This window comes from Pan paniscus, chromosome 1 (genome assembly GCF_029289425.2).
Source record: "Pan paniscus chromosome 1, NHGRI_mPanPan1-v2.0_pri, whole genome shotgun sequence".
In the NCBI taxonomy this organism is placed as follows: Eukaryota; Metazoa; Chordata; class Mammalia; order Primates; family Hominidae; genus Pan; species Pan paniscus.
In genome coordinates this window covers 118,863,940-118,926,671 of record NC_073249.2, presented here as the reverse complement: position 1 = coordinate 118,926,671, position 62,732 = coordinate 118,863,940, and the positions used below count along the sequence as shown (strand labels likewise).

The 62,732-nt window shown below is 40.1% G+C and overlaps 1 protein-coding gene across 1 annotated transcript; it reads right to left on the bottom strand.

The window, feature by feature from the left end:
• Positions 1–3,790: 3,790 nt before the first annotated feature.
• On the bottom strand, positions 3,791–24,971 carry LOC103784395 (neuroblastoma breakpoint family member 4). The gene is given in 16 exon segments (XM_034932411.2): positions 3,791–5,071; positions 8,004–8,218; positions 10,243–10,479; positions 13,461–13,633; positions 14,365–14,416; positions 15,447–15,616; positions 16,441–16,492; positions 17,475–17,614; positions 18,216–18,302; positions 18,492–18,543; positions 19,965–20,176; positions 21,046–21,124; positions 22,168–22,272; positions 22,275–22,372; positions 23,284–23,383; positions 24,794–24,971. Coding segments are annotated over 16 exon segments (1,992 nt in total). The 3' UTR covers positions 3,791–5,029.
• Positions 24,972–62,732: the final 37,761 nt, after the last annotated feature.

The following is a 62,732-nucleotide window of genomic DNA, read 5'->3' as shown; positions in this document are numbered from 1 at the left end:
TCCTTCATACCAATTTCTTTTGCTGTTTTTAAATGATCTTTGTAATTTCATTTCTGATTATGAAACTGGCACGTATTTACCATATAGAAAATGTAGGAGATCACAGAAGAAAAAATACTCATGATTTCACTGTCCAGAGACTTAAGTATATAAGTTGAGTATCCCTAATCTGAAAATCTGAAATACAATTTATTGTTAAGTACTGACCTCATGTCCTGTAACCCTGATGAATTTATTAATTCTAGTAGTATTTTAGTACGTTCCTTGAGGTTTTCTACATATAAGAACATAACATCTGCAAATAAAGGTAGTTTAACTTCTTCTGTTCCAATCTGGATACCTTTTATTTCATTCTCTTACCTAATTGTCCTGGCTACTATCTCCAGTACAACATTGAATACAAGTGGTGAGAGTGGACATCTTTGTATTATTCCTAATCTAAAGGTGAAAGCATTCAGTCTGTCACCACTAAACATGATGTTAGCTGAAGTTTTCTCACAGATGTCCTCTATCAGGTTGAGGAAGTTCCCTTCTATTCCTTGTTTGTTGAAAGAATACTGAATTTTGCCATATGCCTTTCCCATGTCTATTGAGATTATCACATTAGTTTTGGTTTATTTTTTACTGATGCTACCTTAATTGGTTTTCAGATGTTAAACTAACCTTCTATCCCTGGGATAAATCCCACTTGGTCATGATGTATAATTTTTGCAGATGTTACCGGATTCAGTTTGCTAATATTTTGATGAGGATTTTGTGTCCGTATTTAAAGATGATACTCATTTGTAGTTTTCTTGTGATGTCTTTGGTTTCAGTGTTGGAGTAATACTGGCCTCATAGAATAAGCTGGGAAGTGTTCTCTCCTGTATTTTTGGAAGAGTTTGTGAAAAGTTGTTATCAACTCTTCTTTAGATATTTGGTAGGATTTAGCAGTGAATCCGTCTGGGCCCAGGCTTTTGTTGACATGTAGTTTTTTTGATTGCTAATTCAATCTCTTTAGTTTTAGAAGTCTATTCAGATGTCAGTTTTGATTGCTTGTGCCTTTTTTCAGTGTTAAAAACTATTGCAAACTTCTAGTTTGTAATGGTTCTGATAAGAAATTGAATGTCATCCTTACATTTACTCCTCTGTGTGTAATGTGTTTTTTCTCCTTTTATTCCTCTTAGGATTTTCTGTTCATCACTGGTTTTGATCAATTTGAGTATGGTGTTCCTTGGTGTAGTTTTCTTCATGTTTCTTGTCCTTAGGATACACTATTTTTCTGGGATATTTGGGGTTTATGGTTTTCATTGCCCATCAATGATAGACTGGATAAAGAAAATGTGGTACATATACACCATGGAATACTATGCAGCCATAAAAAGGAATGAGATCATGTCTTTTGCAGGGACACAGTTGAAGTTAGAAGCCATTATCCTCAGCAAACTAATGCAGGAACAGAAAACCAAACACCACATGTTCTCACTTATAAGTGGTAGCTGAATGATGATATCACATGGACACATGGGAGGAACAACACACACTGGGGCCTGTCAGAAGTGAGGGATGGGGGAGGGGGGAGGGAGAGCATTGGGAATAGTAGCTAATAGATGTTGGGCTTAACACCTAAGTGATGAGACGATCTGTGCAGCAAACCACATGGCACATGTTCATCTATGTAACACACCTGCACATCCTCCACATGTACCCCTGAACTTAAAAGTTGAAGGAAAAAACTGAACAACGATTTTAAAAATCCACTTAAACCTCCATACATGCACAACAATTAAATCAAAATTAATTACAGAACTAAATGTAAACTGCAAAACTAGAGAACTTACAGTAGAAAACATAAGAGAAAATCTTCATGATGTGGAGTTAGGCTAAGTATTCTTAGTTATCACATCAACAAAACTATTAAAGAAAACATTGGTAAATTCAACTTTATACAAATTAAAAATTCTTGGTCAGCACAGGACACTATTTATAGAATAAAAAGACATCCTACAGATTGAGAGAAGAATGTGAAAATCAGTAATATGACAAAGAACTTGTGTGATGGTTGTGTGTCACTGTGACCGAGCCCCAGGGTGCCAAGTTATTCGTTCCTATGTTATTCTGTGTTTGTACTGGAGGTGGGTTCTGGATGACATTAACACAGGAATAGGCAGTCTACGTGAAGCAGATTGCCCTCCCTAAGGTGAGTGGGCCCCAACCAATCAACCAAAGGCCAGAGCAGAAGTAAAAGGCCTAATAAGAAGGAAATACTTTCCTGGGTATCCCCCTTTCCATCTTGGGAATTTCAGCCTCCAGAATCTCATGTCTAAACTGTGTGTATACACACACACACACACACACACATATATATGCCATATACATATATATTAATATATACGTATAGACACACACACACACTTCATAGGTAGGTAGGAAGGATTGGATTTTGTAAAGCTCAGCCATTCGATGATAATTGTTGAAGCTGGCCAGTGATTATGGGGATGTTCTAATATAGGATTCTGTCTCCTTTTTTATACTGCTGAGGTTCTGCATTTGAAGAAGTAGGATAGAATAATAGCTGAATTTCTCCACATACACTTCAAAGCCCTAGGGATTAACACAGAATCAAAAATACCACCCATAATCCTGCCCCCAACCAGGGCTAGGGAACACTGGGGACCCCAAGTGATTTTATTTAGCCAGGTCTGGGAGCCACATAACAGCACAGGGAGCAGGAAACACCATGCAAATAGAGGCCAGCACAGCAGCGAGGGCCTGTTAATGACAAAACACAGGTAAAACCTTTCTCAGAAAGCGAGTGTGGAGAAACACAGATCAGGCCTGAGACCTGGTGGGTCAGAACCCTGCTACTGGGGAATTGAAAGGCAGGGGCTTCACAGTGCAGAGGACCAGAGGGGCCAATCTTCAAAGGGCAGAATCGCTGGGAGACGGGGAGGCCTGGACAAAGGGAGCATCCTCTGGAGACTTGTGGTGAAGAGAATGAATGAAGTAACTGGCAGAAATTAAAGGTCCTGGTTGAACAAAATAGAATCCCAGACTGAGAGCACACAGGCCTGTCCCCCAAAGCCAGACAATATTTCCTAAAATCCCAAGCAAAAGTCATTTTTGGCAAGTACCTTATATCCAGTGATGCAATCCATGTATCAAGACATTGGGAAAAGTTTATGATTAAGTATGTAAAACTCAGCGAGACCTGATTCCCTCATGAGGACTCTGTTAAGGATAAATTCCACTCAACAAGTGATGCTTAGGACACACTTTTGAACAGCTCATGTGCATCAACATATTTAAATGTAGATCTCAACCAAAAACCAAGGTGTCACATAGGCTGTCACTTTATGTTTGGGTTAAAATAAAAAATAAGAAATGGTAGGTAATGAGGTTAGAGAAGAGGAAAATGATGTCTTTGATTGTCATAGTGATAAAAATTTGACATTCAAAGAAATAATTTAAAATGTATAAACCAAACAGTGGAAATGTGTCAAGTTAAAAGGGGATTAGTGACGTTAAAACCTTTTCAGTGCAATGTTAAATGGGAGCTATACAACTCTTCCTAAACAACAAACAAAAAGCACACACACACAAACACAAAAAGAAAACAAATAACATCAACAAAGAAATACAGGAAATACAATCTACCACATACGGTAAACATAGACTAGAACATGGAAGAGTTTTGAATATAAACAAGGAAATAAGAATGTTTTTATTAATCTAAATTCTTATCCGCCAAAATCAATCATAATAATAAAAGCTTAAAACATTATATGTAAAAAATCCAATAGTCCAGAGTGAGAGGCAAGAAATGTTTTAATTAAACAGATTTAAAACTTAAAATTTTAACTGATGGACTAAAATTAATTTTGGATGAAAGTTATAATTGGGGCAGAGAATATTCTTTTTCACAACAGAATGCCAGCAAAAAGAAATTAAAATTAATTTTGGATGAAAGTTAAAATTTGGGCAGGGAATAATCTTTTTTACGAAGAATGCCAGCAAAAGCAAGTATAAGGTAAGATTTTGAGATAGACAATTTTCAATGTACAAACATAAATATAATAACTGACACAGGCGGGGTGATTAATTGGTGATAAAATGTTCTGAAGAAGATCATTAGAATACAGGATATTTATACTATTTCAAACCACTTTCCAAACTACTTACAAATAAGATGTCTTTACAAGGGACAGAGCTCCTAAACCCCTCCTTAACCAAGTGACCATCCTAGTATCACCGCACTGGGGATGGACACACTGGGCCTTCTCTGCCTGCAGATGGGCTGAGGTAGGAAGCTCACAGCATGGACTCTGCAGAGTTCCTGGCAAAATGTTTAGGCTGAATTTAATCATGACGACATTTTCAGATAACTTCAGAATGTAGATCATTGAGCCAGACAGCTGACCTGTCCTCTACAAACAAGTCCATGTCACCACCATCAATGACAACAACAAAAAGATGAGGAGATGTTTTGGGTTCAAAATGACTAAAAAAGCATAAGCTGCATAGGCTTTTTACTCTTTTTGAACTCAAAATGTCTCTTTTCCTTTTTGTTGTGTTCTTGGTGGTGACATGGACTGTTTGAAGGAGACAGGTCAGTTGTCCTGTTCAATGTTCTACATTCTGCAGTTATCTGAGGGTTACTGCCTATGAAACTCAGGCTAAGCATTTTCAGCAAGAACATGGCATTGCTCATACTCTGCCCTGGCAGAGTCCCGGCTGACATGCTGTCTCCTGCCAGCAGCTGCGGACTCCTTTCTGTACACGATGGGAATTGAGAAACAGGGCTAACGCCGGTCAATGCTATTTGTCCATCTGGGCATTGGTCTCCTTAGGTATTGATCACAATTGGAGGGGGATGGAATGTGGCTTCTCAAATCAAAGGAGCATAGTGGCTTGAAGTCATCAAGAGTATTCTGTGTCTGAAATTCAATCCTCAGTGAAGGACCCCTGCAATATTGTGTTTGGACTTAAACTTGCTTTGCTGTTTTCGTTGTTTTTATCAAGTGGAAAAGCTGCTTTTTGTGACATTCTTTCATCCTACCATCCTTTGCGTCCTTCCAGCAGTATTTGGTATCTGTAGGGGAGAGAGAGAAAAAAAATCAAATGAGCATTTTTGTCAGATCCACCTGATGGCTGAGTCTGGAGGGATTGCTAAGCAGTGATATCTCACTGGGATCTCCTGCTGGGAGGATGAGCTGAAGGGTGAGTCCTGGGCTGTCGAAAGGGGGAAGCACCATCCACAAGTGAGAAGAAAACACTCCTGAACTTCCAGTCAGCCTGGGGTGCAGGATATAAGGACCCCACCTATGCCCAACCAGCAGTGGGCAACATCATCCCCTTTCCTCCTGATCCCCTCTGTCTGGAGCAGAGTGATGGCTTTTCCTCCCAGTGAGCATGTACTCAGCATCAATCATGCATGCCAAGAAACAGAGGGGAGCAGAAGGACAGGAGCCTCTGCAGAGAAACCCACCCCCTTACAACTCCATGTCCTAGTCTTCTAGGGAGGAGCGGGAGGGCCATGGGAAGAACCCTGGATATGAGAAGCAGCAGAAACCTCAGACAACATCCACGTCCAGGTCCACATTTTACAACAGAGGAGTAGTGATGCCACAGGGGTAAGATGGAACTAAGGCCACCTGACTTGCTATTGACAACCCAGGAATTAGAATCCACCCACTAAGGCCTTTCAATAAAGATTGGAGAAAGCGAGAGGAAAGGCTCCAATCTGGAGGTCTCAACAGTCATGAGTGGTGGTTGGGTCACCTTGGCTAGGACAGGAATAAGGTTTTACAGATAAATATGATGGTGCTGCTGTCTCTTTGGTTGGTTAAAAAAAATAAAAAATATATATAATTATAAGTTTTTGTCCAAAGGTCATCAGGAAAGAAAGGGAGTTTAAAAAAAGAGACTCAAAATGGAGTTAGCAAAGTGAGAACAGGGACTGTAACCACGGCCCAACTTATTTTCCCTAATGCCCTGAAGTTGATTCCAAATCTGGTTCCACCTTAAGGCATTTCTAGAAATATTCTCAATATCTAGACCAAGAAAACTCTGAAGTACGAAGTGAAAAGGATTAGTTTGTGTTTTACTACAGTCTCCCGTCCTGCTTATTGTTTTCCCCAAGTACATTATGAGAAAGGTTTCTTTTTAATATTTTATGCCAGTGTGAAGAGAGGCATGAAGAAGTATTCATATACAATCTCTTGCAGCATTTCAGTCTTAATTTGTTATTGTATGCTCTTCAGGACAGGGGGACCAATGAGTTCTCTTTGGGGATTTTGCAGAAGGACAATAATTGACCAAAAGTAAAATTTTCACATTGCAGTGGTGAGACCATTGGTGGGCTATAAAATGGGTGTGGGGAAATGTAAACTGGAAGTTTTATTTTAAAATGCAAAAGAAAATACTAAATTCCACTATATGTAATATGGCAGGTATTATTTCCGTACATTAGGTGTTAATATCATGACTATTTCTTACTTATCTTGTATTCAAAATTCAGCAAGTGTGCTTCAAGCAGAGGCTAAAAGTCCAATCTATTAATATTCTTGTTTTTCTTCTTGATTTTTTTCTATGCTATATGAAGAGTACTATTGAGAGGGGAATACAGATCCCATCAAAGTCTGATAGAGGCTCAGCCTTTTCTGTGGAGTAGCCACACATATGTGGCACTTCCATGTTGGTAACCTGAGGTCATAGTAGACCAGGGGTCCTTCTCATCTTTAGCCACATATTAGAATCACATGGGAGCATTTTGAAACTACAGATGCTCAGACCACACCCCAGGCCATGTAAGTGAGAATCTCTAAGTGTAAGTTGAAGGCATTCATCTTAATTGAAATCTCACCAGGTGCTTATGACATGGCAGCAGGATTTAGAGATACTAAATGGACCAGCCCAATTTCCCATCATTTTCTTTCCTTTCCCCATTTATCTCATGACTGGCTTTGTTCCCAGTGGTTCCATGGATTTTAGCCTTCTCTCTGACAATTTCAGTTAAATCTCTGTCTTATCAATTGGGCTGCACCGAAGCAAAGACTGTCCTGTAGACAGATTCTTGTCATCTAGTGTATGCATAAAGCTGGTCCTGGAGTCACTTTTCTCAAAGTTAATTCATAAAATGCTCTCTCATATACAATGGCCTCAAGATTCATCTGACTTGCATTTTAGACCCTTAACTGGACTTGAAAAGTGGAAATGAGAATAAAAAGGAGAGAGGTTAGAATGACGTACCTCATGATGTATGCAGTTTTCAAGTCCTGCCCTCTGCATGTACTTTTGGAGTGATGTCCCTTTAGAATGTCATAAATGTTCCCCAGTTAACATCAGCTCAAGTGAGTCCATGAGGTGAGAACACTGAGACCCTGGCAACTCCATCCACGTTGGCACTAAGCTGCACATCTGGGGCTAAAGACAAACCTGACTCCAGGCCAGTAGGGAACTCCCACCTGTGACCCTGGTTCTAGTTTAGTTTCCTACGGGGGCTCTTAGTGCTTAGTTTTAACACTTCTCATTCAGAGGAACAAGTGATGATTAAGAGTTGAATTAGTTGTGTTGCTCAAAAGAAGACTCAAGAAGAAAATCTTCGTGTAAATGACGTATTAAAGCAATGATTTCTACAGAAAGAGGCAATGGAGTTGGGGATGCAGCAAGGAAAGGTAAATTTCCCAAAGGAGTGTGTGATTCCGGGCAAACAACCCTGTGTTCAGCAGCTTAAACTATGTACTTGGATGGGGACAAGGAGGCCTGGCTCTCCTGTGGCCATGAGAGGGACTCTCAAGACAGTAGAAAAAGGAATAGAGCAGAGTTCAGAGAGTAAAGAGGAGATGGGTAGAGAAAGGGCCAGTCAGGGTGGGAGCCCATGGGACACAGAGCTAAGACCAGACAGAGGTTAGAGCAGCTGTTGGAGAGAACAAATGGGAGAGAAAAAGCAGTGAGAGAATGAGCTGTCACCATAGACAGAGAAATAAGAAGTGAGTGCAGCTATCAGCCATAGATGTGATTACCTCTGCGCTCTCAGCATGCAGGCCAGCGAATCTGAATGCCAGTCTCCACTTGCTGAAGGGGAGTCTTCTTCTGATGGTCTTCAGTATCAGGACAAGGGAGGCACGAATCCGGCCAGTGACTTGACGCCCTTGTGTGTTGCTTGCTGAGCCTTCAAGTGCATCATCTTCCAGCTGGGGAGGGTTCTTCATCCCCAGAGAGGGCTCTAAAACCAGCTCTGAAAAGAAAACCACAGCCAATGGGATCCGCTGCCATCCATGATCTTACCATAACTTTCTCTTCCACCCAGAGGACATCAAATCAGGAAAGAGGCCTTGGACAAGAAAGTCCAAAGGGCGAGGGGAAACCGATAGAGTCACTTTAATACTTTCTTTTTTGTTGATCTTTCCTACATTACTCAGTAACGACAAGATTGCCAGGAGCCAAAGGCACTGCCAAGTCACAAAAATATTCAAGAAACATAGGATTCAGAAACACAAATTGCTTCCAGGTAGATAAGGCAAAGGCAAGGAAATAACACTGTATGTAGGCTATGCTTTGGGGAGAGAAGAGATTACAAAAATCAAAGTTAAATCAGAACTGGGTTCAAACAGGAGATGGGAATGGAAGGGCCTGGCAGGGTGGCAGCCGATGTGGCACAGAGGTGAGACCAGACATAGGTGACAGCAACTGATGAGAGAAAAGAACCAGGAAGACTACACCTAGAGAATTTACAAAAGTTGCATCATTATATGATCTACTGCATATATATATACACCCTATATAGCATACACACCAGATATACATAGTCACACATAATAGGACAAATGATACAAATGCATGTATCTGTACACATTAATTTAAAGAAAAAAATATAGGGATTTGGGAGGGATTGAATGTAAGAGTAGAGTCACTATTCTGGTCCATCGAAATTGGAAAAATAATTGGAGACATGAGAAGAATGAGAAAGAATAGGTATGGGAGAAACAAATGACCTGGTAGACAGCAGGGAGAAATCACCAGGTGAAGGAAAGTGTTAATGAAACGAAAGGCGTTCACTCTGTCCTCTTACCTGGAGCCTGGTTCAGGCTCTGGACTCCAGGGAAAGTGAGCAAGAGGGAGTGTGTCTGAGCCAGTGGGGTGAGTCTTGGCTGGGGGTGTGAGAATCCACAGAGAAGCAAAAGAGAGTTCAGTGCTAAGAAATCAGTCTAAATAAGTTATCATGGCACGTGTCAGGGACTGCGCATCCCCTGACACTCCCGGAGCACCTTCCATGTGTCCTCTCCACTGGCCCACATGGTGCTCATTATCTCACGCAACCCTCCCTCCCCCTGAGGACAGGCGTTCCCTCATTCCTCAGCTGAGGGCATCGCCTGACAGATGAGCACCAGGCAGCCCCAGGGGCTCCAGGAGGAGATATTGAGTGGGATGGAGAGTGAGAATGAACACGACCCAGGATTTTAAGATAATCTGAGCAGAAATGGATCCCTGTGAGAGGGAAACTGAGGACATGGCCACGGACATGAGTGGAGAATGTGAACTAAATGGAATTTCATAAAAGAGACTGATGTGAAGACTTTCCATGTGAAAGTTGCCCTTTTATTTCAAAAAAAGCAGAAAAAAACAGCAGAAGAAGCTGGACATGTCAGGAGACTGAGTGTGGGCCCAGGATTTACACTGTTACTCAATGTGCCTCATAGGTTGTTATTGAAAGTGCCTGACGGGAAAATTGGCTTCATGAGGGATGGGGAAGGAGAGGAAGAAAACTGGCAGAGGAGTCTGCGTGAGAAAGGAAAGGAAGAGGGGCCCTAGAAAGCAGAGATCTTCATAACTGCTCTACCTCAGAGGAGACATCGTCCGTGAAGTCACTTGCTAAGTGTAAATTTAGCAGAAAGATAAAAAGATTAGATAACACCTACTCATAGGTTTATTGGGCAATTCTTATGGAATCAGGCCCTTTGGAAATTATGATTGCAGGTAGATATTATTCTTCAGGTATCTTAGATGAGGGAACAGAGATGTAAATAGCAAAAAGACAAAATCCTTGGCAAAAGTCAACAAGCAGAAAGTGGCAAACCCAGGTCCTGAGAGCAGATTTGGTCCTAAGCTCCAGTCCTTTGCTCACCTCACTGGGTTGGAGCATCATGGATTTCAACTTGACCCTGAGGAAGCATGGGAGGCCCCATTCTCTCCTCCACCCACAGCACCGTCGTGACCACCAACACCTGGATTAGAGCTTCATGATGCCGTTTCCTTCCCTACCTTGGAAGGGCCATTGGTTCCCAGAATCAGCATTGGCTGAGAAGCTGCAGGTGGTGGAGGAAAGGCCCTGCTGGGGCAAGCCGTTCCCACAGTGGAACCCTTGATCCAGCTGTAGTCGCAGACAATTGGGCACCAGGGTGCTTGGTTCCAGCTGTGCCTGTGAAACTTGCACCTCTGACCGGTGGTGGCTCAAGTCTCCACTCCAAGTCCCTTGGGGACAGGCCGCCTCGGTGGGGGCTGAAAGGAGAAGGGGCTTCAGTAGGAACAATCTCAGTTTTCCCTTTGTTAAGTCATCCCAGAACACCCATCCCTGATGTCCCTGCTCTCAGTAAAGCCACCAAGTGACCCACGCCACACAGACAGACATCATGTAAATGCAGGCGACGTCACCTCTCCTGCCTGTGCCTGGGGACGCTGACATGGTAGGGGCCCAGGCTGGGGTGTCCCTGAGGTGAAAAACCTCTGCTTCAGCCCAGAGGGCTTTGGATTGTCTAACAAGACCATCCCGATTATTCTGTTATTATTCATCTCTTTCCTGTGCCCAGAGGGAAAGTTCTAGAGAGGCCTCAGAGCACAGGAGAGGAGTGGTTATTTTTCGCCACATACGGGGGTGTAAGAACGGGTCAAGAGTTAGAGCTGCGAGGTTTTGAGAAAGAACCACGAAAAAGGGGGCTGGGATGCTACAGACCAAACACTAAGTCAGGCAAACTTTTCTGGGTTCGGGGACATTTTGAATTTCCCATTGACTATAATGGTTTGACCCCCTACCCACACATATCCATCCTCTTGCCATAGAGTGGGTGTCAGTAGACATAGGCAATGTAGGAGAGGGACCAGTCCCTTCCTGCAAATTCAGGGGCCACAAGTGCTACAGATCAGCATGTGCAGTTCCTTAGGAAGGCAACACAGGACACGATCCTCACATTACCCACTCCTCCAGTGGGGTTCGGGTGGCACCCCTTAAACAAATTATTTCCATTTCCACAGGGAGAGGAATACACATTCTGAGTGGACTAAGAAAAGACTTCCAATGACCTCACGCCAGTCCAGGTCGGTCTCAGGATGGGGACGGGGCCTGCAGACCGGATCCACGTTGCTGTGGGGCTCCTCTCTCTCCTCCCCTCTCCACATCTTCATTCTCTCCAAGGTTTTCTAAGTTTTCTTAAAAATGCCTCATTGTTCTCAGCTCCAACATGGAGATGCCACTGCCCACTTGGGCGTGTCCCTTGATCCCTGAATGGTTTATAGCAGGACAGAGCTTGCTTGCAAAGGGGCAGGGCATACAGCAGGTGCAAGGTCAGTGTGTATTTTAATTGTTTCATGAATCACTGTGATGCTAGAAAAGCATTTGCTTTTTTGAAACTCAGGGAGAAATGCAAAATGGGAAAGGGGCTGGTCCCAGTATGAAAGGCACTTACTGACCAAAATAGAATAGAGGCCAACATTTTTGTTGCTAGTTTCTTTCTTTGTGTGTGTGTGTGACACAGGGTCTCACTTTGTTGCTCAGGCTGGAGTGCAGTGGTGCAATCGTGGCTCACTGCAGCCTCAACTGACCAGGCTCAGGTGATCCTTCCACCTCAGCTTCCCAAAAAGCTGGGACTACAGGTGTGTATCCCCATACTCTGCTAATTTCTTTTTTACAGATACGGTTTCACCATGTTACCCACACTAGTCTCAAACTCCTGAGCTCATGCAATCCACCTCCTTAGCCTCCCAAAGTGCTGGAATTACAGGCATGAATCAACACACCTGGCATTTTTGCTAATCTCGTTACAACATAATCCAATATACTGGGGGACATCACAGAGTTCCTTGCTCTTACCAGAAGATAATGTAATGGGTAAAACCCCCAACAATCCACATGAAATTCCCAGAATTGAAGTAAAAAAAAAAGAGAATGAGCAAGAAGAAATGAAAATTGGATTTTCTTTTTACACGTCCTGTGAAGCTGCTATCTCAAGGGGCGATTGCTCAGAGGAAGGGTTTTCTGGACCTCATGGGGACAGGAACCACTCTGCTTTGCTCATCGGTTAGGCCAGAGCCTCATGAGGGACACTAGTTGTCGATGGTTTTCATGAGAATAGAGCACTGAGACCAAAACTTGATTGACACTACAAACCCACACTTGGAGAAAACCACTGGAGCTCTGCAGAGGATGCAAGCCCGGCCACACATAAAGGAAGGGTCGCTGGACTGCGTCAGTGGAGGGAAGACACTTCAGAGGAAGTAGAGCCGCAGTCCCAAACCTTTTTGGCACCAGGGACTGGTTTCATGGAAGACCATTTTTCAGGCACCAGGTTGGGGGGGATGGTTTTGGGATGATTCAAGCACATTACATTTACTGTGCACTTCATTTCTATAAATATTATATTGGAATATATAATGAAATAATTATACAACTCACCATAATGCAGAATCAGTGGGAGCCCTAAGATTGTTTTCCTGCAACTAGATGGTCTCACCTGGGGGTGACAGTTACTGGGAGACAGTGACAGATCATCAGGCATTAGATTCTCGTAAGGAAAACACAATCTAGATTGCTGGCATGCACAATTCACAATAGAGTTCGAGCTCCTGTGAGAATCTAATGCCACTGCTGATCTGACAGGAGATGGAATCCAGGCTGAAATGCTCTCCCACCGCTCACCTCCTGCTCTGCGGCCCAGTTCCTAACAGGTCATGGACCCATAATGGCCCATGGCCCCAGGGCTGGGGATCCCTGAAGAAGAGAATCTAGCTTGGGACACAGGAATCATGAAACAGGCCTCCAAATAATTGGGCAAAACTCCCAACATATGTGGATGGCCAGAGAAGAGATAAAGACATGGAATTAGCAAGATAATTTCAGAAAAGAGAGATGCCCTATCTTAAAGAAGGAGGTCTGTTACATAAATTTCTCCAGCTGAGCTACTGTGGCCAGGAATTTGCCATAAGCCCTCACCACTCCCTTCTCTGGCCTGTTTTGATAGCCAAAGCCTGCTCCCGTGAGAAGGAGCCAGGTGACAGAGGAGGCACTTGGAACAGGAGAAGAGGAAGTTCTACCCAGTGGATGTCTGTGCTTAAAACTGGATCCAAGAGCCAGATTCAAAACAAGCTCAGTGTATAGAGCCTGCTGCAGAGATGGTCTGTCTCAGCTGCACAAGTTGCAGGAAACAAAACATACAGAGGCTGCCTGGGAGGACAGTGGAACTTTGTGACCTCCAGGGTGAAGTACTCACAGGCTACATCCAGAGCAGAGCAGGCAAGCTGATCCTCCAATGAGGACAAGGTGCTGCTATAAGGCTGGTGGCAGTCAGACACGTCATGGTGAACTGAGGGAGTCAAGTAAACTTCATTCACAGAGTCCTCTGGGACTTCCTGCTCCTTCACCTCTGGCAGCTCCTGGCTGAGCCTGGGGTAAAGAAGACAGAAGATAAACACCAGAGAGAACCAACACCCAGCTGGTTCTATAGGGAGGCCCTTAGGAAGGCCCAGAGGAAGCAAAGTACATTCCCCTGAGAGAGATACAACCATCCTTCCCTGTCTCGAGTAGGAGACAGAGCACGACAGGCTCTCAGTGCACTGGGCAGGCAATGAGCTGGGGAGGAAGCAGATGGAGTGATCCCTGTGGGGAACTGCCAGGACACAGTGCATTCGGCACTTTTGCATCCATTTTGTTGAAATTAGCGTCAGTGGCCAAATGAATACAGGCTCTTGAGTCTTCACAGAGTTCCTGTATTCTCAACAGCTCTTGTTCTCAACATTGTAGCATGGCATGATTTATTTTCATTCACTTCCCTGCTATCGAATACTTGCAAACATGGTAATGCCAAAGAGGCAGACATCAGATGTGCAATTCAACTTCACTTTAAGCAAAAAGGACAGAAAAGGGGACTGCAGAAAATGTCTGTGAGTGATCAGTTCAACAGAGTCAACTGAATGCAGATTAGACGAATTGAAAGGAATTAATAAGGAGGAACTAGAATTACAGGTGTACAATGAAAAGAGTCAACCTTATGAATATGGCATTTCATGGTTGGCTGAACAGATGGAACAGGTATATTCAGCACACTCTGATTTTCCCTGCATCTGAGACTCCAGATATCAACACTGAATTAACTGTTCAGGATTCCTCAGAGTTACCTGGGGCATGGTGGGCTTTGGTCTTCTATCTCCTCTTGATCCTTTTTAATTTCTGTAAATAAATTCACAAAGGGACAGACAGATTAAGCAGGTTCTCCTACACACATAAACAATCCACTGTGCAATCCTAACATAGAAACGTCAGTTTCCTCAGTGGGAGAACAGGACACTGTGAGAGAAATATTCCAGGAGGCCTGAGGTCCTGTCATGAGAGAGATGCCTTGGTTTTCTTCCCTGGGCCTAGGAATGCAATCTCCCTGTTCTGGTAGATCATTATCCCAACATCATCTGTCCTGATTTTGTGCAAACAGTTATGCAAATTTTTCACACCAGTTGAAGGCAAATACCCCAGCTGCTTTCTAGAAGGAAAACTGCAATATTCAGCTTTCAATCATCAAATACTCATGTTGTTCATGGTTACAAGGATTTTAGACACTGAAACTAGAATGTAGGAGGGAATCTACAGACCCTTGAATGAAAATGAATCTTTGGTTCAATACAAAGAGACATTGGCTATTCATGACATCTAGGAGTGACAAGGCCCAATCTTGTTTCTAGAAACATAACAAAAGGTAATGGACTGCTCAGCTAAAACAGGATAACATCAAAGACATACAGAATGAGGCTAGGTTCTTTGAAACCTGGGTAATATCTTTAATGAAAAGTACACAAAAATGCCACAGGCGTTGGGCAGGCATAGAATCTCATAGGACATGGTTGGGGAAAGGAACTTGTAAGGAACACGATAGCTGGCAAGACAAATCTTATTCAGATTAAGAGGCCTGACAGACACCTGTCGGGCACGTGCTGCATAGGTTGGTGTGAATTTGTCAATGTCGTGACAGTGGGTGCAGGATGACACAGGCATGGTCTGAGATGAGGAAGAGAGCAAAGCTCACTGACCCACCCCTGTCTGTGCTTCCAACTTGATTTTTGATGCTGATGCAAATCATCCTGTGTCTGTGAGTCACGCCCACACCAATGACACATCTCAGTCCAGCCAGGGATGTGAAGCGCAAGGATTACGGAGTCTACCTGGCACACCAATTGGAGATTTATCATGTTCACAATGGAGTACTCACTGTCTACAAGAGCCAAGCTGACTTGCTTGTCTTCAAAAGAGTACAAAGTGCTCCAATAAGGGTGGTAGGAGGGAGTCAGGTCAGGAAGGATGGAAGGAGTCAAGCAACATCCATCCAGTGACTCCTGGGGGATTTCATGCTTGTCCACTCTCAGCGGTCCCCTGCTGAGCCTGTAGGGTAAGAAGGACTAAAGATTAATCCAAGGAGTTTCAGTGCCCTAGCTGGATTTCACGTGAGGCATGAGGGAGTGATCGCAGAAAACAAATGGGTCAACCCATTAAAGAGTTAAATATTCTCCTCTTCTTGGTGGGCACAGTGTGGTTGCCATGGGAAGGTTGCAGTACAGAGAGAGGGAAAGAGAGAGATGAGAGAGAGAGAGGCATCAGGTGCTCAGCAAAGTAGCCAGATTATGATTTTCTAAGGAAGGAGACTGAGTCTCTCTGTATGGTAGAGTCGTGACTTACTGAATATCATGTCCCATAACAGTGGTTTCCTTCCTTTCTTTTAAATGATGTTAAATTTTATGTGTAGTGGCCAAGTAAACATAGGTTTTGAGGCATAATCATATCCCCAAAATCGCATGTCATCAAGTCCTCTTTCTCTCAATGTTGTGCATGGTATAACAATAATTTTTTCTACCTAATTTCCTTGCCTTGAAATGCTCACCACTGTGCTAATGCAAAACCAGCAGAAAGCAGATATGCATCTCAGGCTGGTTGACACCATAAGAAGAGTATACTTACTTTAAGGAAATCTGTGTGACTGATTAGTTGTTCACAAGGTCAAGTGGTTTGATGTACTGAACTTGAGAAGTTAATAAGAAATGGCAAACATTAAAAGTTTCACAATGAAAATGTAAAACATGGTTAAAAAAGATCATTTCTGGTTGGCTGAAGGGATGAATTAGGTATATTCAGGACTTTCTGGTTTTCTGTGGAGATGAGTTTCACAGATATCACCCCTGAATAGACAGCCCCTGATTTTTCTCAATTACCTGGGAGCAACTGTTTCTTGTCCTTTCACCTCTTCAAGATCATTTTGCTTTTCTGTAAATAAATTAAGAGAAGACCAGCCAGATGAACTTGATCACATTCACACATGCACAAGCTTGTGTCCAAATCTACATAGGGGCATAAATATACGCAGTGCGAGAACAGGCTATTGTGAGAGAAACTTTCCAGGAGGTCTCAGTGTGAGCCTTGTGAGAAGTCACTAGGTTTGCTTTCCTGAGTCATGGAGCAAATCTCCCTGATCTGACAGGTCATCATCACAGTCCCTTCTGTCTTGAGTCACAGCAAACTGTTAACCATATCCTGTTTACTAACAGATCCTGGGGATCTACTTTAATGCTTCCTAGCAGGTTACTGCAGTATTCAGCATGTTTCCTTCTGATAAGCTGTTGTCAGTGTTTTTGTAGAATTTGCATTTAGAGGGACAGATTAAATCAAAAGAATCTCTAATGCTACATGGAAACATTGGCCTTTCATATGGCAGGGAGTTCCAGGGCCCGGCCTCGTTTCAGAGAAACATACAAAATTTAATAGTGGTGTTCATGTTCTGGTACTCAGAGACTTCTTAGCTAAGACAAGCCTACTAAAAGGGGAGGGAGTCTAGCCTGAGAGAAGTGAACGAGGGAAATGACAGCTCCAAGAATATCGATAAGGCTGCCAGTGGCCTTGGACAGGCAGAGAAACTCAGGTTGTTTGGGAGGGAAAATTAGATTTCATGTGAGATGACAGATTAAATCTAAATCAGGAGGACTGGTGGATACATCCTGCTCCCAGGCTGCAGAGGTGGGTATGAATTTGTCAGGTCAACCTTGGGTACAGTGATCTGCCAATGGGGCAACGATGAAAGACAATGTGTGGTTTTGGACTAGAATGGAGCAAAACTCTAACTTATAGGATGCCTTCCTTCAAACTCAATCCTAGAGCCTGGTTCTAACCAGTATATAAGCATAGAGTCTTCCTGAAGGTATGACATCCGTCACTATGGACAAATCTGGGGTACAAAGAATAGGGAGCCTACCGAGGAAGCCAAGTGGGGTTTCATCCCATTTGGGATTGGAGTAATCCCTGGCAACATCCTGAGCGGAGCAAACTTTCTGTTCATCCAATGCCAAGAAAGAGACTTCACGATGCCGGTAAGAGTTGGACTTGTCATGGTGTCTAGAATGAGACAAAACACATTTCTCTGGCAAGTCCTGCAGGACTCCCTTCTCTTCAGAATCCTGCAGCTTTCTGATGAGCCAGGTAGGGTAGAACGACAGAAGGTTAGACCAAGACAGATTCAACACCATAGTATCTCAGGTGATTTGATAGGACACAAAGGGAGTGGTCACAGAAAGCAAAGGGGGGTCTCCTCCAAGAGAGAAAAATCTATCCTTCTAAATGTGGGGTGGAGTGTGACTGTCCTGGAGACAGAGCAAACATGAGCAGCAGGCGCTCAGTGCACTTGCCACAAACGAGCGGCTGCAGGAGGACCCAGACTCTCCCTGTAAACTAGCATCAAGCATCGTGACTTGCAGCACTGAGAACTAAGCTGGGACTTCACTTCCTTTACACAAATTGCGTTGACATTACATGCAGCATCCAAGTGAACACAGCTCTTGAGGCATTCCCAACACACCGATCCTGTGTTTTTAAGGTCCCCTTTTTTTTTCAATATTTTGACATAATATGAAATTTTTATTTTTAATTTTCTCGATTGCATTCAAATACTTGCCAACATGCTGTCACAAAACATACAGAAAGCATATATGCATCTCACCCTGGATTAGCCACATGGGAGACCACAGGTGAGATCAGGATATCGCTGAGGTTGGTCAGTTCACCCGGTTCAAGTGATTGTCAGTTCCTATGCTCGAGAGGGATTAAGAAATTGAAACCTATTCAAGTACCACAATAAAGAAGACAACATTGTTAAAGGAGCAATTTGCACTTGGATGAATGGATGAGACAGTTCTATTCGTCACTTCCTATTTTCCCTTGATCCGTGGTGTCCAGATGTCACTACTGAACTAACAGCCCACAAATCCACAGTTACCTGGGGGGCACTGGCGCTTTGCCCTCCTCCTCCTCATGATCATTTTGATTTTCTGTAAACAAATTCAGAAGAGCAGGCCACAGTAAGGAAATCACACAAGAGCAAATAAGTGTCCAGTCATAGCACAAGAACATAAATATCCTCAGTGTAAGAATGTGACATTTTGACAGGATCATTCTGACTTATTTTCAGAAGTAGATGTGCCTGCTTTCCAGACCCATAGGACAAAATCTCCCTCATCTGGTAGATCATAATCACCTATCCTCTGACCTAAGTCTGTGCGAACAATTAAACAAAACTTTTTCCCCAAGATTTTCAAAAATTGCCCTAACCACTCTCCAGAAGTGTTGTTGCAATACTGATTTATCTCATCATATATCATGGTCAACGAATGGTTAGAGAAATTTGTATAGGAGACTGAACTGATGGATAAATTCTAACAATCCTTGCATAAAAAAGAGTCTGCGGTGCTACACAGAAACATTGACTGCTCATGGGGTGAAGAACTCAGGGCCCAGCCTCGTTTAGGGAAACTTATAAGCAAGATAAAGGTAGAAGTGTTTATGTCCTGCTTTCAAGGTGACTGCTTAGCTGGGACAAGCTGACCTAAAGGAGACCAAGCCTGGAGCCGAGAACAGTGAATCCAGAGACACATCTCCAATTACATAGGCAAGACTGTCAGTGGCCTGTGACAGGCATAGAAACTCCATGGACATTGTTCAGGGACACAAATCATTATTGCATGTGACAAGAGACATAGGAACCGAGCCAGGAGGCCTGACAGATACCTCCTGTACACAGGTGGCTATGACTTTGTCACACCTGCCTGTGGTCCAGTATGCTAATATTGGGGCCAGGAAGACAAAGTCCATGCCATGGGCCTAGGAGGAGAGGAATGTTCTCTGACCCTCAAATAACTGTGTTTAATATTCCATCATAGTTTCTCTCTTTCTTTCTTTCTTTTCTTTTCCTTCTCTCCCTTTCTTTCTTTCTTTTCTTTCTTTCTTTCCTTTCTCTCTTTTTCTCTCTTTCCTCTCTTTCTCTCTCTCTCTCCTCTCTCTCTCTCTCTGTTTCTTTCTTTTTCTTTTCTTGAGACACAGCTTCACTCTGTCACTCAGGCTGGAGTGCAATTGTGGCTCACTGCAGCCTCTACTTCCTGGGCTCAGGTGATTCTCCCGCCTCTGCTGCCTGGGTAGTTGGGATGACAGGCATGCACCACCATGCCTGGCTAGTTTTTCATGTTTTTTGTAAAGATGGGTTTCATCACATTTCCCAAGCTGGTCTTGAACTCCTGAACTCAAGTGATTCACCCGCCTGGGCCTCCCAAAGTGCTGGGATTATAGGTGTGAGCCACCGCCCCTGGCTCCACTATACTTTGTGATTCAAACCAATATGTATGTATACAGTCTGTCCTCAGAATTGATCTTCCTCAGCCTAGACAGAGCTAGGAGGGACAAAGAATAGAGAGGCTACCTGGGAGAATGTTTAGAGCTTCCTCCTCTTCATCATGAGGGTGTTCACTCTCTACAACCAGAGCAGAGTCAACTTCGTGTTCCTCAAATGTGATTTTGGTGCTCCTGTGAGGCTGGTTGGAGTTAGAAGGGTTGTGACTATTTGAACAAGTGACAGCACATTCCTCCAGTGAGTCCTGAGGGACTTCCTTTTCTTCAGTCTTCTTCACCTCCCTGATGAGCCCAGTGGGATAGAGATGACAGAAGATTAATCCAAAAGGCATTGCACCCCAAGAAGTCCTAGGTGGTTTTGAAAGGAGGCTTAAGAGAGTGGTCCCAGAATGCAAAGGAGAGGTTCCTTTTAAGAGGGAACAGGCAATCCTTTTCTGTCTGCAACAGAGCGTGGCTGCCATGGGAACCAGAGAGGAAGACAGCAGCTAGTGATCATTGCACTGGACAGATAGGAGCTGAGGAGGACGAAGACTCAGCTGTCCCTGTATGGTACAGTCTTGACAGCACACACAGAGAAGCAAAAACAGCTGCCACATGGTGTGTCTAAGCTGGGTTGTAGTTAACATACTGTGGCCATGGCTATACAGGCGTTTGAGCCATTGTAGACTTCAGAGATGGTGTGCCTTCTAGATTTTTTTAAAATTTTAATATTGTGACATGAAATGTAAATTTTTTTGTCTAGGTACTGTACTTTGTGTTCAACTTTGCTAGGTGCTTCCTATTTCCTCTGCTTGTTGCCTCTCTGCTATTTATCTTTCCTAAAAAGAACCTAAAGACAACCGTGTAGAAAGCAGCTTTACATCTCATCCTGGCTTTCACCACAGGGGAGAACAGGTCTCCTCTGTGTGTGCAGGAAGTCCCTAGGGATGGTGAGTTCACCTAGGGTCATGCTTACAGGCACCAGGAAGACAATGGACAAGCACGTTAATGGGGCTATTTCCTTGTTGGGTGAGCACATGAAATCAGTGCACTCTGCAGCTTTCTTTATCCTGCCTCTGGAATCTGTGACTACCTTCACCTCCCTTTTATTCTTTCTGAGACCTTTTTCATATTTTACCACCCATTACCCGCTCCTGATTATTCAATGTTACCTGGGGGCAGGTGATTCCTGTACTTTCTCAACCTCCTCGTCTTTGTCGTCTTCATCCTCATCTTCATCTTCATCATTTTCTGCAAATACAGATGTGTCCATTGAAATATTTCCCATTTCACCCACTGCAAGCACAGTGAGCCCTATGTGCACAGGGACATAAACATCTATATGTATAGTTCCACACTGTACTGAAAGCTCTCATGTTTTATCTCTAAAAAAATGCCCTGGCATGTTTTCTTGATCCATGAGGCAATGCGTTTCTGATCTGGAGGGTCACCATCAAGATGTGGCCAAATATTGAAAAGACCTTTTCCTCTTCATATCACTGGAGGCTTGCCCAGCCTCTCTCTGAACTTCAGCAGCTGTCTCCCCAATCCTGCCACAGATCTGATTCCCACGCACAGGCTCTGTATCCTGTCACAGTTCGCATTTAGAACCTATATCTTTCTCTTCGAACAGGACAAACAACCTTGTCCCACAGTATTCCATACATTAGGGACTTCATGGGCCCTCCAAGTGGCTTCCACTGTGTTAACCGGGGACAATCTCTCCATGGGGAGTGCTCCAGTCTAAACCACTTCCTACCACCAAATGCCACCACATCAAGTGCCTTCTCCAACACCACACAGCAAGGGGCTTTATCTCATTGTGAAATATAGTCATAAGTGTTCCCACATTTGAATGCAAGAGACAATTTGTTTGCTTTTACAGATTTAGAGACAGAAACCCAGGAAGGATAAATTAATCAGTTGCCCACAGTTGCTAAAGACATTGCTGAAGATAGATCCTGGGAGCATTCATTCTTAGTCCAGGGCTCCTTTCACTCTAAAAGCTGCTTCCTGTCACAGCCTCCTTCCTGTTCTTTAAAACTGGACGGATGCTGCCTCTTGCTCTAAAGACCACATTCCATCAAGAAAGGAGGATATATTTGCCATTCTGTAACCTCCACCCCATGGGTTTCCCATCTCTGCTCCCACCCAAGAAATTCTGATCATGTCATGGCCACAAAAGTTTACTGGAAAGAAACACTACCCATACAATTGTCATTGTGGAGGTGTGGAGGTCTGGGGACTTTCATAAGCCTGAAGCTGTGTGTCATCAGGGCCCATGGCCACCTTACCTGGGCTCAGCTTGTGAACAAGGTGCTCTGCCAGCCTGTGCCCCTCAGCCAGCCGCTCTCGGAGGTCCTGACCCTGGGACTTGTCAGGGTCATCAGGAGTGAGGAGTGCTTGTTCAGCCAGCGGGAGGCATCTCTCCCTTCCCATAACTTCTCCCATAACTGGGTCAGCTCTTTTGCCTGAGAGTGAACCAGGGCTTTATACTGCCTAAGGTGAGATAGTAGAGAACATTTAATAATGGAAAGGGATGAGTGATCAGTTCTAATACCGCAACAGAGGTTTCTGTGAGAATGTCCTCAAGGAGACCTCCAAGCAGAAGGTCAGAACATGTTTGGGGAAATGTCTGTGGCCAAGAGAAAGAAGAATACGCACACACACACACACACACACACACACACACACACATATATACAAACATACACACACACATATATACACACACACACACACACACACACAGCCTTCTGATATATGAGAGAGTGCTTCTGTAAGATCCTCACAGATGTTCCATTCATCTTTTTCTTCTGTAAACAAAAGTTAGTGTCTTCCTAAATCAGTTCCACAAGGATGTCCTTTCGGTTCCTCACTTTGGCCATGGGCATCTCTATGTGAAAATTCACATAGCGCATCTTGCAGTGACTAGATACAAAGCCATGCACAGAAATGTGGCCAGGTGAAGATGGGGTGAATTGGAAAGATGAAAGAAGAAAAGAATGACAGTGTTAAGAAGGCAATATTGATTGAACAAATGAAACGCCACAGTCAGTCAAGAGGTGATTCTGACTAAGAGTAAAGGTGGTGGTGATCGCACACCATTCTGAGTATCCTAAATGCTTCTGAGTGGTTCACTTTTTTTGGTTTATTTTGTGTTATGCAAATTTTACCTCAACAATTAGTGGTTTTAAGAAGAGAAAACAAGGCTTAAGAAACAACTACAACCCATAACTTACTAAGATGACTGTTCTCTGTTTTATAAATATTTGTGTGACACGTGCCTGCCATGTAAATGCCTGCCGTTGTCCTGGCCCAGCTCAGCTCTTAGTTCTCCCAGCTGAGTTGCTGCACTTCAGAGATTCACACCCCTGCCCATCTGCCCGCCCCCAACGGGGCCCGCTCACCTGAGCTCCTCAGCTTGCCTGAGCTTCTCTGCCAGCTTCTCCATGGACTGCAGTTCATCCCTCAGCACAGAGTCTATGATGTCTTTGTACTCTTCACACTCTGAGAAAAGACAGACATGCCTGCCTCAGTGGAAGGTGGGACATGCTGCTGGGGTCACTGCCTATAGGGCAGGCGGCACCATCCATCCCAAGGACGAAAGCAGCTCCAGTACCAGGCTCCAGGCAGGCATTTCCACATCTTTATTTATCAACCTCCCAACTTTCTGGCAACTGATACTCCCCAACTCAGGGATGGGGAGAAAGAAACACAAGGGCACATCAAGTAACTTGACAAGATGATTCACCTGGAAGAAGGCGGAGTCAGAATTCACAGCCCCTGCGGTCTGACTCTGAATCCTGGGCCACTTTCCCAAGCCTTGTGGCCTCTCCTGTAAAACATTGCACTGGTGCATGAAGTAGTGATTTTCTATACAGTCAGGAAGGCCCTAGGACTACGGGACCCAAAGTTTCCCTTGTACTGGGAATTTCAAGTGCGAATATGTCAAACATTTAAAAAATCATATCTGGATATAATTGCATAAACTATGAGGCACAAGACCGTGAGGCTATAATAGAAATATGCCCAAATACTAATAAAGTTTGAATTAAGTTAGAAATAGTAGAATGAAGAACTAATAGATAGTGTTTACTCTGTTCCAAGAACTGTTCTAGGAAATTTACAAGAAATAGGTCATGTAATTCATTGCAGTAATTTACAGAGGTAGGTATTATTATAGTACTCAATGAGCAGATGAGGAAACTGAGGCACAGAGAAGATAGGCAACTTGGATGGAGGCCAGGAGACTGGCCCAGGGTCCCTGCTCTGCACACCACACTGCTACCTCCACAATGTCTCATGTGCCATCTTTCTTCCTCTTCAGGAATAAGAGCCTGTGCCCCAGGAAGCAGCACTTCCCTCTCACTGGGACACTCCCTGCTTTGAAGGGTGTCACAGATATCACAGTTTCTGTTAGGAGCAGTCTCCTCTTTAAGCTCCTTAGAGTGGGTACTCTGTACAGTTGCCATGTTTCCCCCAGGGTCCTCTGGATGGAGCTTTGCCTATTGGGCCTCAAAGAAGCTTGAACTGAATGGAAGTTCATTAGTCCCAGACATTTAGACCAACAGACTAGATGTTACTTGTCTGTAGAATCTTATATGATACAGAGAGGATTCTCATAAACATGATTTAGCCTCTTACTGAGGAAAACAGGTGGTTCTGTGCCTGTGTCAGAAGACAATAAGTAGGATTTTAACTCTAGTCCCACCTCACACCAGACTGCCAATGTGGAAAAGTTGCTAAATACTTTGTGCCTCTGTTTTCCATGTTTAACAAAATGAGGTTAAAACATCCACTTCTATTTTCCTAGAAGTATGGGAAGGATGAAATTAATTTCAATGAAAAGACCGTTCAGTTTCTCAGAACACAGGTGATCATTCATCACGTTCATCATTGTGAATCTATAGAACTTACTGTATTTCTTCAGCTGGTTGGCCAGGGAGTAGGCAGTAGCTTGAGTTATAAGGAATTTCTCTTTGAGGTCTCAGAACTGCTGATTGCTCTCTGCCAGCTGGGAGCGCAATGCCTGGTTGATTTCTAGGATGTTCATCTCTGCCCTCTCGCTGGACAAAGGGTCGGCAGATACCACCATGCTGACGTTTGTGGCAGAAGAGGTAGAGCCAGGGACTGGGGAGAAGAAACCCAGACACATGATGGGTCAAAAACTAGTGAAATCAATTAGGTTTAATCAGGACTGAGAGATGACAATTACTGGAATTGTTAACTTACGGTTGAGAAAAAGTTGATGAACACGCCACAACACTTTAGAGTCCTTAACCGCAAAAACAGGGACCGGGATGCCTGAGCTCAGAGCTGAAGGCACTGCCTGTAGCTCCGACTCTGACAAGAGTGAGGGAGGTAGCAGCCAGCGTACCAGGTAACGGTCTGCAGTTGCCATAACAGAATTAGAAGGTGGGGGTGTCATGGAATCTTAGAAACCCTGCATTCCAATTGCCCAGGTTGTGCTGAAACACTAGGCCCCCTGGTCTCACCTGACGGTCACTGATGGGGACCATTTCTTCAGCAGTCACTCTCAGTATTTGTGCACCCTTGTGACAATGCTACAGGCCCACCTCTTTCTCAATACATATAAGCATATTCCTCATTGTTCATCTCTTGTGTGTATAAAATCATCAAGGTAGGGATAGTTTTCCAGAAGGTTATATTTTCTTAGTGGTAGTCATGAAGTCACCTCACCTTCTTTTTAAGGTAAAATGATCTTAATGCTTTTGCACAAGTGAAAGATAGCAAACTTTCAGTCTGCTATGATATCCCTCTGGGTCTTCTGCAGTTTTTTCTGTATCGACTGAAAATGAAGGAATAATTCACTTTTAAAAAAGATTTTCTACCCTGTCTCAGTATTCTTGCTGCATCCCATTGTTATGTTGATTTCTTCTCTCTTACTGGGGCAGCATCTTGGCTTTTCATTACACTTAAGACCAGTTTCACATCCCTATGTCCAAAGCTCTTCCTCTATGTGTGGGTCGGTTTGCTTTTTTAATGTCACTGAACACTCGTTTCATACTTGTCACTTACGAATATCATTCTCGTCCCAAAATAGCTCTTTTCAAGGTATCAAGTGATCAAAATCATTTGTATATATCCCCTGAAAACATGTGTGACCATCTATCTTGGGAAGTCTTGTAAACCTGATGGTATTTTGTTGTTTTTAGTTTTCCCATATATTGAAAAGAACAGGGCATTGAACGCTTCTCAGGGAATATTGTTGGAGATATATATATACATATATATGTATATATATATATGTGTGTGTGTATATATATATATGTATATATATATATATTGAGTTGCTCTAACACTGTTGATGTGTGGTTGCATTCCACTAACGGAACCTGGCAAGATCAAGCTCTTGGTCACGGGTGGTTGGTGATCCTCAGTGTTCCTGTGCAGTAGAAGGTGAGTTTGAGATGAGAGGGATGAGTAGGGGAGCGTGCTCCCCCAAACCACCTCCTCACTTTCTCAGCTTCCATCTTCAACTAGGTTTTGTGAGGCTAGGACTTGGGAGATTGTCCTGTAGCCCAGGTCTCCTAAGTGTGGCTGCTGGACTTGCCTGAGTTGTGGGTGTGATGAGTGTGACCACGGGCTACGCAGCATTCATGTGGAAGTGAAGGAGGAGGACTGGATCAATCCCAGTGGAAAGCGTGCCTCTCAGCAGCCCGCACCATCCTCCACCTACACTGTGTAATGACAGTGCTTTGAGATGTAGCAAAGGCTATAAATTTATCTATTCTCTGGTGTCTCAAAGACCTGACATTCTGTGTCAGAATGAAAATCTGTCTAGTTTCTTCATTTTTAAAATGATAAAACTGCAGGTTCACAAAGTTACTGGTTTACTTGAGGTCACACAGGGATGCATTTTGAGCACTGCCAATAAAAGGAATCACAATAATTATTCAGTAATTATTTATAGAATCCATGTAATTCAATAAATAAACATAATTATTTATTGACCAATTCATACTAGGCATTTTGTTCAAAACTGTACACATACTTGGATATCATATTTTCATCATAATCCTTAAGGCAATGTTATTATCCATAAGAAACAGGTAAGAAACCTGAAGAAGAGGGATAGCAAATCATGTATTTGGCTATATTTCTATTTTTTGGTTTCTGTGATGCTGGAAGAATGACCAGAATGAGTCATGGGAAGAGCATTCATTCCTGTGTCATTTTCCAGGACAGAGGTGTGCCCTCCTTCAGCATTGGGACCAAAATTCAGAAGTGTCTGCAACCTTGCTTTAACAGTGTGGGAAATAACCTCTATTACCTGGAATTTCACTGGAACTTTGGAATATACAAGAGAAATATGAGACTTGGGTCTTCCCTTGGCTGTATTTAATTCACTATTCTATTGAGTACCAATGATTCTCATTAAGACTTTTGCCTTTTTATAACTTTTCTTTCTGACACAGAATGTCAGGTCTCTGAGACACCAGAGAATAGATAAATTTATAGCCTTTGCTACATCTCAAAGCACTGTCATTACACAGTGTAGGTGGAGGATGGTGCGGGCTGCTGAGAGGCACGCTTTCCACTGGGATTGATCCAGTCCTCTTCCTTCACTTCCACATGAATGCTGGGTAGTCCATGGTCACACTCATTACACCCTGAACTCAGATACAATATATATTTTATGTATAGATACAATATATATTTTATGGAGAAGATTTTACTCTTAGTTCTATTTAAAATGAATAAATCTAAGCACTGGTTTAGGTTTTATGCCCTGGACTTGATATTTTTTCTGATTTCTGTTTTGAGATTAAATTCTCATGTAGATAGAAAAATGCTTATTACTTATAAGAGCAAATTAGTTTTTGATTTGAGTTTCTGAAGTCGAAGCACAAACTTTTGTTTTTAATCTTTGTCTGACCCCATCAGTGCCACTCATTGTCTCTCAGAATGACCTGGCCGTGATCCTGCACTTACCCTCGTCCTGCTGAACCATTTCCACGCACTGTCCAATTCCATCAGTGATCTGGGCTCTTCCCAAAGCTCCTTGAAATGGGTCCAGGTCTCAGGATGTCAGACACCTTCCAGACACAAAAGTAACCCATACTGTAGAGAGCGCAGCTGGGTTCCCACCTCCCTGAAGTTGGCAGGGGTGTCCTAGGGCAGGAAGGAAGGCTTTCCCTTTTTAGCGGGTCTTTTCTTCATGTCTCAGTGCCTCTGATCTAGTGAACACAAGTGTCCTGAGCATGAAAGAACTTGCTAAATTTCTGGTTTCTTGTTAGGTTGCTAGAATAGATTTGTAAGAGTTCCTTGTTTACCCATGTCTGCTGAAGTTTGAATTCTTAGCAGTATGATTCCTTTTCTTGTAAATTGAGCAGCTTGGAGAAAACTGGCCCTGTTGCTATGCAAAAAGATGTAAACTTAATTTCTACTCAAAGCAAGCTTGAATTTGAAACTAGGGCTTCCACTGTTTCAATGCTGGACTGTCACTACCTCAGGCATGTGTCCCAAAGTGCTCCTGTCTCTGCCGTAGTCAGGATAAAGTTAAGATGGAGCCCAGCAAGCCAGGTTTCCTTCACTTCTAGGTTCCCTCAACAGTTTTCTCCACTTTAGAGAATGCATTGAATATATTCTTGTTCTGCTTCTGTGTTTGGGCTTTGGAATGATGTGATGCAGCTCAATGGTTCCTACCCCCAAGTTGATCAGAGTAAGAAACACCTGGAAGGTCAGTGCAAATACAAGTTCATTGTCCTCCTTGCATGGATTCTGATTCAGTGTGCTCAGTTGGGGCCTGGAATGTGTTTGTTAACATGACTTAGATGTGCAGTCAGACTGGGGACCCTCTGATACCATGGACCTTACAGTTTATGGGATGATTCTGTTTTGCTGATGACAAAACCAAGGCACAGAGAGTCTGTAACTTGCCCAAGGTCCCTTTGCTGTTAGTACTGGAGCCGGATCTCAGAAAGAGTCCCCTCCCCCAATCCCCTTTCCACATTTTCCAATTCAGTTGTTTCGGTGCTTTCCAAGTAGGTGTTTCTCTCCCCTGTACCTCATTTCTGCAAAACAAACAAACACACATTAAAAAACAAAACAAACAAACAAACAAAAAACCTTCTTGAATTCAATTTGTTTCATTTAATACATTTCCTCACAACATGCAGTCAGCATTATGTTCTGGCCACTTACTATGAGTGTGACATGCTTTTTTTTTTTTTTTTTTTTGAGACAGGTTCTCGTTCTGTCATCTAGGCTGGAGTGCTCACTGCATACCCAAATCCTGGGCACAAGTGATCCTCCTGCCTCAGCTTTCCAAGTAGTTCAAACTCTAGGCACACATCACCATTTCTGGCTAATTTTTTTAAAAATTTTTTGTAGAGACAAGGTCTTGCTGTGTTGCTCAGGCTGGTCTTAAACTTCTTTCACTCAAGAACTTTTTATTGAAAAGTCTTTCATTTCCCCAATGAGAGGCACTGGCATGTTTGTTTTTAAAAACTTTAAATAACTGTATATATGTGAGCATAATGTTTGAGTCTGTATTCTTTTTATCTTGATATACTTCTATATACTTACACTAGTACTATAGTTTTTAAATTATTGTAGCTCTAAATGAGTTTTGAAATCCAGCAGAATAACTCCTACAACTTACTGCTTCTTCAAGACCAACTTGCCTGTTCTAGCTTTTTTGATTTTCAAATACATTTTGAAATTAGCTTTTACATTTCTCTAAAAATTCCTACTGGAAACATTAGTCAGAATTATGTTGATGTAATATCTTAACAAAATTGAATCTTCCAATCCGTGAATGTAATATATATTTCTCTATTTAGTCTTCTTTAATTTCTCTCACCAATAGCTTTCAGGGGCTTTGTACCTGCTTCATTATATGTATTCTTAAATATGTAATGATTTTGGATATTAATCTCTATTATGTTTTATTGAATTTCATTTTCTAGCAGCTAATTGCTAGTATGGAGAAATTAAGATGATTAAATAAACTTTATAAAGGTATTTATTAAGTACAATAGACTGCACCACTTTAAACTATGTAATCCAATGCATGTTCACAAATGTATACACTAATGGAACTACTGCCATAATCAAGATATAGGAATTTCCATAAGCCCAAAATTTCTTGTAACCCTTTGCAGTTAATCAGTATTTCAACCCTCAGGTTCAAGGAGCCACTGTCACTTTCTGGCAGTGCCTTTTTCACCATTTTCTATAAATGAAATTATACCTGTGTTCTTTTGCATCTGCCTTCTTTCATGCATCATATTAATTTGAAAATCCATCCATGTGAGCATTTTCATCAACAGTTAATGCCTTGTAATTGCTGAGTAGTATTCCTTTGTGTGGCTACACTATGTTTGTTTATACATTCACTTGTTATTGGACATTTGTGTCATTCTAGGTTTGGGCTATAATGCATAAAGTATCATGAGCATCCACATACAGATCATTGTGTGGACATAGAGTGTAAATTCCTAGGAGTGCAAGGACTGTCCATTTGATCTGTACATGTTTAGTCTTATGAGAAACTGTTAGCCAGATTTTCAAAGGAGTTGTGCCATTTTTCATTCCCACAAGTATAGGACTTCCAAGTGCTTTATATCCTCACCAACATGTGGTATTTTCAGTCTTTTTAATTTTAGCCATTCTCATGGACATGTAATGGTATCTCAGCATTGTATTGATTGATCTCCCTGATGACTAAAGAGTTGAGCATCATTTCATTTGCAAATTGACCCTTCATATATCTTCTTTTCTGAAGTATCTATTCAAGTCTTTTGAGAAATTGTTTCATTGTGCTGTTTATCTTATCAGACTGCATTATATATATACCATTAAAAAATCTTTTGTTGGAGATAAATATAATTTCTCCTATATTGTGGCTTCTTTTTATGTTCTCTTAATGTTCCCTGTTTTGGAGATAAAGATAGAAATCATCAAACAGGTGATTATGTATATATACATATAACTATATTCACGTCTAAGAATAATTTATTAGACATATATGTAAGGGTCTATTTCTGAGTTCTCTTTTCTCTTCCATTGATATATGTTCTATTTTTTTCAACAATACACATGGTCTTGATTTCCATAGCTGTATAGTAAATCTGGAAATAGGTAGTGAATTCATTCACCATTGTTCTTTTATAATATTGCTCTCATATTATTCTTGATCACTGACATTTTCATATAAATCAGCTTGTAAATTTCTACCAAATTGCCTGTTGGAATTTTTTGTTAGAATTGCATTGCATCTGGAGATCAATTTGGGAAGAACTGACTTTTTAACTATAACAGCTCTTCTGATCCATGACAAGGTTTATCTCCCCACCAATTTAGTTTGTTTATATATATATATATATCTAATTTCTCAAAGCAATGTTTTGTAGTTTTCAGTGTACTGGCCTTACATAAATTTTCTTGAATTTATTTCTAAGCACATCACGTATTTAGATGTTACTTTAAATGAAATTGTATTTTTATTTTATTTTCCAAACACTCATTGCTAATATACAGAAATACAACAGACTATTTATATTGAACTTATATTCTGCAACATTGCCAAACTTGCTTAATAGTTTTGGTATATTTTTGTAGATTTCTGGAATTGTTTACATACATAATCATGATCCGTGAATAAAGACAGCTTCAATTCTAGACAGCTTCAATTCTTTCTTTTCAAGCTTTTCAATGTTTCTGTTTATTTATGTTCTTACTTTATTGCATTGGATAACATCTCTAGTTTAATGCTGGATTGAAAGAGTAACAGCAGATATTCTACCTTTTTCACTGTTTAATAGAAAGCATTCAATCTTATTAATGTTACCTGTGGGTTTTTCAAATCTGCCCTTGCAGGGTTGGAAGTGTTGCCTTCTGTTCTTACCAAGTTGAGAGTTTGTTTTTGTTAATGATGAAAAAAGTTTTCAATTTGCCAAATGCGTTTTCTGTGTATGTCAAGGTAATCATATGCTTTTTCTCTTTTGTCCTGATAATATACAGAATTTTATCAGTTTTTAAAATATAAAAAGATGTATTAAATCAAGCTATGGCAGTTTTAAAATAATGTTTTAAACTTTTAGCAATTATATTGATATATAACTTACATGCAAAAAACTGCACATAATTAAAGTGTATAATTTAAAAAGTTTGAGCATAGTACACATCTGCAATCAGGATTAGTAAATACAGGCCGGGCATGGTGGCTCATGCCTGTAATCCCAGCACTTTGGGAGGCCAAGGCAGGTGGATTGCTTGAGTTCAGAGTTCAAGACCAGCCTGGGAAACGTGGTGAAACCCTGTGTCTAAAAAATATACAAAAATTAGCCAGGCGTGGCGGCATGTGCTTGTAGTCCCGGCTACTTGGGAGGCTGGGTTGGGAGGATGGCTTGAGCCCAGGAGACAGAGGTTGCAGTGAGCCAAGAGTGTGCCACTGCACTCCAGTCTGGGTGATAGAACCAGACCCTGTGTCAAAAAACAAACAAACAAAAAAGATAGTGGATATATCTACCACTTCCAAAGTGTCCTTGTTTACCTAGTAATTCCTCCCTCACCTTTCTCCCCACACCTCAGACAACCACTGGTTGGCTTTCTGTCATAATAGATTAATTTAAATTTTCTCAAGTTTTCTATAAATAGGATTATATACTATGTACATTATTTTGGTTTCATTTTTTAATTCAGAATAATTATTTTGAGATGTAGCTTTGTTGTCATGTGTATTAATAGATCACTCTGCTATATTGCTAATATTCCATGTGATGGTTATATCACAGTTTATTTTATTTATTCACCTGTTCATAGATTTGGATGGCTCTGGTTTAAAAACTAAAGCTTTTATCAACAAATTTGTATGGACATATCCTTTCCTTTCATTTGAGTGAAATAGCAGTATCATATGATAGGTACAGGTTTACTATTTTAAGAAGCTGCCAAACTGTTTTATAACATGCTTGTAAAATTTCACATTCCCATCAACAGTGTATGAGTGTTTTTGTTTCCATACATCTTTGCCAATATGTGGAACGGTGATTCTTTTAACTTCAGTCATTTTACTTGGTATACAGTGGTTTAAATTTGCATTTTCCTAGTGACTAATGATATTGAATATCTTGTCATATTGTTATGTGCCTTCCATATATCTTCCTTGTGGAATATCTCTACAAATCTTTTATTCATTTGAAAATTTGATTGCCTGTTTATTAATAAATTTTGAGAGTTCCCTTAGTGTTGCAGACAGAGGTCCTCTATCGGATACATAATTTCCAAATATTTTCTACCTAAGTGTGGCTTGTCTTTTCATTCTCTTACCAATGTCTTTGAAGAGCAATTTTTTAAAAGTATTATTGAAGTGTAATTTATTGTTTTGTTCTTTTACCAGTTCTTAGGGGGAATGCTTCCAGCTTTTGCCCATTCCTTATGATGTTGGCTGTGGGTTCGTCATAGATAGCACTTATTATTTTGAGGTATGTTCCTTTGGTGTCTAGTTTGTTGGGAGTTTTAACATGAAGGGATGTTGAATTTTATCAAAAGCCTTTTCTGCATCTATTGAGATAATCATGTTGTTTTCAGTTTTAGTTCAATTTACGTGATGAATCACATAACGTATGTTGAACCAACCTTGCATCCCAGGAATGAAGCCTACTTCTTCATTGTGCATTGGCTTTTGATGTGCTGCTGGGTTGGATTTGCCAGTATTTTGTTGAGGAGTTTTGTGTCTCTATGTTCATCAGGCATATCGGCTTGAAGTTTTTTTTTAATGTTGTGTGTCTCTGCCAGGTTTTGGTATCAGAATGAGGCTGGCCTCCTGATAGGAGTTAGGGTGGAGTCCTTCCTCCTCAGTTGTTTGGAATAATTTCAGTAGAATTGTTACCAGCTCTTTATTATATAAGAATTCAGCAATGAATCCACCTGTTCTGGGCCTTTTTCTGGTTGGTTGGTTTTTTATTACCAATTCAATTTAGAACTCCTTATGGTCTGTTCCAGGATTTCAGCTTTTTCCTGGTTCAATCTTGGGAGAATGTATGTTTCCAGGAATTCACCCATTTCTTCCAGTTTTTTTTTTCTGGATTTGTTGAGCTGTTGTATGCATTTTCACATCTCAATTTTATTCAGTTCAGCTCTGATTTTGGTTTTCTTTTCTTCTGCTGGCTTTGGGGTTGGTTTGCTCTTCTTTTTCTAGTTCCCCTTGGTCTAATGTTAGGTTGTTAATTTTTTTCTTTTTTTATTTCAACACAGAGTTGTTGATTCATAGATTGTTCATTTGAGCTCTTTCTAACTTCTACAAGAATGCCCACTCTTACCATTCCTATGCAACATGGTACTGGAAGTCCTAGCCAGAGCAATCAGGCAAATGAAAGAAATAAAAGGCATTGAAATACAGAAGAAGTCAAACTATGTCTCTTTGCTGATGATTTAATTCTATATCTAGAACACTCCATTTTTTTTGCCCAAGACTATCCTTTCTTCATTGTGTGTTATTGGGAGCATGGTCAAATGTAGCTGACTGAATGTCTTTCCCCAAAGGCTAGAACTGCTAAGCAACTTCAGTAAAGTTTCAGGATATAAAATCAATGTACAAAAGTAGTAGCATTTGTATACATCAGTAACATCCAAGCTGAGAGCCAAATCAGGGATGCAACCCCATTCACAATAGCCACAAAGAGAATAAAATGCCTAGGAATACAGCTAACCAGGGAAGTGAAAGATCTCTACAACAAGGATTCCAAAACACTGTGGAAGGAAATCAGAGACAAGACAAACATATAGAAAAACATACCATGCTCCTAGGCGAATTAATGCAGAAACAGAAAACCAAATACTGCACATTCTTACATGTAAGTAAAAACACCATTTGTGATGGACATTTAAGTTGTTTCCATATCTTGGCTATTGTAAGTAATGCTGCAATGGACATGAGAGTGCAGGTATCTCTAGTAGGTGCTGATCTCATTTCTTTTGGATATATACTCAGAAGAGGGATTGCTGGGTCATATTTTTAACTTTTTGAGAAAACTCCATGCTCTTCTCCATAAGGACTGTACCAGTTTACATTTCCACCAGTGTACAAGTGTTTCCTTTTCTACACACCCTTGCCAACACTTCTCTTTGTCTTTTATACAATTGCCAACCTAACAAGTGTGAGGTGATATCTCACTGTGATTTTGACTGGCATTTCCCTGATGATTAGTGATATTGAGCAACTTTTCATATATGTGCTGGCCATCTGTTTGCTCTCTTTGGAGAAATATCTATTCAGGTCCTTTGTCTATTTTTTATTTATTTGGTGATTGAGTTCTATGAGTTCCTTATATTTTGGATAGAAACTCCTTAACAGATATATGGCTTGCAAATATTTTCTCCAAATCCATAGGCTGCCTTTTCATGTTGTTGATTGTTGCCTTTGCTGTGCAGAAGCTATTTGGTTTGATGTGGTCCTTTTTTTTTTTTTTTTTGGTGGAGTTTTGCTCTTGTTGCCCAGGCTGGAGTGCAGTGGTGCAATCTTGGCTCACTGCACCTCCACTTTCCGGGTTCAAGCGATTCTCCTGCTTCAGCCTCCCGAATAGCTAGGATTACAGGCTCCCACCACCATGCCTGGCTAATTCTTTTGTATTTTCAGTAGAGATGGGCCTTCATCATATTGGCCAGGCTGGTCTCATCCTCCTGACCTCAGGTGATCCGCCCGCCTCAGCCTTCCAAAGTGCTGGGATTACAGGTGTGAGCCATCATGCCCAGCTGGTCCCATTTGTTTGTTATTGCTTTTGGTGTCCTATCCCCCTGCATCCCCAACCCCCACCCCACAAAAGTCATTGCCAAGACCAATGTCAAGGAGCCTTTCCCCTTTGTTTTCTTCTTGGAGTTTTATGATTTTGTCTTACACATAAGTATTTAATCCATTTTGAGTTGATTTTTGTGTATTTTGTATATGAGTCCAATTTCATTCTTTTGCATGTGGATATCCAGTTTTCCCAACACCATTTATTGAAGAGACTATCCTTTCCTCATTGTATGTTATTGGGGGCATGGTCGAAAAGTAGTTGACTGTATGTACTTGGGTTTATTTCTGGGCTATCTATTCTGTTCCTGGTCTATGTGTCTATTTTAATGCCAGTCCCATACAGTTTTGATTACTATAACTTTGTAATATAATTTGAAACTAGCTAGTATGATCCCTTCAACTCTGCTTTTCTTCCTCAGGACTGCTGTGTCTATTCTGGTTTTTTGGCAGATCCATACAAATTTAGAGTGTTTTTTCTATTTCTGTGAAAAATGCTATTGGAATTTTGATAGGGATTGCCTTGAATTTGTAGATCACTTTAGGGCAGTATGAACATTTTAACAATATTTATTCTTCCATACCATAAACATGGGATTCCTTTCCATTTATTTGTACTTTCAATTTCTTTTAACAACATTTTATAATTTTCAGTGTATAGATCTTTGCCTCCTTGGTTAAACTTATTGCTGATTTTATTCTTTTTAATATTATCATAAATAGGATTTAAAATTTTTTATTGAATAGGTCATTATTGGTGTACAGAAATGCAACTGATTTTTATTAGTTGATTTTATATCCTACAACTTTACTGAATTCATTTATTAGTTCTAACAGGGTTTTCTTGCAGAGTCTTTAGAGGTTTCTACATATAGGATCATATTATCTGCAAACAGTGATAATTTCATTTCTTCCTTTCCAGTTTGAATCTTTTAATTTCTTTTTCTTTCCTGGTTGCTTTTGCTAGTACTTCCAGTACCATGTTGAATGGAAGTGGTGAGAGTGGGAATCCTTGACTTGGACTGGATCTTACAGGAAAAGCTTTCAGTTTTTCTTGATTGAGTATCATGTTAACTGTGGGCTTCTCATAAGTGGCCTTTATGATGTTGAAGAAATTTTCATCTATGCCTTATTTGTTGAGAGTTTTTCTCATGAAAGGATGTTGAGGTTTGTCAACTGCTTTCTCTGGAGCTACTGAGGTGATCATGTGGTTTTCATCTTTCATTCTGTATCACATTGATTTGCATATACTACACCAAACTTACAGCCCAGGGATAAATTCCACTTGGTTAAGACATATATTCTTTTTGATGTGTTGTTGAATTTGGGTTGGTAGTATTTTATTGAGGAATTTTGCATCTATGTTCATCAGAGATATTAGCCTGTAGTTTTATTTTCTTCCGGTGTCTTTGGCTTTGGTATCAGAGTAATGCTGGCCTCATAAAATGATTTTGGAAGTATTCTCTCTACTTCTATCTTTGAGAAGAGCTTAAGAAGAAATGCATTAATTCTTTTTTTAATTTTTAGTAGAGTTCAACTGTGAAGCCATTTGGTCCTGAGTCCTGGTCCTGGCTTTTGTTTTTTTTGGGAGGTTTATAGTTACTGCTTCAATCTTTTTATTTGTTATTAGTCTGTTCAGGCTTTCTATTATTTTTTTTATTGAATCTGGGTAGGTTGTATGTGTCTATGAATTTATCCATTTTCTCTAGGTTATCCAATTTGTTGCTATATAGTTGCTCATAATAGTTCCTTATGATACTTTTTATTTCTGACATATCTGCTGAAATACCTCCACTTCATTTCTGATGCTATTTATTTGACTCTTCTCTTTTTTTCTTAGTCTAGTTAAAAGTTTGTCAATTTTGTTTATTTTTTCAAAAAATTAACTCAGTTTTGTCAATTTTTCTAGTTTTTCTATTCTTTGGTTGAGTTGTTCCTGCTTTGATTTTTATTATTTCCTTCCTTTTGATAACTTTATTTCATTCTTTTCCTAGTTATTTGAGGTATAATGTTAGGTTACTTATTAGAGACCTTCTTTCTTAATGTGGGTCTCTTCCTTCCTTCCTTCCTTTTTCTCTTTCTTTCTTTCCTTTCTTTTTTCTCCCTTTCTCTTTCTCTCCCTCCCCTCCCCTCCCCTCCCCTGCCCTCCCTCCCCTCCCCTCCCCTCCCCCTCCCTCCCTCCCTCCCTTCCTTCCTTCCTTCCTTCCTTCCTTCCTTCCTTCCTTCCTTCCTTTCCTTCCTTCCCAGGGTCTCACTCCATTGCACAGGCTGGAGTGCAGTGGCACAATCTTGGCTCACTGCAACTTCTACCTCCTTGGTTCAAGCAATTCTCCTGCCTCAGCCTCCCTGAGTAGCTGGGATTACACGTGCGTGCCACCATGCTGGGCTAATTTTTGCACATTTTGGTAGAGATGGAGTTTCACCATGTTGGTGAGGGTGGTCTTGAACTCCTGACCTCAAGTGATGTGCCTACCTTGGCCTCCCAAAGTGCTGGGATTACATGCATGAGCCATTGTGCCCAGCCAATGTAGGCATTTATCATTATAAACTTGCCTCTTAGAGCTGCTTTTGCTGTTTCCGGAGGTTCCATTATGTTTGTTTTCATTCTTGTTTGTCTCAAGATATTTTAAATGTCCCTTTTGATTTGTTCTTTGACCCATCAGCTGTTCAAAAGCATGTTATTTAATTTCCATGTATATGTGAAATTTTCCAGTTTTCCTTCTGTAGATTTTTAGTTTCTTACTATTGTGCTCAGAAAAAATACTTGATGTGATTTCAATCATCATAAATGTGTTCATGATCTACTTTTCATTCATGTTTTAATTGATGTATAGTAGTTGTACATCTTTTGGGGGTATGTGTGATAATTTGATAAATGTGTATAATGTGTAATGACCAAATCAGGGTAATTAGGATATCTATCACCTCAAACTTTTATCTTTTCTTTGTGTTACACACACTCCAATTATTATAGCTATTTTTAAAAATATACAACAAATTATTGTTAACAGTAGTCTCCCTACTACCCTATTGAATACTAGAACTTACTCCTTCAACCTAACTGTATTTTTGTACCCATTAACCAACTTCTACCCTCTCCCCACTCTCATTCCCAGCCTCTGGTACACACTAATTTTTATATATGGAGTGACACATGAATCTGATTTTTTACTTATTTTTATACACATATAGATGTCATACCCATTTGTTAAAAGAAAATCCTCTACCATTTGTTGAAAGTATATACATTTTTAAATATTTTTCTTTTTCATGTTTGTCAAATATCTTTTTATCCATATATGCATTGGTTTATTTTTGGACTGTGTATTTTGTTCCTATTTTATCAATCTTTTTTTCTTTTCTCTTCTTTTTTTTTTTTTTTTTGAGACAGAGCCTCATTCTGTCACTCAGGCTGGAGTGAAGTGGTGTGATCACTTCCTGGGTTCAAGTGATTCTTGTGCCTCAGCCTCCCAAGTAGTTGGGATTACAGGAGTGCATCACCATGCCCGGCTAAGTTTTTGTGCTTTTAGTAGAGACGAGGTTTCACCATGTTGCCCAGGCTGGTCTTGAACTCCTGAGTTCAGGCAATCCACCCACCTCGGCCTCCCAAAGTGCTAGGATTACAGGTGTGAGATCATATCCCAACACCATTCTGTTTTGATTACTATAACTTTATAATAATTCTTTAAATCAGGTAGAGCTAGTCCTCCAAGTTTGTTCTTCATTTTAGTAGCATTTTGATTATGCTAGTTCATATTAATTTTGGAATCAGCTGATCACTTTCTACCAAAGATGCTCGCTGAGATTTTGAGTGGAATTGCATTGAATTTATAGATCACATTGGGGAAAAGTAACACCTCAACAATATTAAGTCTCTTGACCCATGAACAAAGAATTTCTCTCTAGTTTTTAGGTATTCATTATGTTCTCTGTGAAACATTTTATAATTTGCAGTCAGATTTATCCCTATGCATTTTATACATTTGACACTATTGTAAGTGGTATTGCCTTTTACATTTCAATTGTGCATTGGAATTACATAAAATAGAATTGATTTTTGTATATTGATGTTGTATCCTGCTAGAAACAAATGCTTTTCAGACTGAAGTTACATTTGGCAGTGACAATATCTTTGGGGGGGGTCCTGCATATTTACCAGGTGAAAAGAATCTTTTTCATTTTACTTGGAGCTTTATCATCAGCCCAAGGAAGAGGAACGTCCCAACCTATATTAAGTTTTCAGGCTGGGCAGAGTGTGTACATTGTGGACCAATGCATGTGAAATGTTCTGTATGTTCATCAATAGGTTTTCCTTAAGAGTGCTCATGCAGTTGATGAGGCTTCCCATGTGCGTGTCTGTTTGTCTGCAATGTTATCCCTTATTTTAAAATTTAGTATTCAATAATTTATCCCAGCATTATGTAGTATCAGAGACTTTGGGATGGTCTTCAATGATATACCTATCAAGTTATCATGAGTTTGTACCTGATCCTGACTAGTCTTATTTCTGATGTGATCTATTATAAAATGAGACCAAAAGCTTTAAAATAACTAATAATGTTGGGCTGAGGGGATTTCTTTGTGGGATACTCAGCCTTAGGAGACAGTAGATCCTATTATACATCTGAAGTAGGAGTCCACTCACTTCAGTATGTGAGCATCAGGACCCTGATTCTGCAGTAGTATCTGCAGTCCCTTGCACTATCAGCTTCATTCCCTCAAGGGAGAATGAATGGCCTTCAGTTTGTTATGTCACAATTGACACGTGTAGCATATTTGAGTATCTCTTTAGTTATTGACCTAGGTTTACATCCAATCATGTTAAGCTTGCTCACCTGGGTGATTCACAAGGTCACATTCCCAGTGGGTCAGTTGACTGTCACAAAAAAACAAAAGCATTCATTTGTCATTATGTAAAACATGGCTCACAAACAGCTTTAAAGGTGGTTTCTCAAATGTTTATCTATAAAGTCTAGTTACTCAAATGAATTTATCTTCTACTCCAGTTTTTTATTTCTCCATGTTCTGCCTCTACGACAGAACCCAAGGGCCAGTATAAACATAGATTTAATTCTGCTGATTTATAACCAATCAACAGTTTCATTATTACATATGATTCTGTACACTGGGTAGTCAGCCTTCTTCCTTCTTTTACCTGTTCCTATTGGATGTTAAGATGATATGGGCTGAAGGTGATGGCTCAAGCTTGTGATTCCAGCACTTTGGGAGGCTGAGGCAGGAGGATCACTGGAGTCTGGGAGTTTGAGATGAGCCTGGACAACAGAGTGAGACCTCATCTTCTTTTTTAAAAAAGATGATGTAATGTTATTTGCCACTTTTATTAACATCCCTGGACTACAGTTCTACCATTTCTTTTTTTTGAAAGCATCTCTTATTATCATAAGATGTGCTTAAATCTTCATATTTGTGAGCATCATTAATATTATTAATAGATAAAATCTATAATGGTCAATTCTTTGGTTAGGTCAGAGACTAAAATCTGAAAATTAGAAATTCACTATTTCTTTCAGGCGTGTGTGTGCTGTTGTGCTAATCCCTCACTTCTCTCAGAAAAGTCATTGTAGGCCCAAGCCAATAAGTAAACAGTCTGTGAAAGAATGAATGCAAATCCTAGAATAAGTATGTAGTGCCCACTGAGTGGAGGAAAATTTTGCAAAAGTTGTTTTTCTACAGTTGTGCAACTTTCCTCTGAGCCAGCTCATCTGCTGCTTCAAAGGCCCCAAATAATTTTTTTCATCATCTTATGGCCATTGTCATAAACTCCATTCTGCCCCTGCCTATGTCACCTACCATGCAATCTGTTTCACTGCATGGCCTTAGAGGCAGAGACATTTTTCCAGCTTTAAGTGCATTAAGGTTCTCCTGTTTCTGCAAGACAATGGAAGTTAGTGGTTCTCTCTGTTTTTTGGTATTTAAATCCATCATCAGGGTCAGTTGGGAAATATGTTTTCTCCAGAAGCTGTTAGGTGCTGTTCAGTGCAATAATTTTTCAGTTCTTACACTATAATTGATCCCATCTATGCAATATAGTTCCTAAAATCACTTTCTGAGAAGGCCCTTGATTACTTTTTTAAAATAGCCCATCCAGCAGCATTATTATATCTTTCCTAGTTCTTAGAAGGAACATCCTCATGCTCCTTCTGGTGATGTTCCTACTAACAACATGTAATCTGTGAAATGGAACAGAGGGAGGAGACCCATGCCAAGACTCTGTGACACTCAGCTCTGACAGTTGGCAGGCGGACACTCTCTGCAGAAGATTCTCCTGAGGCTGTTTGACCAGAATCCTTGGGAGGTTGAAAGCCCAGTCTTGACAGAACCACCATTCAGAAGGCCAGGTGTGTGGCTCACGCTGTAATCCCAGCACTGTGGGAGGCCAAGGAGGGAAGACTGCCTGAGCCCAGAAGTTAAGACCAGCCTGGGGAACATGGCAAGACACCATCTCGGAAAAAAAAAAAAAATAGAAAAAGAAAAAAACCCCACCATTTATTATCATCTCCCATTTTATCAGAATAAGCCTGTGGGTGTTGGCTGTCAATTTTCTCACTTACAGGCAACCCAAGCTGACCTGGGCACAGAAATCTCAAGCTCTTTTCAGGAAAGAATGCTCTACTCATCCTCTGTATCACTAGTTACCCAGTGTAACCAGCACAGAGCTTTACTCACAAGGGCTCAGGAAATGCATTTGCTGAGCTCAACAAATTGACAATCCAACTTATTTTGATAAGCAGAGATTTTGTAGTTTAGAGAACTGAATAGGGTAAGCAGAGGAACAAAACAGAATGTTATTTTATTTTGTTTCTAAGAGTACAAAAATCATAATCACCAACCTCTTGGGAATCCCAAGGCAGAATTTTAGTCCTAGACCCCCCAACATCCTCACTACATACATGGAAGTTGCTTTACTCCTTTCTACCTTAGTTATTTGACCTATAATTAGAGGATAAAATACAACATTCTAAAATCCTGGTAATATGGCCGATATATAATTTTATTTTTGATGTGGGTGAGAGTCTTGAAGTCTGGAAAGCATTTAACTTATTAAAAGACAGATCATCACTGATCATTACGGCAAGGACAAATTTAGAAGACTTATTAAACTTACCTCGGCGGGGAGGGGCCAAGACGGCCGACTAGAAGCAGCTCTGGTCTGCAGCTGCCAGCGAGAGGAACGAGGAAGGTGGGTGATTTCTGCATTTCCAACTGAGATACCCAGTTCATCTCACTGGGACTGACTAGATGGTCGGCATGACCCACAGAGAGCGAGAAGAAGCAGGGTATTGCTTCACCCAGGAACTGCACAGGGCAGGGGGACCTCCCTCCCCAGCCAAGGGAAGTGGTGAGGGACAGTGCTACCCACCAAGGGTACTAAGCTTTTCCCACAGATTTTTGCAATCCACAGATCAGCAGATCCCCTCGGGAGCCTACAACCACCAGTGCCCTGGGTCTCAAATACAAAACTGGGCAGACCAATGACAGCTGCTCCCGTCGGCGGCTGTTTGGGCAGGCACTGAGCTGCAGGAGTTTTTACATACTCCAGCAGCACCTGGAACTCCAGTGAGGCAGGAGAAATGTCCACTTCTGTGGAAAGGGGGCTGTAGCCAGGGAGCCAAGTGGTCTCGCTCAGAGGGTCCCACTCCCACGGAAACCCCGCAAGCTAAGACCCACTGGCTTGAAATCCCCGCTGCCGGCACAGCAGTCTGGAGTCCGCCTGGGACAACTCAGTTCCCAGGGGGAGGGGCGACCGTCATTACTGAGGCTTTAGTTGGAGGTTTTCCCCTGACAGTGCTAAGGAGACGAGGAGGTTTGGACTGGGAGGAATTCCCCACAACGCAGCAAAGTGGCTGTTGCAGATCGTGGCCAGACTGCTTCCTAGGTGGGACCCGAAGCCATCCCTCCTCACCGGGAGGGCATCCCTGCAGGAATTCCAGTAGCTACAGTCAGGGGCTTACAGACAGAACTCTTATCTCCCTGGGACAGAGCACCTCGGGGGAGCGGCGGCCATGGTCCGAGGTTCAGCAGACTTAATCTTTCCTGCCTGCTGGCTCTGAAGAGACCAGCTGATCCCAAGGAGGGTTATTCCTCCAGTACAGTGCACCAGCTCTGCTAAGGGACAGTCAGCCTGCCTCCATAAGGAGGTCCCCCTTCCAATCCCGTGCTTCTTGACTGGGTGAGACTTCCCATCAGGGGTCGCCAGACACCTCATGCAGGAGAGTTCCGGCTGACATCAATCAGGTTGATGCCACTGTGGGAAGAAGCTTCTGGAGGAAGGAGCAAGCAGCAATCTTCGCTGTTCTGCAAACTCCACTGGTGATACCCAGGCAAACAGGGTCTGGAGTGGACCCCCAGCAAGCCGCAGCAGACCTGCAGAAGAGAGGCCTGACTGTTAGAAGAAAAACCAACAGAAAGTAACAACAACAACATCAACACAAAAGACCCCACAAAAACCACATCCAAAGGTCAACAGCTTCAAAGATCACAGGTAGACAAAACCATGAAGATGAGGAAAAACCAATGCAAAAACACTGAAAATTTCAAAAGCCAGAATGCCTCTTTTGTTCCAAACGATCTCAACACTTCTCCAGTAAGGGCACAGAACAGGGCTGAAGCTGAGACTGATGAACTGACAGAAGCAGGTTTCTGAAAGTGGGTAATAATGAATTTCACTGAGCCAAAGGATTATGTTCTAACCCAACGCAAGAAGCTAAGAACCATGATAAAAGATTACAGGAGGTATTAGCTAAAATAACCAGTTTAGAAAGGAACATAAATGACCTGATGAAGCTGAAAAACACAGCACAAGAACTTTATGATGCAAACACAAGCATCCGTAGCCAAAACAACCAAGTGGAAGAGAAGATATCAGACCTTGAAGACTATCTTGCTGAAATAAGGCAGGCAGACAACATTAGAGAAAAAATAATGAAAAGGAACAAACAAACCCTATGAGAACTATGGGACTATGTAAAAAGATGGAACCTATGACTGATTGGAGTACCTGAAAGAGTTGGGGAGAACGGAACCGAGTTGGAAAACGCACTTCAGTATATCATCCAGGAGAACTTCCCCAACCTAGCAAGACAAGCTAATATTCAAATTAGGGAAATCCAGAGAACCCCAGTAAGATACTCCACAAAAAGATCTACCCCAAGGCACATAATCATCAGGTTCTCCAAGGTTGAAATGAAGGAAAAAATGTTAAGCGCAGCCAGAAAGAAAGGCCAGATCACGTACAAAGGGAAGCCCATCAGACTAACAGCGGACCTCTCAGCAGAAACTCTACAAGCCAGACAAGATTGGGGTCCAATATTCAACATTCTTAAAGAAAAGAAATGCCAACCCAGAATTTCATATCAGACCAAACTAATCTTCATAAGCAAAGGAGAAATAAAATCTTTTTCAGACAAGAAAATGCTGAGGGATTTCATCACCACCAGGCCTGCCTTGCAAGAGCTCCTGAAGGAAGTACTAAACATGGATAGCAAAATCACACACAAAAACACACTGAAGTACACAGATCAGTGACATTATGAAACAACTACATTAACAAGTCTGCAAAATTAACCAGCCAGTATCATGATCACAGGTTCAAATTCACACATAACAATATTAACCTTAAATGTAAATGAGCTAAATGCCCCCAATTAAAAGACACAGAATGGCAAGTTGGATACAAAGACAAGACCCATCAGTATGCTGTATTCAAGAGACATATCTCATGTGCAAAGATGAACATAGACTCAAAGTTAAAGGATGGAGGAAAATTTACCAAGCAAATGGAAAGCAGAAAAAAAAAAAAAAAAACGGGTTGCAATCCTAGTTTCTGACAGAAAAAACTTTAAACCAACAAAGGTCAAAAAAGACAAAGAAGGGCATTACATAATGGTAAATGGATCTATTCAACAGGAAGAGCTAACTGTCCTAAATATACATGCACCCAATACAGGAGCACCCAGATTCATAAAACAAGTTCTTAAAGACCTACAAAGAGACTTAGACCCCCACACAATAATAGTGGGAAACTTTAATACCCCACTGTCAATATTACACAGATCATTGAGACAGAACATTTACAAATATATTCAAGACTTGAACTCAGCTCTAGACCAAGTGGACCTGATAGATATCTACAGAACTCTCCACCCAAAACAACAGAATATACATTTTTTTTGGTGTCACATGGCACTTAATCGAAAATTGATCACATAATTGGAAGTAAAACACTCCTCATCAAATGCAAAAAGAACTGAAATAATAACAAACAGTCTCTAAGACCACAGTGCAATCAAATTAGAACTCAAGATTAAGAAGCCCACTCAAAACCACACGACTACATGGAAATTGAACAACATGCTCCTGAATGACTCCTGGGTATATAATGAAATTAAGCCAGAAATCAGGAAGTTCTTTGAAACCAATGGGAACAAAGAGACAACGTACCAGAATCTCTGGGGTGCAGCAAAAGCAGTGTTAAGAGAGAAATTTATAGCACTAAATGCCCACATCAAAAAGCTAGAAAGATCTCAAATTGACAGCCTAACATTACAACTAAAAGAACTAGAGAACCAAGAGCAAACAAACCGCAGAGCTAGCAGAAGACAAGAAATAATGAAGCTCGGATCTAATTAAACTAAAGAGCAAAAGAAACTACCATCAGAGTGAACAGGCAACCTACAAAATGGGAGAAAATTTTCGCAACCTACTCATCTGACAAAGGGCTAATATCCAGAATCTACAATCAACTCAAACAAATTTACAAGAAAAAAACAAACAACCCCATCAAAAAGTGGGCAAAGGACATGAACAGACACTTCTCAAAAGAAGACATTTACGCAGCCAAAAAACACATGAAAAAATGCTCACCATCACTGGCCATCAGAGAAATGCAAATCAAAACCACAATGAGATACCATCTCACACCAGTTAGAATGGCAATCATTAAAAAGTCAGGAAACAACAGGTGCTGGAGAGGATGTGGAGAAATAGGAACACTTTTACACTGTTGGTGGGACTGTAAACTAGTTCAACCCTTGTGGAAGTCAGTGTGGCGATTCCTCAGGGATCTAGAACTGGAAATACCATTTGACCCAGCCATCCCATTACTGGGTATATACCCAAAGGACTATAAATCATGCTGCTATAAAGACACTTGCACACGTATGTTTACTGCGGCACTATTCACAATAGCAAAGACTTGGAACCAACCCAAATGTCCAACAATGATAGACTGGATTAAGAAAATGTGGCAGATATACACCATGGAATAGTATGCAGCCATAAAAAAGGATGAGTTCATGTCCTTTGTAGGGACATGGATGAAATTGGAAATCATCATTCTCAGTAAACTATCGCAAGAACAAAAAACCAAACACTGCATATTCTCACTCATAGGTGGGAATTGAACAATGAGAACACATGGACACAGGAAGGGGAACATCACACTCTGGGGACTGTTGTGGGGTGGGGGAAGGGGGGAGGGACAGCTTTAGGAGATATACCTAATGCTAAATGACGAGTTAATGGGTGCAGCACACCAGCATGGCACATGTATACATATGTAACTAACCTGCACATTGTGCACATGTACCCTCAAACTTAAAGTATAATAATAATAAAAAAAAAAGAAAAGAAATAATGAAGCTCACAGTGAAACTGAAGGAGATAGAAACATGAAAAACCCTTCAAAAAATCAACAAATCCAGAAGCTGGTTTTTTGGAAAAAAAAAAAAAGTCAATAAAATAGACCACTAGCAAGACTAATAAAGATGAAAAGAGAGAAAATTCAAATAAACACAATCAGAAATGATATGGGGGATTCATGTACCTCAGCCTCCCAAGTAGCTGGGACTACAGGCATGCACTACCATGCCTGGCTAATTTTTTACCTTGTTGACCAGACTGGTCTTGAACTCCTGACCTCAAGTGATCTGCCTGCCCAGCCTCCCAAATTGCTGGGACTACATGTGTGAGCCACCATACCTGGCCTGTTTCATTAGTTTCTACTCCCATCTTTACTATTTCATCCTCCTTTCTTTCTGTTTATTTTCCTGTTTAGTTTCCTGGGTTTGAAGTTTAGGTCATCGGTTGGCAAACTTTGGCCTGAGGGCCAAATCTGACCTGCCACTATTTCTGTAAATTGAATTTAATTGTAACACAGCCACTTCCATTTGTTTTTGTATTGTCTATGGCTACAAGGGCAGAGTTGAGTAACTGTGAGAGATCACATGGCCTGCAGAGCCTAAAATATTTATCATCTGGACAGTAACAGAAAAAGGTTGCCAATCCCTGTCTTAAATAATTGACTTTTTTTTTCTTTTCTAGTATATTAATTTAAAGTTTTAATTTCCCTCTAAGTTCTGCTTTCCCTACACTCAATAAATTTTGCTATGTAATGTTTTCATTATTGTTTATTTCAAAATGTCCAGTTTCCATTGTGATTTCTTCTTCACCCATCAGTTATGTAGAAATATATTGCTGAATTTACAAACATTTGGGGATTTTTCCAATTACCTTCCTGATGGTGAACTCCTGTTTTAATTGCACTGCCATCAGAATGTGCTTTGTATGATTTCTGTTCTTTCAAATAAATGGATTTTGAAGTTGTATTTTGTGTTCTATATATGTGTTCTATAAGATCAATTAGTTAAATGTGTTATTCAAATGTTTTAGATTCCTATTAATTTTTTTGTCTGCTTGTCTTACTGGCTACTGAAAAAGGTATGTTTAAATCTCTAACCATGATTGTGGATTTCCCTATTACTCCTCTACGTTTGCCACTTTAGCATTATGTATTTTGAAGCTATATTATTATGTGTACATAAATTTAGGATTGACCCTTTTATTATTATAAGATGTCCTTCCTTATTGCTAGTAATAAGGAAGAAAGTCACTGCTTCAAGTTATGGGAGAACAAACAATGGGAGAGCAAACAATGCAAGAAAAACAAAGAGAGAGAAGAAAAGTACATTGACATAAGAACTTCATTCACCCTGTTTTTTTTCTTAGATATTTAACAAATTTCAGCTTAGGTGAATAGGGTCCAAGTTACAGGACAGATGGTAAATATTTTAGAAAGAAAACAAAGATGTTATTAAACTGAGGAGACAGCAAATTTCATAGCCTCTCCTATGAAGTATTTTTGCCCAGATATTTTTACTAGAATCTGACCATGTCTTTAGAACTGTAGAAAATACAGGCAATGGAGGAACAATACCATTAAGTTAACAATACCAAAGTTAAACAATACCATTAAGAAACAATCAAACAAATCATGATTGTGGAATATTCTACAAGACAGTTGGGCTGGGTTCTTCAAAAAGTCATTGTTGTGGAAAAAACAGTGTTGGTGGTGGACTGGTACTAGTCTTGATTAAGAGAATAAACATAGTAAGGGCAATGGGTAAATTTATTTGGATATTAGTTTGAAAAAATCTGTAAATGGCATTTTGGGGAAAATTGGGAAAATTTGAATATAGAATAAGTATTGATGGTATAGAGGTTATTTGTTTGTTTGTTTGTTTGTTTGTTTATTTATTTATTTTTAAAGAGACAGGGCTTTGCTATGTTGCCCAGGCTGGCTTCAAACTCCGGAGCTCAAGTGATCCTCCTGTCTTAGCATCTCAAGTAATAGAGAATTATTTTTAAATTTCTAAAATATAATTATGGCATTGTGGTTATGTAAGCTAATCTCCTTGTTTTTAGGATATGTCCAAGTACTTTATGGTTAAGTGTCATCATATCTGTAACTTACTTTCAAATGGCTCAGATAGACACACACACATTTATATATATGTTTAAGTAGAATGGAGAGAGACAAAATGTAATTATGGCAAAATGTTAAATTTTATAGGTGGTGAATATATAAATGTTCATTGTGCCATCCTTTTTAGAGTTTACAGTTTTCATAATAAGTTGGGAGAAAATCAATGGGCAAAGTAAGTTCGACATTAGAAAAAAGTAAGAAAGTTTCCAATTTAATTACAAAACTATAAAAACTGGAGGGGATGTTACTAGTTTCTGATTAAAAAAACAAAAAGATGCATATAGCAATAGAACATTTTCCAAGAAATTCCATGGCAAGTAAATATTTTCTAAATTTTCAAGGGATCTTCTCTACATTTTAAAGGAGTTATTTAATTTCTTGTAGGGGTGGGTGGGAGGGGGGAACAGAATGTTTAGACTAAAACAAACAGTGAAAGACTTACTTTTCAATTGTCTATTGATCTCACTCTATTTAGCTACATCAATTTTGGGAATATAATATAAAGATTAGAGAGAAAAATGCTAGCAAAATATAAAGATTAGAAAGAAAAATACTAGCTATTGTAATTTGAGAATTTAAGGTAGCCAGGTACTGTGCAATGTGCCAAACACATGGGGTTCAGGTGAGCAAACAGAGACCCTGCTGTTATAGAATTGATAGTCTAGTAGGGAAGACAGAAATTAATTAAACATTTATACAAATATATAGTTATAAACTGCGATTATAGCTACAGAGGAAAAATAGGGTTCTCTGAGGGCCATTAATAGGGGAAATGAGGAAGTTCTGGAAAGAGTTTCTTGAAAAATATATGAACAGAGAAAAATACTGAACTGAGAGCTGAAGACTGAGGTGGAGTTAAATGAGCAAAGAACAGGGAATGACTTTCATGCAAAGGGGAAAGCATGTGTAATGAGCCTGAAGAAGGAAGAAGAATGGGACACTTTGAGAAACTGAAAAGTAGCTTGTATGGCTGGAGTACAGAAAGCAAGAGTGGTACAGGTGAGTTGGGAGGAGGAAACAGAGGTCAGATGATACTGTCTTTAAGCATAATGGGAAATTACTGAAGAAGGAAAGTATCAGATTTGCATTGTTGGAAGTTTACTCTGGTTAAAGGATAGAGAAAAAAATGGAAAGAGGAGGGTAATCACAACAGTCTAGGCAAGAGATGATGGTAGTTTGGAGACAGAAGGTGTGGCAGTGGACATGAAGATAAGTGTATGGATTTGAGAGAAACTTGGAGAGTGAAACTGGTAGGTGATGGTTTAGATGTGTAAGATGAAGGAGAGGGAAATGTCATGGATACATTCCAGGTTTTCAGTTTCAGAAGCTATATGAATGGTGCAGCCATTCCCTGAAAAGTGAAACATGGAATGAGAAACATATTTTTTTTTGTTTCTGAATTTGAGATGTTCTTAAGACATGAGAGGTTGAATGAAGGTATCTGTGTATGCCTAGAGAATTTTTAAAATTGTAACTCCACAATAATTATAAGTAGATTTCACCATTAGTGGACAGACTTTGTTCCTAAAAGGAATGAAAATTAAAGAGTGATGATCATCACATAGTTCCATCAGAGCCTCCGACTATAAAGTGTAATTAACCAGAGATTTTCCCTTGGGGATCCTTGTGAAGTAAATTAATTAATTTTATTTTATTATCTGTTTTAGCAAGTTTTAACTTACTATTTAAAAGAAAGCTAAAATATCAAATTAATTGGACTTTTCCCTTTCCTTGAATTCTCTAGCCATGATATGAGTCCCACAGCTAAATATGATCAGCTTATTTTCTTAAATTTATAAAAGGAGTGGAGTGACAGGATTTTCCAGAGGCATGACTCCATATTTCATAAAGCTTCTTACTTCGGTGTGTTGTAAACTGTGTGGTTTATGAATCAGCAAAACCACTCTTGGGGAATATTTTGGAAACGAAATCTTGAGGCCGGGCATGGTGGCTCACGCCTGTAATCTCGGCACTTTGGAAGGCTGAGGTGGGCGGATTACCTGAGGTCGGGAGTTCAAGACCAGCCTGACCAACATGGAGAAACCCCATCTCTACTAAAAATACAAAATTAGCCAGGCATGGTGGCACACGCCTGTAATCTCAGCTACTCAGGAGGCTGAGGCAGGAGAATCGCTTGAACCCAGGAGGCAGAGGTTGCGGTGAGCCGAGATTGTACCACTGCACTCCAGCCTGGGCAACCAGAGTGAAACTCCGTCTCAAAAATAAAAAGCAGAAATGAAATCTTGAACCGTCATTATCTGGACACTTGTTTATAAACATGAAAATGTCTTGGCTTTTTCCTTAATCTGCGAAAGGTCTGTATGAAAAGATGCTATATCCGTTTTCCCAAGAGGTAAACTTACAAATTAAATATTGAATTTTAAGTAAACAAGAAATAGTTTATTAATTTATTGGTGAATTAAAATCTTCAACATTCATAAAATCTATTTATAGTTCTCCAAATTTTAATGAACAGTCATAGAAATTTGCATTTAAGTGGATTAGAATGCAATTTATAATACAGAATATAACCTAAGTATATAATTAACCTAGTATTTCATATTAAACAGTTGGAATATTTTGAAGTTTTCCTGAATTCTCTACTTTGTATTTTAAAAAGCTAACATTTTAGTGCTTTATGTGCATTTTAAATTTATTTTTATTTTTTCACCTCTCCTTGCCATATGCGAACATTTAAAATGTTTGAAAGCACTAATAGAAAACTCACGCATTTAAAACTATAATTCATAGCAAAACAGTCAAGTTTGGGCTCCTTTTCTTTCTCTAAAATAGACAAAACAAAATAGAAAGTCCTAAACAGAATTTCATGGCATCAGAATACCTCAGTCTCCTACCAGTGTTGTCAATGGAATAATGGTGACCTCTTATTCCTTTTCTGAGCACTCTTATTTAGAGATAGACATTTTTAGCTACGCTTGCTTTTTTTTTTTAATATTTAAACATTACACGAAATCACCAACGTGACCAAAGTAATTCAGAAAAATGTGTGAGCTCTTATACTTAAATCTGTGTTAAAAAAGACTGAGTTTTTCTTTTTTTCTCTATGTACTTTATACTTTACTTTCAAGCTCCGATCTACTAGAACAAAGGCTGACTGGAACTTCCCTTTACAGTCTTAAACTTATATGAAGGATGAATAGTATTCTCATCCATCCCTACTTTTTTTGCCTCTATCTTTTCAATTTATGTTGAAAGAGACTAGGCCAAAGATATTTTAAGATGTCTATGTATAGCTACATTATAACGATTAGATGGGTTCTAAAATTGTGATTTAATAAATGTAACTATAATTATATAATTTATAATATACCAAACAACTAGTAATACATTAGATCAGTCCATTTTTCCAGTTTTTCAGGACACAGATATTTCTGCCATTTTATAAATTAAAGATTTTGAGTTACTTTAATATTTGGGGTTGTAACATACTTCTCAAGGTTATTAAAATGTAGTTAAAATCTGCTCTCACTGTAAAGTGTTAAAATTCAGAAGAATATTTGATACCATTTTTTCCCTCTTGTTAAATGCCATGTTTGAATTTGCTGTGAAATTAGAGAAATTTAATTTTCTCAGGTTGGGATAGGGTACTTAATAAATGATTAATGATGGAATTAAGTTGTTAAATTTTCTAAAAATTGAAATGAATATAAATGCACAATTAACATAAATTTGAGTAACCAAAGTCAATTTTTAGTCAGATTCTCCCTTTTTTTCTTAATAGGATTACTAGAAAGATTTGAAACTTAAATACAGTCAACTCCTAAAGTTCACATAAATGTGACTAATATAAAGCACATCTTGATAAATTAGTATGTGTTATCATGCCTCATAATAAACAAGGAATTAGAAATTAAATTTGTTTATACGAACTTCTAAAATATAGAGGAAAAATAAACGGCAACTGGATCCCTTAATAGCCCTATAGATAATAAAAATCAGAGATTGATTTAAAATAAATGCATACCAAAAAACACTTTGAATGCTTCAGATCTACTTTAAAGTATTTTGCTATTTGTTTTTTCTCTTTATTTTAGAACAAAATTTATGAATAGAAATGTGGCATATAAATTGGAACTGTTATGATGTGTGTTTCATATTTCTGGATTTGGAGACATGTTCTAATTTTAATCTGTATGTATCTTCCCTTTAGTTATTATTTATTTTTATTTTTCGTTTATTAATAGAGATAGAAGTATTTCTGCACCCAATCCAATTAACTGGAAAAAGGTCATATAAGAACATGAAAAGTCTAATCCCAGTATGGCCAAAATAGGTTTGCCAACATGGGCTAGGCCGGTAAGGAGGGGAGAGAGAGACAGAGACAGAACAGAGGCTCCTCAGGAGGCCTTCCCTCTTTAGACCTCTTTTGGGGGTCGCCGGGGTCCTGACCCCCAGGTGCAGGTCCTCCTGGGAGGAAGGGTGGCACCAGAGTACTGGATGCTGGCATAAGAGCGAGTCTGAGCAGCTCACTCCATGCCACATCTCCCGCCGCAGTGACTTCCGGCAGGCACTGAGTCTGTACCGCGAGAATCTTAAATACCCGCGAGTGCCCTTTCAAGCCTGCTGGGGAATGCGCTCCCTTTCCCCAAACATCCCTTGGTTCCCCCGTCGACCTACCCGTCCGAGGGTCCTGGGTACCCAACGCCGCCACGTCTGGCACCTCAACTCACGTCTGGCACCTCAACTCACATCTGGCGTCTCAACTGTCGCGTGGCGCCTCGGCCAGAGGTCCCACAAGGTGGCGCAGCCTCTGCGTGGCGCCCAAGAGCCCGCAGGCGCGGGTGGCTTGGCCCGCGTGGGCTCCGAACTGCGGCGGCTCCGCTAGACAGTTGCAGAAGCTGGCGGACGGCCGGGACCCCCTGCTTTGCGCAGCCAGGCGTCGAGGAGGCGGCGACGAGTGCCGCGGTGCTGGCTGGGTGGCCGAGTGGTCCCCGCAGCCTCTGGACCCAGCCATGCTGCTCTGGATGCAGGGCTTCGTGCTGGAGGCGGTGGCCTGCCAGGATGACGATGACTACTTACGCTACGGGATCCTCTTCGAAGACCTGGATTGCAATGGGGACGGCGTGGTAGACATCATTGAGCTCCAGGAGGGGCTGAGAAACTGGAGCTCCGCGTTTGACCCCAACTCCGAGGAGGTGAGACCGGAAGGTGGCACAGGCAGCCTGGGGAGACGTTGGGCAGAGGGAGAAGCAAACCCTGCCCTTTCCAGAGCTGCTTTCAAAGGCCTTTGGAGTAAGGGTGGGGTTCTCCTCTGTGAGCCTCGTCACGCAGAATAATGCGACCCAACGAAACATGTTCTCAATCTTCTTAAAATAGCCACTTTCCGGCCGGGCGCGGTGTCTCACGCCTGTAATCTCAGCACTTTGGGAGGCCCAGGCGGGTACATCGCCTGAGGTCAGGCGTTCGAGACCAGCCTGGCCAACATGGTGAAACCCCCGTCTCTACTAAACAAATACAAAAATTAGCCGAGCGTGGTGGCGCGCGCCTGTAATCCCAGCTACTCCGGAGGCTGAGGCAGGAGAATCGCTTGAACCCGGAAGGCGGAAGTTGCAGTGAGCCGAGATAGCACCATTGCGCTCCAGCCCAGGCGACAGAGCGAGATTCCATCTCAAAAAAAAAAAAAAAAAAAGCCACTTTCCCTAGTGACAAAGACCTTCAGGGGGCTTTTGGGGAGATGCTGTTTCTGGTGACTCGTTCAAAATTTATGGAACCAGCACACAACGTCAGGCGCCATGTTAGCCTTTGTGCAGAAGTAAAGGAACATCTCTTTTCTTAGGGGTTTCTCTGCCCAGGGCAGTGTGCTTCAGGGTCGTCTCCAAACGACAGGCACAGATAAGAGCCCCAGAGCTATTCTCTTTCTGACATCCACACCAAGGTCTAGGGGAAGTCAGACTTTGATCCATGGGTGTACACTTCAGCTGATTGTTTTAGAACCTCATCTAAATTAGGAATACCTTCCTTCTCTAGGCCAGTCTTGACTTGATTATTTTTAAACTATTTAGAAGGAAGTTTCAGAATATCAAGAGAAAAAAATTATTTTATTTCTTTTCTGTCAATGCTTAGCAGTCTTCAGATATAACTCCTATTGAATTTTAGGAGTTATGTCTGAAGACTGTAAAGCTCTTTATTGGTGAGATTTTTTTTTTTTTTTTTTTTGGTTGTTGCTAGAAGTCCAAACCATCTGGACTCCTCTTTAGTGATGCTGGGCATCTTTACATGTGCTTAGTAGCCATTTGTATAACTTCTTTGGAGAAATGTCCAAGTTCTTTGCTCATTTTCAAATTAGGTTTTTTGTTGTTGTTGTTGATTTTTAGGAGTTTTCTGTATAGTTTGTATATGAACCCCTTATTATATATATGATTTGCAAATGTTTACTTCCGTTTTATCAGTCTCCTTTTTACTTTTGATGCACAAAGTTTTAAATTTTCATGAAGTCCAATTTGTCGTGTTTTGGTTGCCTGTACCTTTGATGTCATGTCTAAGAAATCAATGCCAAATCCATTGTCGAGAAGATTTTGCCCTGTGTTGTCTTCTCTAAGAGTTTCATAATTTTAAGAGTTACATGTAGGTCATAGATCCTTTTTGAATTAATTTTTAATAGGGTGTTAATTAAGGGTCCAATGTCATTCTTTTGCATGCAGATATTCAGTTTTCCCAGCTTCATTTGTTGAAAAAACTGTCTTTTCCCTATTGAACGGTCTTTGCACTGTTGTCAAAAATTATTTGAGCACATATGCATAAGTGTTTATTTCTTGGCTCTCTATTCTATTCCACTGGTGTATATTTCTGTCTTTATGTTAGTAGCACACTGTTTTAATCACTCTTGTTTTGCAGTAAGTTTTGAAATCAAGAAGTGAGTCCTCCTGCTTTGTTCTTCTTTTTCAGAATTGTTTTGGCTATTTGGGGCCCCTTGAGATTCCATGTGAATTTTAGTATGGGTTTTTCTACTTCTGCAAATTCATCATTGGGATTTTGGTAGGGATTGCACTGAATCTGTAAATTGTTTTGGGTAGTATAGACATCTTAACAATATTAAGTCTTCCAGCCCATGAACGTGGGACATCTTTCAATTTATTTATGTTTTCTTTAATTTGTTTCAGAAATGTGTTATAGTTTTCATTGCATAAGTCTTTTACCTTCTTGGTTAGGTTAATTCCTAAGTGCTTTATTCTTTTGATGCTTTAATGGCATTGTTTCCTTAATTTCCTTTTCGGATTAATTGTTGTTAGCATATAGGTATAGAAATGCAATTGATTTTTTTGTGTTGACTTTGCATCTTGCCACTTTGCTGAATTTGCTTATTCTAACATTTTGTGTGTGTGTGGGGGGGGGGGTCTTTAGGATTTTCTAAATATAAAGTCATATCATCTGAAAAAGGGATAATTTTACTTCTTGCTTTCCAAATTGGATGGCTTTTATTTCTTTTTCTAACCTAATTGCTCTGATTAGAACTTCCAGTACTACGTTGAATGAAGTGATGAAAGTGGGCATACTTGCCTATTTCTAATCTTAGAGAAAAAAGCTTTTAGTCTTTCACTATTGTGTATGATGTTCATTGTAGGTTTTTCACATACGATTTTTATCATATTGAGGATAGTTTTCTTGTATTCCTAGTTTGTTGAGTGCTTTTATCATGAAAGGGTGTTGACTTTTGTCAAATGCTTTTACTGCATCAATTGTGATGTTTGTGTTTTTTGCCATCATTCTGTTAATGTTATGTATTACACTGATTGATTTTTTTAAATGTTGAACCCTCCTTGTATTCCAGGAATAAATATCACTTGAGGATGGTGTATAACCTTTTTAACCTAATAAATTCAGTTTGCTATCATTTTTTTGGAGGATTCTTGTATTAGTGTTCATGAGAGACATTGGTCTGTAATTTTCTTTTCTTGTAGTGTCTTTGTATGGCTTTGGTATTGGGCCTCATAGGCCTCATAGGGTATATACTGGCCTCATAGGATGAATCAAATTTTAAAAGTTTATTTGGAAATGTTTGAGAAGTAGTGGGGTTAGTTTTTAAATCGTAGAATTTAGCAGTGAAGCTATCAGATCCTGGGCTTTTCTTTTTTTTTTTTGATTGGGAGATTCTTGATTACTGATTCAACCTCCTCATTAGTTATAGACTATTCAGATTTTCTATTTCTTCATAATTTAGTCTTGGTAGGTTTTGTGTTTCTAGGAATTTTCTATTTCATCTAGGGTAACCAATTTGTTGGCATATAGTGTATTGTACTCTCTTATAATCCTTTTTATATCCGTAGAATCAGTAGTTATGTCCCCACTTTCATTTCTGATGTTAGTAATTTGACTCTTGTTTCTTTCTTTTTTCTTAGTCCATCCACCTAAAGGTTTGCCGATTTTGTTGATCTTTTTGAGGAACTAACTTATGATTTAGTTGTTTTTCTCTATTATATTTATTTTCTCATTTCATCTATATCTGTTCTAATCTTTATTTTTTCTGCCTGCTAGTTTTGGATTTAATTTGCTCTTTTTTTTTAGTTCCTTAAGTTGTAAAGTTAGGTTGCTGATTTGAGATCTTTATTCTTTTTTTTGTTGTTGTTTTTAAATGTAAGCATTTATCTCTGTAAACTTCTCTCTTAGTACAGCTTTTTGCCATATCTCATAAGTTTTGGTATCTTGTACTTTTGATTTCATTTGTCTAAAGATATTTTCTAATTTTTCTTATTTTTTCTTTGACCCATAGTTTTTCAAGAGTGTGTTATTTAATTTCTACCCATTTATGAACTTTCCAGTTTTCATTTTGTCATTGATTTCCGGTTTCATCCACTGTGGTAAGAAAAGATACTTGGCATGATTTCAGTCTTTTAAAATTTATTAAGACTTGTTTTGTGACCTAGAGTATGATCTTTTCTGGAGAATGTCCTCTGTGTCACTGAGAAGAGTGTGTATTTTTTTCCTGTTGTATAGTATATTCTGTATATGCCTGTTAGATCTAGATGGTTTATGGTGTTCAAATTCTCTGTTTCCTTACTTATCTTCTGTTTGGTTATTCTATTCATTATTCAGTTTGGGGTATTGAATTCTTCAACTGATATTGTAGAACTAACTATTTCTCCCTTCTATTCTTCCAATTTTTGCTTTATATGTTTTGATGGCCTGTTATATGCAAAAAATATTTGTAATTATTGTATCTTCTTGATGTATTGAAACTTTTATCATTATATAATGTCCTTCTTTATCTCATTTTTTTTTTAGTTTAAAGTCTGTTTTATCTCATATTAGTATAGCTATCAGTGGTCTCTTTTGGTTACCATTTGCATGGAATTTTTTTTCATTCTTTTACTTTCAATGTATTTGTGTCTTTGGCTCTTAAGAGAGTTTCTTATAAACAGCAGATAGTTGGACCATTTTCTCATTTTTCTGCTAATCTCTATCTTTTGGTTGGAGAGTTTAATCCACTTAGGTTTAAAGTAATTAGTGATGCATCAGAGGGAAAGTGGTGGATAGTGGTGTGACCTCGACTCACTGCAACCTCCACCTCGCGGGTTCAAGTGATTCTCCTGCCTCTGCCTCCTGAGTAGCTGGGATGACAGGCGTGTGCCACCACACCAGGTAATTTTTGTATTTTTAGTAGAGACAGGGTTTCACAATGTTGGCCAGGCTGGTCTTGCACTCCTTACCTCAAGTGATCTGCCTGCTTCAGCCTCCCAAAGTGCTAGGATTATAGGGGTGAGCCAACACGCCTGGCCTTTCATTTATTTCTGCTTTGATTTTTAATATTTCTTTTTTTTTTCTTTGCTAACTTTTCACTTAGTTTGTTCTTTTTCTAGTTCCTTTAGGTGTAACATTAGGTTAATTATTTGAGATGTTTCTTCTTTTTTTATCTAGGGATTTATTGCTGTAAATTTTACTTTTAGAACTGCTTTTGCTGTATCCCACAAGTTTTGGTATGTTGTATTTCCATTTTAGTTTGTTTCAAGATATTTTTAAAATTTTCCTTTTAATTTCTTCATTGACTCGTTTGTTGTTTAGGGCATGTTCGGTTTCTATGGATCTGTGAATTTTCCAAAATTCCTGTTGCTATTTATTTCTGGTTTAATGGCATTTTGGTCAAAAGAGATTTGATACTATTTCAGTCTTCTTACATTTGCTGAGGCTTGTTTTGTGCCCTAACATGATCTGTCTTGGAAAATGTTCTGTGTGCCCTTGAGAAGTATGTGTATTCTGTTTCTGTTGGATGAAAGGTTTCATATTTGTCTGTTAGGTTCATTTGGTTGAAAATGTTGGTCAAGTCCAATCTTTCCTTACTAATTTTCTTTCTAGATTAGATATCCATTGTTGAAACTGGGGTATTGAAGCTCCTGAGTATTATCATATTGCAATATCTCTCCCTCCAGATCCTATAATTTATAAATCATGGTCTAGTGTTGGGTGAGTACATATTTATAGCTGTTCTGTTCTCTTGATGAATTGAGTCCTGTGTCATTATATAATGTGTTACTTTGTCTCTTTTTACAATTTTTGACTTAAAATCTATTTTGTCTTAAATAAGTTTAGCTATCCCTGCTCTCTTGTTTTCCAAAATAGTTTCAATTATATGTGTCCTTAAAAGTAAGAAGAGTCTTTTGTACACAGCATTCGATTAAAAAATTTTCTTTAAAAAAAACAGGACGTTTAAAATCCATTTATCACTCTATATCTTTCTATTCAGTTATTTAATACATTTACATTCGAGGTAATTTTTGATAGGTAAGGACTTAATACTACCATTTTGTGAATTGTTTTCTGCTTGTTTTGTAGATACTTTGTTTCTCTCTCCCTCTCTTGCTATCTTCTTTTATTGTTTGATATTTTTCTGTAGTGGAATGCTTTGAATGCTTTCTATTTTTGTTTTGTCCTTCTGCTAAAGATTTTTGATTTGTGGTTACCATGAGGCCTACATAGAGCATCTTATACTTGTAATAGCCTATTTCAAGCTGATAACAACTCAACTTTGTACATAGCAAAGTACTTTTATGGCCCCTTCCCCATATTTTATGCTTTTGATGTCAGAATTTATGTCATTTTATAATGTGTTTCTTTCAACAATTTATTTTAGCTACAGTTATTAATAGTTTTCTTTTAACCCTTGCACCAGGGATAAAATTGCTTTGTCACCATTACATTCCCAGAATATTCTAAATATGTATCTGTGTTACTTACACCATTTAGCTTAGTGCTTTCATTTGTTTTGTGTCATCAATTACCAGCCTTTTGTTTCAGCTTAAATAACTCCCTTTAGCAATCCTTGCAAAGCAGTTCTCATGATAATGAACTCCCTTAGCTTTTTTCTGGGAAAGTTTTTATGCCTCATTTCTGAATGACAGTTTTGCAGATAAAGTATTCTTGGTTGGCAGTTTTTTTTTCTTTAGCACTTTGAATGTATCATCTCACTGTCTCCTGGCCTGTAGGGTTTCTGCTGAGAAATCTACTGATAGTTGTATTGGCACTCCTTTTTACGTGATATGTTTCTTATCTTTTGCTGCTCTCAGAATTTTTTGCCTTTGATTTTTGGTGGTTTGATTACTATGTGTCTTGGTGAACTCTTCTTTGAGTTGAATTTGATTGAACATCTCTGTGTTTCCTATACCTGGATGTTGGCATCTATCCCCAATTAGGGAAGTCTTTAGCCAATGTATCTTTAAATACATGTTCTTGCCCTTTATCCTATTATGCAAAGGTTTGATTTTTTTTTTTTTTTTTTGAGACAGAGTCTCGCTGTGTCGCCCATACTGGAGTGCAGTGGTGCGATCTTGGCTCACTGCAAACTCTGCCTCTGGGTTCACACCATTCTCCTGCCTCAGCCTCCCAAGTAGCTGGGACTACAGGCACCCACCACCATGCCCAACTAATTTTTTTGTATTTTTAGTAGAGACAGGGTTTTACCGTGGTAGCCAGGATGGTCTCAATCTCCTGACCTCGTGATCCACCCGCCTTGGCCTCCCAAAGTGCTGGGATTACAGGTGTGAGCCACCACACCTGGCCAGGTTTGATCTTTTGATGGTATCCCATAGTTCCTGTAGGTTTTCTTCATTCTTTTTCAGTCTTTTGTCTTTTTGTTCCTCTGACTGGATAATTTCAAATTTTCTATTTTTTGGCCCATTGATTCTATCAGAAGAAAGATAGAATCTGTGGTTAATAATTTTTACCGAATTTTTCAGTCCAGTCATTGTATTCTTCATCTCTAGGATTTCTACTTGATTCTTTTTAATGTTTTTATTTCATCGTTGAGCTTCTCACTTTGTGTATTGTTTTGCCAAATTTCATTAAATGTTATATTTGTATACTTTTGTGTTGATCTTTTAGAGGATTATTTTGAATTCTTTGTCAGTAATTTCATAGATCTCCTTTTCTTTGGGGTCTATCATTGGCACTTTATTACTTTCTTTTGGAGGTGTTATGATTCCTTGATTTTCTGTAATCCTTGTGTTCTTGTATTGTTATCTGCATATTTGCAAGGCAGCCTCTCTTCTGTCCTTTAAAGTTGTTTTGAGGCAGGGATAAATCTTCACTATTTAGTCCAGCCTGTGATTCTGGAAGGACCAGCTGGTGATGACCCCTGGCAGGCAGAACTTGTTGTGGGTTCTCTAGTTGGCTGAGATGCTGCCTTTGCTCTGATGTCATCTGATATCAACATCTGGTATCAGATACTGGCTGGGCTGCACTATCTGATGAGACCACTGGCTGGGCTCTGCTATCAGGCAGTACTGTGATGGCTTCTGGTCAGGCCAGTCACAGTGTATTTTTTTAATGAACAATTTCACTATTTGGGTTCTTTAGCTGGGCAGGACCATAAGCTGGGCTCTGAGTTTAAGCAGAGTTGCTGCTCGTGATAGGTGGGACTAGGCGCAATGCTCCTTAGAAATGCATGATTGAGGATTATTTCCCTGTAAGGGTGAATCCATGGGATGGGCTTTTGGTAGGGTATGGCTGCTGCTTGACTTACGTAGTCAAGCTGGTCGTGTCCCTTTGCTTCTTTGAAATGGGTAGAGGTAGGCATCTCCCTGCCTGGTTGGGGTCACTGGGAGCCTCTGAGGCTGGGCAGAAAGACTAGCTGTCTTGGGACCCAAGCTAGTTCCTGCTGTGTTTCTAAGGTGACTAGCTTAGCATTGTGGGTATGAAGTTCACTGGTATCTTTGATTGGGTGTCACAGCTGGCAGGAACACAGTGGTATCACCAAGATTCATGGTGCTGGTACCATGACCTCTGCCTCCTTTCTTTGTTTCTACCTGACTCCAGTGGTCAAACCATGCCATTTTCCTTACTGTTCTCTGTGAGATGAGACT